The sequence below is a fragment of the Oncorhynchus tshawytscha genome, linkage group LG14 (assembly GCF_018296145.1).
Source record: "Oncorhynchus tshawytscha isolate Ot180627B linkage group LG14, Otsh_v2.0, whole genome shotgun sequence".
Lineage (NCBI taxonomy): Eukaryota > Metazoa > Chordata > Actinopteri > Salmoniformes > Salmonidae > Oncorhynchus > Oncorhynchus tshawytscha.
In genome coordinates this window covers 54,443,957-54,515,417 of record NC_056442.1, presented here as the reverse complement: position 1 = coordinate 54,515,417, position 71,461 = coordinate 54,443,957, and the positions used below count along the sequence as shown (strand labels likewise).

General features: G+C 44.1%; 4 protein-coding genes and 2 pseudogenes across 5 annotated transcripts; all 6 read left to right on the top strand.

Annotated features, from left to right (window-relative positions):
- Positions 1-23,595: 23,595 nt before the first annotated feature.
- Positions 23,596-28,376, top strand: LOC112267320 (extracellular calcium-sensing receptor-like). 2 transcript variants are annotated; one of them, XM_042297689.1, is made up of 6 exons: positions 23,596-24,020; positions 24,216-24,504; positions 25,467-26,030; positions 26,314-26,541; positions 26,933-27,056; positions 27,222-28,376. In XM_042297689.1, the coding sequence occupies exons 1-6, from the start codon at positions 23,809-23,811 to the stop codon at positions 28,121-28,123; spliced, it is 2,319 nt and encodes a 772-aa protein (XP_042153623.1). In that variant the 5' UTR covers positions 23,596-23,808; the 3' UTR covers positions 28,124-28,376. The 2 variants fall into 2 exon arrangements, with proteins under 2 accessions (XP_042153623.1, XP_042153622.1); XM_042297688.1 differs by having other exon boundaries at positions 25,467-26,219.
- Positions 28,377-30,556: 2,180 nt separating this feature from the next.
- On the top strand, positions 30,557-33,926 carry LOC112267491 (annotated as a pseudogene).
- Positions 33,927-34,867: 941 nt separating this feature from the next.
- LOC112267311 (extracellular calcium-sensing receptor) lies at positions 34,868-39,453 on the top strand. The gene is made up of 6 exons (XM_042297687.1): positions 34,868-35,095; positions 35,719-36,004; positions 36,159-36,965; positions 37,703-37,933; positions 38,076-38,199; positions 38,332-39,453. Exons 1-6 carry the CDS (start codon positions 34,884-34,886, stop codon positions 39,243-39,245), a joined length of 2,574 nt encoding a protein of 857 aa, XP_042153621.1. The 5' UTR covers positions 34,868-34,883; the 3' UTR covers positions 39,246-39,453.
- A 7,641-nt stretch (positions 39,454-47,094) lies between these two features.
- On the top strand, positions 47,095-50,518 carry LOC112267490 (extracellular calcium-sensing receptor). The gene is made up of 6 exons (XM_042296626.1): positions 47,095-47,240; positions 47,504-47,798; positions 48,027-48,839; positions 48,974-49,201; positions 49,345-49,468; positions 49,575-50,518. The coding sequence occupies exons 1-6, from the start codon at positions 47,095-47,097 to the stop codon at positions 50,486-50,488; spliced, it is 2,520 nt and encodes an 839-aa protein (XP_042152560.1). The 3' UTR covers positions 50,489-50,518.
- Positions 50,519-53,533: 3,015 nt separating this feature from the next.
- On the top strand, positions 53,534-57,127 carry LOC112267637 (extracellular calcium-sensing receptor-like). The gene is made up of 6 exons (XM_042296625.1): positions 53,534-53,652; positions 53,753-54,041; positions 54,386-55,198; positions 55,363-55,590; positions 55,894-56,017; positions 56,211-57,127. Exons 1-6 carry the CDS (start codon positions 53,543-53,545, stop codon positions 57,125-57,127), a joined length of 2,481 nt encoding a protein of 826 aa, XP_042152559.1. The 5' UTR covers positions 53,534-53,542.
- Positions 57,128-60,558: 3,431 nt separating this feature from the next.
- On the top strand, positions 60,559-63,796 carry LOC112267489 (annotated as a pseudogene).
- The last annotated feature ends 7,665 nt before the right edge of the window (positions 63,797-71,461 follow it).

Below are 71,461 nucleotides of genomic sequence, written 5' to 3'. Positions count from 1 at the left end.
ATACATTCTGTAAACACCAGCACCAGAGGATTGTAGGAAGCCATACATTCTGTAAACACCAGCCCAGAGGATTGTAGGAAGCCATACATTCTGTAAACACCAGCCCCAGAGGATTGTAGGAAGCCCTACATTCTGTAAACACCAGCCCCAGAGGATTGTAGGAAGCCATACATTCTGTAAACACCAGCCCCAGAGGATTGTAGGAAGCCATACATTCTGTACACACCAGCCTCAGAGGTTTGTAGGAAGGAGGGAGGGATGTGATTGGTGACAGTTTTTTATGTGATTATTCTAAAATATGCATGAAAACAAGATTAACATTTTTGAAATGGAGTTGTGTTTCAGGCAAACTGACTTGTTGTGGATAAATGGCTGTGTGTGATGTAGTGCACGTGACGTAGTGCCCATAAAAATTGCCCACTCACTGAATAAAATACATAGGTTAACTGGGTTTCCATTGCATTTTCAACTCCACCAACGGTTTAGTCACAGACTGTTGCGATAAATAGCACACTTACCCTATCTGGTTTACACCCGTGCTCCCTAGACAAGAGTTCAATGATAAAGTGAACAGGGGGTTAAATGATGAGATATGGATAAGAGCAATAACCAATCATCATGTCACCAGCTTTTAAATAATAGTCTATCCTCAATATTTAGTCTATTGGAGACCAGCATGACCACCATGTGAAGTTTTTTAGATTTCATCTGCCTATAAACTTTTCATGTTATTCCACATCGAGGTGGTAGGCCTACAACATAACATATTATCATGTGACTACACGTTTACTTCAAAATGATGATTAATACATCTATATTTGCACATAAAGGCAGTTTACACCAACATTTCTCACTGTAAGGACCGACGCTGGAGTCGAGAAGCAGGTAAGGGGAGTCAGACATTTAATGATGAACAGACAAGAAAGAAGACAGGAACAGCGTCAGAACACAGGTAACGAAAACAGCATACGACCGTTAATGTGGATGCGGGGACCAGAGCTGGGCGACAGATAGATATAGGGAAGGAAATAACAGGTGATTGAGTATAGGTGAGTCCAAATGATCGCTGATGTGGGTGACGAGGGAAGAAAGTGTGCGTAACGATGGTGGCAGGAGTGCGTAATCCTGAGGAAATTGGCGCCCTTGAATGCGGCTAGAGCGGGAACAGACGTGACGGTACCTCCCCCTCTAGGGGCACCACCCGCATCCCACCTGGGCGAGCCTGATGGGCCGGGTAGAGGCACGGACGCTGGACAAGCCGGCTGGGCGTAAAATCCCAACAAACTGGCAGAGGCATCAGAACCTGGCGAGCCGGCTGAGGCATAGGAGCCTGACGATCCAGCTGAGGCGTGAAACCCTGCTGATCACGCCGGAACAATGGAGCCTGATGAGCCGGCTGAAGCGCAGATGCCTGGCAAGATGCCTGGCGAATGATGAACAGTCAAGAAACAAGACAGGAACAGCTTCAGAACACATGTAACACATGTAACTTCCCCCCTCGAGCGCCAGGGCACTCCGGTACCGCTTGCAGTGCGGTAGTAGAGAGAACAGTCTATGACTGGGGTCTTTGATTTTTTTTTAAATGGGGGGGCACGCGGGGGGATTGGCGAAGTCAGGTTATAGACCTGAGCCAACTCCCCGTGCTTACCGTGGGGAGAGAGTAAATAGTCAGGCACCAGGTTATGCGCCTCTGTGCCGTGTGTCTCCAGGCTGTCTATAATTCTCCTCCCATCAGTGAGGATCCACAGTCTGGCACCCACAACGAGGGATCCCAGTCCGGGGCCCGCAACGAGGGTCCCCAGTCCGGGGCCCGCAGCGAGGGTGCCCAGTCCGGGGCCCGCAACGAGGGTCCCCAGTCCGGGGACTGCAATGAGGGTCCCCAGTCCGGGGTCCGCAGCGAGGGTGCCCAGTCCGGGGTCTGCAGCGAGGGTCCCCAGTGCGGGGCCTGCAGCGAGGGTGCTCAATACGGGGCCTGTAGCGAGGGTGCCCAGTCCGGGTCCGCAGCGAGGGTGCCCAGTCCGGGGTCTGCAGCGAGGGTCCCCAGTGCGGGGCCCGCAGCGAGGGTGCCCAGTCCGGGGCCCGCAGCGAGGGTGCCCAGTCCGGGGCCCGCAGCGAGGGTCCCCAGTCCGGGATCGGTGACGGGGGTCCCCGCACCAGAGGCGCCACCAAAGTGGGGTGAGCCAGAGGTGGAGCGGGGTCTACGTCCCGCACCAGAGCCGCCACCGCGGATTGATACCCACCCAGGACCTCCCCTATAGGTTCAGGTTTTGCGGCCGGAGTCCGTACCTTTGGGGGTGGTACTGTCACGCCCTGACCTTAGAGAGCTTTTTATGTCTCTATTTTGGTTTGGTCAGGGTGTGATTTGGGTGGGCATTCTATGTTCTATTTTCTATGTTTTTGTATTTCTTTGTTTTGGTCGGGTATGGTTCTCAATCAGGGACAGCTGTCTATCGTTGTCTCTGATTGGGAATCATACTTAGGCAGCTTTTTTCCCTTTTGTGTTAGTGGAAAGTTATCTTTGTTAGTGGCACTTAGCCCTGTAAGCTTCACGGTCGTTTTGTATTGTTTATTGTTTTTGTTGGAGACATTATCCAAATAAAAAGTAATGTGCGCTCAACACGCTGCGCTTTGGTCTTCCTTCAACGACGGCTGTGACAGATGCGGATTATTGTCTGAGTTGTTGTCCCTAGTGCTGAATGTTATGGATTATTCTCATGTCTAGTGATTGTGATGTTCAAGGTGCGGGTTATTGTCTGAGTTGTTGTCACTAGTGCTGAATGTTATGTGTTATTCTCATGTCTGTTGACAGTGATTGACGCCAGGATGGAGGTACAAGGTTTCCATCCAACCATTTCATGCAGAAAACTTACATGTGAAAAAAGTAATGACAAGGCTGCTGGAAACACGAAATTCCAGTACAATTTCATGAATCTTGAACAGACAATTTCTGCGTTGGACAAGGTGGGGTGTTTTTGTGTCGGTAAAATTAATTATGTGAGTGTCACGCCTGCTTCCGCTCTTCCCCCCTGGCGCTCGACGGCACCGGGCTCACCAGCATTACTCACTCCCTCCACCGTCATTACGCACACCTGCTTCCCTCATCACACGCATCAGCGATCATTTGGACTCACCTGGATTCAATCGCCTGTTATTTCCTTCCCTATATCTGTCTGTCGTCCAGCTCTGTTCCCCACTTCTGCATTAACGTCTTGAAGCTAGGGGGCACTATTTTTATTTTTGGAAAAATAACGTTCCCAAAGTACATGGCCTATTTCTCAGGACCAGAAGCTAGAATATGCATATAATTGACATATTAGGATAGAAAACACTCTAAAGTTTCCAAAACTGTCAAAATATTGTCTGTGAGTATAACAGAACTGATATTGCAGGCGAAACCCTGAGGAAAATCCAATCAGGAAGTGCCTCTTATTTTGAAACCCTTCTGTTCCTACGCATGTCTAGCGGCCATTTAATGGGATATCAACCAGATTTTTTCTGTAGCTTCCCTAAGGTGTCAACAGTCTTTAGACATAGTTTCAGGCTTTTATTTTGAAAAATGAGCGTGAAGGATCACATTGCGTAAGTGTAGAGGTGGGGGCTCTCAGAGTGAGTTTGTGCACAATTGAGTAAAGCCGCCATTGTTCCTCCCGCTGTTATGGAAAAAGCTAAACACGGTTGATATATTATAGAATATATATTTTAAAAACTACCTGAAGATTGATTATAAAAAACGATTGACATGTTTCTGTGGACATTATAGATAGTATTTGGAATATATGTCTGCGTTGTGGTGACCGCTCTTTCTTGTGGATTTCTGAACATAACGCGACAAACAAACGTTGGTATTTTGGGTATAAAAATAATCTTTATGGAACAAAAGGAACATTTGCTGTGTAACTGGGAGTCTCGTGAGTGAAAACATCCAAAGATCATCAAAGGTAAACGGTTCATTTGATTGCTTTTCTGATTTTTGTGACCAAACTTCCTGATGCTAAGTGTACATAATGCTATGTTAGGTTATCGATAAACTTACACAAACGCTTGGATTGCTTTCACTGTAAAGCATAATTTCAAAATCTGAGACGACAGGATGATTAACAAAAGGCTAAGCTTTGTTTCGCAATATTGCACTTGTGATTTCATGAATATGTATATTTGTTAGTAATATTATTTGACTGTTGCGCTATGCTATTCAGCGGTTGCTGACGAAAATGATCCCGCTACAGGGATGGGTGCGTCAAGAATGAACATTCGTATGCTGTTTTTGTTACATGTGTGCTGATGCTGTTCCTGTCTTGTTTCTTGACTGTTCCTCATTAAATGTTTGACTCCCCTGCTTCTAGACTCCAGTGTCAGTCCTTACAGAATGCGGAAGCCATCAAAAGAAGCATTGGGGAGTGCTGGCATTTATGTTGCTGGTGAAGTCGGGTCCAGGTGCCGCCGCAGATGGAGCCGGGGGTGCCTAAGCCAGTTCGTCGGGCTTCCATGCCCTAGCTGGCTCGAGATGTTTCCTTGCCCCAGTTGGCTAGGCAGGAGCCCATCCTACATCAAGCCTCAGCCAGATTGCCAGGGTTTTACGCCACAGCCCTCTCGCCAGGAGTCTGCGCTTCAGCCGGCTCATCAGGCTCCATTGTTCTGGTGTGATCAGCAGGCTTTCACGCCTCAGCCGGCTTGCCAGGCTCTGACGCCTCTGCAAGTTTGTCCTGATTTTGCTCCCAGCCGGCTTGTCCAGCGCCCGTGCCTCTACCCGGCACATCAGGCTCGCCCAGGTGGGATGTGGTGGTGCCCCTAGAGGGGCAGGTACCGTCACGTCTGCTCCCGCTCTTCCCCCCTGGCATTCAAGGGCGCCAATTTTCTCAGCATTACGCACTCCTGCCACCATCGTTACGCACACTTTCTTCCCTCGTCACCCACATCAGTGATCATTTGGACTCACCTACAGTGGGGAGAACAAGTATTTGATACACTGACGATTTTGCATGTTTTCCTACTTACAAAGCATGTAGAGGTCTGTAATTTTTATCATAGGTACACTTCAACTGGGAGAGACGGAATCTAAATCAAAAATCCAGAAAATCACATTGTATGATTTTTAAGTAATTCATTTGCATTTTATTGCATGAGATAAGTATTTAATCACCTACCAACCAGAAAGAATTCCGGCTCTCACAGACCTGTTAGTTTTTCTTTAAGAAGCTCTCCTGTTCTCCACTCATTACCTGTATTAACTGCACCTGTTTGAACTCGTTACCTGTATAAAAGACACCTGTCCACACACTCAATCAAACAGACTCCAACCTCTCCACAATGGCTAAGACCAGCGAGCTGTGTAAGGACATCAGGGATAAAATTGTAGACCTGCACAAGGCAGGGATGGGCTACAGGACAATAGGCAAGGAGCTTGGTGAGAAGGCAACAACTGTTGGCGCAATTATTCGAAAATGGAAGAAGTTCAAGATGACGGTCAATCACCCTCGGTCTGGGGATCCGTGCAAGATCTCTTGGCCAACAACCTCCTTCCCTCAGTAAGAGCATTGAAGATGGGTCATGGCTGGGTCCTCCAGCGTGGCAATGACCCGAAACACACAGCCAGGGCAACTAAGGAGTGGCTCAGTAAGAAGCATCTCAAAGTCCTGGAGTGGCCTAGCCAGTCTCCAGACCTGAACCCAATAGAACATCTTTGGAGGGAGCTGAAAGTCTGTTTTGCCCAGCGACAGCCCCGAAACCTGAAGGATCTGGAGAAGGTCTGTATGGAGGAGTGGGCCAAAATCCCTGCTGCAGTGTGTGCAAACCTGGTCAAGAACTACAAGAAACATAGGATCTCTGTAATTGCAAACAAAGGTTTCAGTACCAAAAATTAAGTTCTGCTTTTCTGATGTATCAAATACTTATGTCATGCAATAAAATGCAAATTAATTACTTAAAAATCATACAATGTGATTTTCTGGATTTTTGTTTTAGGTTCCGTCTCTAACAGTTGAAGTGTACCTATGATAAAAAATTACAAACCTCTACATGCTTTGTAAGTAGGAAATCCTGCAAAATCGGCAGTGTATCAAATACTTGTTCTCCCCACGGGATGCTCAATCACCTGTTATTTCCATCCCTATATCTATCTGTCGCCCAGCTCTGTTCCCCGCGTCCACATTAACGGTCTTATGTTGTTTTTGTTACCTGTGTTCTGATGCTGTTCCTGTCTTGTTTCTTGTCTGTTCATCATTAAATGTTTGACTCCCCTTACCTGCTTCTCGACTCCAGCGTCGGTCCTTACAGCGAGACATGTTAGTGGAAACTGCCTTAATGCGCAAATATACAGTGGGGCAAAAAATTATTTAGTCAGCCACCAATTGTGCAAGTTCTCCCACTTAAAAAGAGTAGACAGGCCTGTAATTTTCATAATAGGTACACTTCAACTATGACAGACAAAATGAGATTTTTTTTTCTCCAGAAAATCACATTGTAGGATTTTTTCAAATCAAATCAAATTTTATTTGTCACATACACATGGTTAGCAGATGTTAATGCGAGTGGAGCGAAATGCTTGTGCTTCTAGTTCCGACAATGCAGTAATAACCAACAAGTAATCTAACTAACAATTCCAAAACTACTGTCTTATACACAGTGTAAGGGGATAAAGAATATGTACATAAGGATATATGAATGAGTGATGGTACAGAGCAACATAGGCAAGATACAGTAGATGGTATCGAGTACAGTATATACATATGAGATGAGTATGTAAACAAAGTGGCATAGTTAAAGTGGCTAGTGATACATGTATTACATAAGGATGCAGTCGATGATATAGAGTACAGTATATACGTATGCATATGAGATGAATAATGTAGGGTATGTAAACATTATATAAAGGTAGCATTGTTTAAAGTGGCTAGTGATATATTTACATCATTTCCCATCAATTCCCATTATTAAAGTGGCTGGAGTTGAGTCAGTGTCAGTGTGTTGGCTGCAGCCACTCAATGTTAGTGGTGGCTGTTTAACAGTCTGATGGCCTTGAGATAGAAGCCTTTTTTCAGTCTCTCGGTCCCAGCTTTGATGCACCTGTACTGACCTCGCCTTCTGGATGATAGCGGGGTGAACAGGCAGTGGCTCGGGTGGTTGATGTCCTTGATGATCTTTATGGCCTTCCTGTAACATCGGGTGGTGTAGGTGTCCTGGAGGGCAGGTAGTTTGCCCCCGGTGATGCGTTGTGCAGACCTCACTACCCTCTGGAGAGCCTTACGGTTGAGGGCGGAGCAGTTGCCGTACCAGGCGGTGATACAGCCCGCCAGGATGCTCTCGATTGTGCATCTGTAGAAGTTTGTGAGTGCTTTTGGTGACAAGCCGAATTTCTTCAGCCTCCTGAGGTTGAAGAGGCGCTGCTGCGCCTTCTTCACGATGCTGTCTGTGTGAGTGGACCAATTCAGTTTGTCTATGATGTGTATGCCGAGGAACTTAAAACTTGCTACCCTCTCCACTACTCTCCACTTTTATGAATTTATTTGCAAATTATGGTGGAAAATAAGTATTTGGTCACCTACAAACAAGCAAGATTTCTGGCTCTCACAGACCTGTAACTTCTTCTTTAAGAGGCTCCTCTGTCCTCCACTCGTTACCTGTATTAATGGCACCTGTTTGAACTTGTTATCAGTATAAAAGACACCTGTCTACAACCTCAAACAGTCACACTCCAAACTCCACTATGGCCAAGACCAAAGAGCTGTCAAAGGACACCAGAAACAAAATTGTAGACCTGCACCAGGCTGGGAAGACTGATTCTGCAATAGGTAAGCAGCTTGGTTTGAAGAAATCAACTGTGGGAGCAATTATTAGGAAATGGAAGACATACAAGACCACTGATAATCTCCCTCGATCTGGGGCTCCACGCAAGATCTCACCCCGTGGGGTCAAAATGATCACAAGAACGGTGAACAAAAATCCCAGAATCCCAGACCTAGTGAATGACCTGCAGAGAGCTGGGACCAAAGTAACAAAGCCTACCATCAGTAACACACTACACCGCCAGGGACTCAAATCCTGTAGTGCCAGACGTGTCCCCCTGCTTAAGCCAGTACATGATCAGGCCCGTCTGAAGTTTGCTAGAGAGCATTTGGATGATCCAGAAGAAGATTGGGAGAATGTCATATGGTCAGATGAAACCAAAATAGAACTTTATGGTAAAAACTGGAGGACAAAGAATGCTGAGTTGCATCCAAAGAACACCATACCTACTGTGAAGCATGGGGGTGGAAACATCATGCTTTGGGGCTGTTTTTCTGCAAAGGAACCAGGACAACTGATCCGTGTAAAGGAAAGAAAGAATGGGGCCATGTATCGTGAGATTTTGAGTGAAAACCTCCTTCCATCAGCAAGGGCATTGAAGATGAAACGTGGTTGGATCTTTCAGCATGACAATTATCCCAAACACACCACCCGGGCAACGAAGGAGTGGCTTCGTAAGAAGTATTTCAAGGTCCTGGAGTGGCCTAGCCAGTCTCCAGATCTCAACCCCATAGAAAATCTTTGGAGGGAGTTGATCTGCATGGAGGAATGGGCCAAAATACCAGCGACAGTGTGTGAAAAGACTTACAGAAAACGTTTGACCTCTGTCATTGCCAACAAAGGGTATATAACAAAGTATTGAGACACTTTTGTTTTTGACCAAATACTTATTTTCCACCATAATTTGCAAATAAATACATTAAAATCCTACAATGTGATTTTCTGGATTTTTTTCTCATTTTGTCTGTCATAGTTGAAGTGTACCTATGAAGAAAATTACAGGCCTCTCTCATCTTTTTAAGTGGGAGAACTTGCACAATTGGTGGCTGACTAAATACTTTTTTGCCCCACTGTAGATATAATAACCATCATATCGAAGTAAACGTGTAGTCACATGATAATATGTTATGTTGTAGGCCTACCACCACGATGTGGAATAACATGAAAAGTTTATAGGCAGATGAAATAAAAAAACTTCACATGGTGCTCATGCAGGTCTCCAATAGACTAAATATTGAGGATAGACTATTATTTAAAAGCTGGTGACATGATGATTGGTTATTGCTCTTATCCATATCTCATCATTTAACCCCCTGTCCACTTTATCATTGAACTCTTGTCTAGGGAGCACGGGTGTAAACCAGATAGGGTAAGTGTGCTATTTATCGCAACAGTCTGTGACTAAACCGTTGGTGGAGTTGAAAATGCAATGGAAACCCAGTTAACCTATGTATTTTATTCAGTGAGTGGGCAATTTTTATGGGCACTACGTCACGTGCACTACATCACACACAGCCATTTATCCACAACAAGTCAGTTTGCTTGAAACACAACTCCATTTGAAAAAATGGGCCTTCCTCTGACACCGCCTGGTGTAGAGGTCCCATAACATGAGAGCACTTCACTTCTTGTCCTGTGACAGAGATGGGGATCTGAGAGATAGGAATCTAATGTATGAAAGGTGATGGCATGGCAGAGAGAGAGAGAGAGAGAGGTAGAGAGAGGTTCTTAGGGTAGTCATGTTCTTTGTGTATAAGGAGTTATTTCAGACTGTGCACTGTCACACTGTACATATACTGCTGAATACTTTAGCTCTAGAGTACAGGTAGCCAAACAGGCCCCAACTTATTTTATGGATGAGCTATTATTCATTTTAATGTTCAACCCCCCCTCCCACCCCTACTGTTTAATGAAAAGCATGTGGGTGGAGACGCCAAACATACGATTTTCTCTCCCTGAGCTCCCATAGTTTCACCTGAGGTGCCTCGAAGTGGAAAACACCACTAACTGTAGCAGACTGGCGAAGAAAAACAATTACACAGAGGCTTCCCCGGAGAGAGACGGAGGGTTGTTGTGAACTTAGAGCACCGGAAAAGCACCTGCGCAAAGTCCCAGCCTTGCCTGGAGCTCTGTTTTAACGAGCCATCTTAGGCCAGATGTAACGAAGCATGACAAAGACTCGCTGAACCGGTTTAATGTGGCGCTTAGGGACGGGCAACGTTGAGGAGACCTTGCCCCAGACCTGCCAATTTACGGGAAGCCCTGGGGGTACAGGAGGAACGGAGAGGCCGGGCGGGCAGGCGGGGGCAGGTAGGTGTTTCATACACAGGTGATGACATCAGGACCCGGGGGCGATGAGGCGAGGGTTCACCAGGTGTGGCGTGGAAACATAATTAGTCTCCAGGTCTGACAGAGGGATAAGGGGACGTGATTAGGATATGCATTAGGAGATGCAACAGGCTGGCAAGGTGCACTCAGAGGGCTAAACTGTGGCTCTGTTCAATGATCAAAAAACACTTATTAACTATAGGCTGGGAAGGGCTGCGCACACTGCAGACCACAGGAGTAGACCTATTTATACAATAAACAATGTTATATGTGCTGTTGAAATGGAGAGATACATTTAAATCTTTCTGAAGACATTGATATAAGCCTTTACATAAATATTATAATATTATAACCTTTACTCTTTACATGTTGAATGTTAATAGAACAATAGTGTGAAGATGACAGTCACAGATGTATAATGACAGATCACAATGACTGTGCTTGGCTGATGTACAGATGGGGCCTGTGTAACAGGTATGACAGGGTCTTTCCAGGATCCAGGACAATCAACACTGGCTGACGTAGCCTGCTTTATAAGCACACATCTCAAAGTTTAAAACAAATCTACCATTGACATCAGTACATGATTTACTCACTAAATGATCTAGTTAGGAATTGGTCCATTCTATCTTAAAAGGGCTAATCTGCAGTTAAAGCAATAACAAAGCGGGAACCCCGCCTCTGTTTTGGTAAAAAGTTAAGGGACTGGAGAAATGTAACCACTCTCAAATTCATAGACCGAGATATGGATGCAAGGACTGACCATCCATGATATAAACATATTAGTTCAAACTATTTTTAAGGGTATACAGTGTTTGTTTATTATTGACTTTGTTAACAAACATTGGAGTAAAACAAGCTTATATTTTGGGTTCTGATGGAGTGTGACAGTTGAACTGAGTTCATGAGGCATTTATAAGTTATATTCTTCAAGAATCAATGGGTATTAGTGATGTTAGCGTCTCTCCGTTCATGAAAGTTCAACATGAATCTAGATGCATGGTCTCCGACACGATTCAGAAACGATAAGTTTTAGTTTGAAACGATTTGATGTGATTCGATTTGATTAGGGAACGAATTGACGCAATTCGGTTCGATACGATTTCTTGGCCATGAACAGATTCATTTTCCATTTCAAAAACATTTCTGCTGCTGATGGGAGCTCAGGAGCTGGGCCTCTCTGAGTTTTGTGAGTCTGAGATGACTTCTCTAAACTGAGTGGCCCTCTGTTTGTGTGTGTTTGTGTGTGTATGTGTGTGTCACGCCCTGACCATAGTTTGCTTTGTATGTTTCTATGTTTCGTTTGGTCAGGGTGTGATCTGAGTGGGCATTCTATGTTGGATGTCTAGTTTGTCTGTTTCTGTGTTTGGCCTGATATGGTTCTCAATCAGAGGCAGGTGCGGACGACACAACAGTGGTAGGCTTGATTACCAACAACGACGAGACGGCCTACAGGGAGGAGGTGAGGGCCCTCGGAGTGTGGTGTCAGGAAAATAACCTCACACTCAACGTCAACAAAACTAAGGAGATGATTGTGGACTTCAGGAAACAGCAGAGGGAACACCCCCCCATCCACATCGATGGAACAGTAGTGGAGAGGGTAGCAAGTTTTAAGTTCCTCGGCATACACATCACAGACAAACTGAATTGGTCCACTCACACAGACAGCATCGTGAGGAAGGCTTGTCGGCTTGTCACCAAAAGCACTCACAAACTTCTACAGATGCACAATCGAGAGCATCCTGGCGGGCTGTATCACCGCCTGGTATGGCAACTGCACCGCCCTCAACCGTAAGGCTCTCCAGAGGGTAGTGAGGTCTGCACAACGCATCACCGGGGGCAAACTACCTGCCCTCCAGGACACCTACACCACCCGATGCTACAGGAAGGCCATAAAGATCATCAAGGACATCAACCACCCGAGCCACTGCCTGTTCACCCCGCTGTCATCCAGAAGGCGAGGTCAGTACAGGTGCATCAAAGCTGGGACCGAGAGACTGAAAAACAGCTTCTATCTCAAGGCCATCAGACTGTTAAACAGCCACCACTAACATTGAGTGGCTACTGCCAACACACTGTCAATGACACTGACTCTACTCCAGCCACTTTAATCATGGGAATTGATGGGAAATGATGTAAATATATCACTAGCCACTTTAAACAATGCTACCTTATATAATGTTACTTACCCTACATTATTCATTTCATATGCATACTTTGATACTGTACTCTATATCATCGACTGCATCCTTATGTAATACATGTATCACTAGCCACTTTAACTATGCCACTTGGTTTACATACTTATCTCATATGTATATACTGTACTCGATATCATCTACTGTATCTTGCCTATGCTGCTCTGTACCATCACTCATTCATATATCCTTATGTACATATTCTTTATCCCCTTACACTGTGTATAAGACAGTAGTTTTTTTGGAATTGTTAGTTAGATTACTTGTTCGTTATTACTGCATTGTCGGAACTAGAAGCACAAGCATTTCGCTACACTCGCATTAACATCTGCTAACCATGTGTATGTGACAAATAAAATTTGATTTGATTTGATTTAGTCGTTGTCTCTGATTGGGAACCATATTTAGGTAGCCTGTTTTCTCATTGTGGGTTGTGGGTGATTGTCTATGTTAGTTGTTTGTGTCAGCACAGTTCTTATTATAGCTTCACGGTCGTTATAGTATAGTTTGTTCAAGTGTTCTCTGTTCATTAAATTCACGATGAGCAGATACCACGCTGCATTTTGGTCCTCCGATCCTTCCAACTACTCCTCCTCAGACGAGGAGGACGACGATTATGACAGTGTGTGTGTGTGTTCATGCATGTCAATGGTGTGTAGGCACCTGCGCTGAGACTAGCTACCTGAGAATCTACCACCCCACTATCAGACTAGGGTGGGAGAGAAATGTATGCTCCCCCCCAACCCCCCCCAACTTTATATTATCTGAAATCCCCATCACCCACTGATTAACCTATCGTAGCAGGTGTAAAATAAAGGCCTGAAACTAGATCCTCAACATACTGGTCTTGACGAGAATGACAAAAAATAATTGTTCAACCAATCCAGTAGATGTGGAGGAGGAGTTAAGATGGAGTGTGGCCTTATTAATGTCTGGTCACAAGCTCTCTTTCCATTTCCCTTCAACACTTGACCATCCAGTTGTTGGGGACTCAGCAGAGGTTACCCACTGATTAACTGGTCATTTTTGGACATTTGAAAATGTTTTGAGCTAGTACTCTGTAATTATTTAGAAATTATCATTGGCATTTAGCCAATTAATATATAATGCCATGCTTAGAATTTTACCCCCCCCCCAGTCACTCAACTAATAAAAACTATGAATTGACATGGCAAAATCCATTTTGCAGCATCTGAATTTTGAAGGCGCCACATTTACGACTAGCCTAGTAGAAGAACAGTGATACCTGTCTTTGGCGCCAGCAGCTGTGTGTCCCACACACCTGTTATCTGACAGTCATATGCAGTTACAAGCATAAAAGTTCGATAGGCTAATGAACTGAAGGAGAGAACGCATCATTTCAACAGAGGTATAAAACAAATAAGTTTTTAAAAAAACAATAGTGAGCCATTTTTAACGTTTGATTAGGTTTTCTGACTGATTCATGCTTCATTTGGATTAGTTTGGGATCCCCCAGACCCAATGCACTCATATCTTAACATTTGAACCAGGGACCAATGCGTATAGGTGAATCATACATCCCTAGAATATTTACAATTATTATGATTTCAAAAATGGACGTTTCAAATGCAGATTTCCCCTTTAATGAACAAGATTTGGCAAATAATGTTGAGAATGCTGGTGCACACATGAGAGTCCATCTAGAGAAGCTACAGCATTGGGAGAACATAATAATTTTTTGTAATAGTCAAGTTAATGAAGGAGATAAAAAATGTATATATTTCTCACACTATCAGGAAACTATACAACCCCTGATGAATAACAAGCCACATAATACATATGCAGTCAACATCGTGTTGACAGACGGATGCTTCTGCATGTTGTCATTCACTATTTGTGATCTAGCGAGGCTGCTCTCAGTCAACACAGTCAGTGGAGGGAGACAGAGTCCATAATATGGCCCTCTGTGCTTCTCTGTCTCACTGAGATAGTTAGTAGTCAACACCTGTATCTGGCCAGAGAGACGCATACTCTGAAAGCAACACCTAACCCTTAGCCCATGCCAGAATGGACACATGAAAGGATGGGTTCGGTATAAGTAATGTCGTGGAATCTCCATCTGGCCGTATTTCCTGTTGTTTATACCCATCTATTTTCCTTTCATATGGTCCAGGGATAGTGGTAGGAGTTTTTAAAATGAAAGGATGGGTTCGGTATAAGTAATATCGTGGAATCTCCATCTGGCCGTATTTCCTGTTGTTTATACCCATCTATTTTCCTTTCATATGGTCCAGGGATAGTGGTAGGAGTTTTTAAAATGAAAGGATGGGTTCGGTATAAGTAATATCGTGGAATCTCCATCTGGCCGTATTTCCTGTTGTTTATACCCATCTATTTTCCTTTCATATGGTCCAGGGATAGTGGTAGGAGGTTTTAAAATAAAAGGATGGGTTCGGTATAAGTAATATCGTGGAATCTCCATCTGGCCGTATTTCCTGTTGTTTATACCCATCTATTTTCCTTTCATATGGTCCAGGGTGGTAGGGGTGGTAGGAGTTTTTAAAAATGTGTATTTAACCTTTATGTTAAAAGGGAGTCACACTGTGACCAATACAGTGAGGAGAACAAGTATTTGATACACTGCCGATTTTGCAGGTTTTCCTACTTACAAAGCATGTCGAGGTCTGCACATTTTATCATAGGTACACTTCAACTGTGAGAGACGGAATCTGAAACAAAAATCCAGAAAATCACATTGTATGATTTTTAAGTAATTAATTAGCATTTTATTGCATGACATAAGTATTTGATAAACTTCCAACCAGTAAGAATTCCGGTTCTCACAGACCTGTCCTCCTGTTCTCCACTCATTACCTGTATTAACTTCACCTGTTTGAACTATTTACCTGTATAAAAGACACCTGTCCACACACTAAATCAAACAGACTCCAAAATCTGTTGGAGATGTATGATCTCTGTTATTGCCAAACAAAGGTTTCTGTACCAAATATTAAGTTCTGCTTTTCTGATGTATCAAATACTTATGTCATGCAATAAAATGCAAATTAATTATTTAAAAATCATACAATGTGATTTTCTGGATTTTTGTTTTAGATTCCGTCTCTCACAGTTGAAGTGTACCTATGATAAAAAATTACAGACCTCTACATGCTTTGTAACTAGGAAAACCTGCAAAATCGGCAGTGTATCACAAACTTGTTCTCCCCACTGTATCTATTTTAGAGATGAGCCCTGAATTATATAAATTACAGAAAACACACACATCAATTTGATTGGTTGATTTTGGACTGGGCAATAGATGACTGTGTCATTGTCTCACAGCAGACCAATACTTTCCCATTGTTTTAGACCAGTTCAATACTGTCCCATTGTATCACAGCAGTCCAAGACTGTCTCATTGTCTCACAGCAGTCCAAGACTGTCTCATTGTCTCACATCAGTCCAAGACTGTCCCATTGTCTAACATCAGTCCAAGACTGTCCCATTGTCTAACATCAGTCCAAGACTGTTCCATTGTCATAGAGCATTCCAAGACTGTACCATTGTCTTACATCAGTCCAAGACTGTCCCATTGTCATAGAGCAGTCCAAGACTGTTCCATTGTCTTACATCAGTCCAAGACTGCTCCATTGTCTTACATCAGTCCAAGACTGTACCATTGTCTTACATCAGTCCAAGACTGTACCATTGTCATAGAGCAATCCAAGACTGTCCCATTGTCATAGAGCAGTCCAAGACTGTCCCATTGTCTTACATCAGTCCAAGACTGTCCCATTGTCTTACATCAGTCCAAGACTGTCCCATTGTCTTACATCAGTCCAAGACTGTCTCATTGTCTCACAGCAGTCCAACACTGTACCATTGTCTTACACCAGTCCAAGACTGTCCCATTGTCTTACATCAGTCCAAGACTGTCCCATTGTCTTAGAGCATTCCAACACTGTTCCATTGTCTTACATCAGTCCAAGACTGTCCCATTGTCTTAGAGCATTCCAACACTGTCCCATTGTCTTAGAGCAGTCCAAGACTGTCCCATTGTCTTAGAGCAGTCCAAGACTGTCCCATTGTCTTAGAGCAGTCCAAGACTGTCCCATTGTCTTAGAGCAGTCCAAGACTGTCCCATTGTCTTAGAGAGACTATATACAGGGGGTTACTGGTACAGAGTCAATGTTAGTAGACATAATTGGAACCGGTTAGTCGACGTAATTGAGGTAGTATGTACATGTAGATAGCTAATAATAATAGATAATAATAGATAATAAACAGAGAGTAGTAGCAGCGGTGTAAAGGGGGGGTATGGCAAATAATCTGAGTAGCCATTTGATTAGATGCAACTCTATGTGAGCCTTACAATGGCTCAGTGTTAATAGCAGGGAGGCTGAAGCTCAATTTAATTTAGCAGGGAGGCTGAAAGCTCAGTGTTATTTTGCAGGGATGCTGAACTTTTGAAAGTTAACATTGCATTTGTGATTATAAAGTGCTGTTCCTCTGTCCGTTCTTTATTGGCCAGGTTGTGTTGACCACTTTCAACGCCACGGGAGGCCACGGGGCAGGCCATGCTTTCCTCAGCTCAGAGCTATAAGGTTAGCACGGTGCAAGACATGGGGGAAACCAGGAAGAACCACAGGAGTCCAAGGGGCAGACCATGCTTTCCTCAGCTCAGAGCCATAAGGTTAGCACGGTGCAAGACACGGGGGAAACCAGGAAGAACCACAGGAGTCCAAGGGGCAGACCATGCTTTCCTCAGCTCAGAGCTATAAGGTTAGCACGGTGCAAGACACGGGGGAAACCAGGAAGAACCACGGGAGTCCAAGGGGCAGGCCATGCTTTCCTCAGCTCAGAGCCATAAGGTTAGCATGGTGCAAGACACGGGGGAAACCAGGAAGAACCACAGGAGTCCAAGGGGCAGACCAAGCTTTCCTCAGCTCAGAGCCATAAGGTTAACACGGTGCAAGACACAGGGGAAACCAGGAAGAACCACAGGAGTCCAGGGGGCAGGCCTCAGGCTCCATCAGCTCAACACGTGTTCCTGAGCTCAGATCTAACTCCCCTATGGACGACCCTCAGAAGATCACTCGCCTGGAAAACGATCTGACAGGCGTCTGCACAAACACACAACAGAAACAACCCAGGTTTTAATTAAATATCAGGAGATCATTAAACATCTGCAGGGCTGGGAAACATAATAACAACACATTGAACACATCGCCAATGCCTCGCTAAATGAGGCACACTGAATGAATTGTTTACATGGAGGGACTGTCAAAAGTTTGATCTTAATACCCACATCTAGATGATTATGATGGGCCTAAATTGCAGAAGAATGAGGTGAAGTATAGATAGATGATGGAAGTGAATACATCAAATCAAAATGACACAAAAATAAACAAATAAGCTGTCTGCCAAACATGTGCACACACAAGTACTCATGCACGGACTCACACACAGTGGCTCTGTTCAAGAGCATTAAAAACCGTGATGTATCATGGGTCAATTGTGACTGCCTGACTGTTCTACACATACTATTCAATAGTCATTCATGACGCAAGGTGATTTGTAGATCAGTCAGTCTAGACTCACCTTTAACCCTTGTGCTTTGCTGAACAATTATGTCCATTGTGATATGGACCAGATTGACCCACACAGTTTAAAACACGACTCAAGACAGTCAAAGAAGCAAGTAAAAACAGACCAAACTTGATTTTGTCTGTGTACTACTCCCTTCACAGAACAGCGCAAACTGGCTCCAACAAGGAATTGAAAGAGGAGTGGGAGGCCCCGGTGCACAACTGAGCAAGAGGACAAGTACATTAGAGTGTCCAGTTTGAGAACCAGACGCCTCACAAGTCCTTAACTAGCAGCTTCATTAAATAGTACCCACAAAACCCCAGGCTCAACGTCAACAGTGAAGAGGCGACTCCGGGATGCTGGACTTCTAGGCAGAGTTGCAAAGCCATATTTCAGACTGGCCAATAAAATTTAAAGCTGAAGATGGGCAAAATAACACAGACACTGGGGGCAGCAGGTATGCGGCAGGTAGCCTAGTGGTTAGAGCGTTGGACTAATAACTGGAAGGTTGCTATAATAGAATCCCCGAGCTGACAAGGTAAAAATATATCATTCTGCTCCTGAACAAGGCAGTTAACCCGCTGTTCCTAGGCTGTCATTGAAAATAACAATTTGTTCTTTAACTGACTTTGCCTAGTTAAATAAAGGTACAATTTTAAAAAACTGGATGGAGGAAGATTGGAAAAAAGTGTTATGGACAGACAAATCTAATTTTGAGGTGTTCGGATCACAAAGAAGAACATTCGTGAGACGTAGAAATAATTAAAAGATGCTGGAGGAGTGAACCATCTGTGAAGCATGGTGGAGGCAATGTGATGGTCTAGTGGTGGTAAAGTGGGAGATCCGTACATGGTAAAAAGCGTCTTGAAGAAGGAAGGCTATCACTCCAGTTTTCAACAACATGACACGCCCTGTGGGGGGGGGGCTTAATTGCAGCCAATTTCCTCCATCAACAGGACAATGACCCAAAGCACAGCTCCAAACTATGCATTAACTATTTAGGGAAGAAGCAGTCAGCTGGTATTCTGTCTATAATAAAGTGGCCAGCACAGTCATCGGATCACAACCCTATTGAGCTGTGGTTGGAGCATCTTGACCCTATGATACGTAAGAAGTGCCCATCAAGCCAGTCCAACTTGTGGGAGGTGCTTCAGGAAGCATGGGGTGAAATTTCTTCAGATTACCTCAACAAATTGACAACTAGAATGCCAAAGGTCTGCAAAGCTGTAATTGCTGCAAATGGAGGATTCTTTGACAAAAGCAAAGTTTGAAGGACACAATTATTATTTTAATTAAAAATCATTGTTTATAACCTTGTCAACATTTTGACTGTATTTCCTATTCATTTTGCAACTAATTTCACATATGTTTTCATGGACAACAAGGACATTTCTAAGTAACTTTTGAATGGTAGTGCAGCTTCATGACCCTAAACGAGGAAAAGTAATTTCATTTCATGGAGAAAAAGAGAGGTTAACTATTATTTTAGACAAATCAAAAGTGGAAATGGGTCAAATTGACCAACAACGTAAGAGGAGGGTTAACCTCCTAAGGTCGAAGTCAAGCTTCCCAACAGTTTGGGCTAACACTATAACCCCTCCTTGGAAAGGTGAGACACTCACAAACAAGTACATTGTTTTGCTCTAGGATGTCCTCACCAGACTTGTCTGAAGGTCCCCTGGTGCCAGTTGAAAAACATTATGGGAAGTACTGTGTATATGGAGACTGTTAAGAGACACACATAAGGGGTTAAATACATGTACAAACAAATAACAAATGTTTCTTGATCTTTCTATTATCAATCAAATGTAATTATAAAGCCTTTTTTTACATCAGCCGATGTCACAAAGTGCTACACAGAAACCCAGCCTAAAACCCCAAACAGCAAGCAATGCAGATGTCACAAAGTGCTACACAGAAACCCAGCCTAAAACCCCAAACAGCAAGCAATGCCGATGTCACAAAGTGCTACACAGAAACCCAGCCTAAAACCCCAAACAGCAAGCAATGCAGATGTCACAAAGTGCTACACAGAAACCCAGCCTAAAACCCCAAACAGCAAGCAATGCAGATGTCACAAAGTGCTACACAGAAACCCAGCCTAAAACCCCAAACAGCAAGCAATGCTGATGTCACAAAGTGCTACACAGAAACCCAGCCTAAAACCCCAAACAGCAAGCAATGCAGATGTCACAAAGTGCTACACAGAAACCCAGCCTAAAACCCCAAACAGCAATGCAGATGTCACAAAGTGCTACACAGAAACCCAGCCTAAAACCCCAAACAGCAATGCAATGCGATGTCACAAAGTGCTACACAGAAACCCAGCCTAAAACCCCAAACAGCAAGCAATGCAGATGTCACAAAGTGCTACACAGAAACCCAGCCTAAAACCCCAAACAGCAAGCAATGCCGATGTCACAAAACCCAGTGCTACACAGAAACCCAGCCTAAAACCCCAAACAGCAAGCAATGCTGATGTCACAAAGTGCTACACAGAAACCCAGCCTAAAACCCCAAACAGCAAGCAATGCTGATGTCACAAAGTGCTACACAGAAACCCAGCCTAAAACCCCAAACAGCAAGCAATGCCGATGTCACAAAGTGCTACACAGAAACCCAGCCTAAAACCCCAAACAGCAAGCAATGCTGATGTCACAAAACCCAGCCTAAAACCCCAAACAGCAAGTGCTACACAGAAACCCAGCCTAAAACCCCAAACAGCAAGCAATGCAGATGTCACAAAGTGCTACACAGAAACCCAGCCTAAAACCCCAAACAGCAAGCAATGCAGATGTCACAAAGTGCTACACAGAAACCCAGCCTAAAACCCCAAACAGCAAGCAAATCAGATGTCACAAAGTGCTACACAGAAACCCAGCCTAAAACCCCAAACAGCAAGCAATGCTGATGTCACAAAGTGCTACACAGAAACCCAGCCTAAAACCCCAAACAGCAAGCAATGCAGATGCATTGTCTGTCCCCATTCAATTGAAGTCAGAAGTTTACATACACTTAGGTTGGAGTCATTAAAACTCATTTTTCAACCACTCCACAAATTTCTTATCGACAAACTATAGTTTTGGCAAGTTGGTTAGGACATCTATATTGTGCATGACACAAGTAATTTTTCCAACAATTGTTTAGAGACAGATTATTTCACTTATAATTCACTGTATCACAAATCCAGCAGGTCAGAAGTTTACATTAACTAAGTTGACTGTGCTTTTAAACAGCTTGGAAAATTCCAGAAAAATATGTCATGGCTTTAGAAGCTTCTGATAGGCTAATTGACATAATTTGAATCAATTGGAGGTGTACCTGTCAAGGCCTCAAAGCCTACCTTCAAACTCAGTGCCGCCTTGCTTGACATCATGGGAAAATCAAAAGAAATCAGCCAAGACCCCAGGCTACAAATAATTGTAGACCTCCACAAGTCTGGTTCATCCTTGGGAGCAATTCCCAAACATCTGAAGGTACCACGTTCGTCTGTACAAACAGTAGTACGCAAGTATAAACACCATGGGACCACGCAGCCGTCATACTGCTGCGATCATAGATCACACTTTTTTGAGAATTATCCTCTGGTCTGATGAAACAAAAATAGAACTGTTTTTACCATAATGACCATCATTATGTTTGGAGGAACAAGGGGGAGGCTTGCAAGCCGAAGAATACCATCCCAACCGTGAAGCACGGGAGTGGCAGCATCATGTTGTGGGAGTGCTTTTTTGCAGGAGGGACTAATTACTCAGTTATGTATAGAGCCATGTCATCATGGAATGATCTGCCACCAGAGGTCACTCAATTATGGATAGAGCTCTACTACACAGCTGAAGTCATGGACCTCTACCTCTCAGCTGAAGTCATGGAGCTCTGCCTCTCAGCTGAAGTCATGGAGCTCTACCACTGGGAGACAGGACAATCCCCTTCATGATGCTATTGACCTACAGGATAGTGTATTTGAATATAATACATTTCAGCCCCCAACCTTAGAAAGTGGATGATCACTGATGATGTCCCTAATGCACGAAAGTGTCATCCTGTTATCCTGTCTTTAAAGCAGCACAGTGAAATTTCATCCTGCTATCCTCTCTTTAAAGCAGCACAGTGAAATGTCATCCTGCTATCCTCTCTTTAAAGCAGCACAGTGAAATGTCATAATGTTATCCTCTCTTTAAAGCAGCGCAGTGAAATGTCATCCTGCTATCCTCTCTTTAAAGCAGCGCAGTGAAATGTCATCCTGCTATCCTCTCTTTAAAGCAGCACAGTGAAATGTCATAATGTTATCCTCTCTTTAAAACAGCGCAGTGAAATGTCATCCTGCTATCCTCTCTTTAAAGCAGCACAGTGAAATGTCATAATGTTATCCTGTCTTTATAGCAGCACAGTGAAATGTCATCCTGCTATCCTGTTTTTAAAGCAGCACAGTGAAACGTCATCCTGCTATCCTGTCTTTATAGCAGCACAGTGAAATGTCATCCTGCTATCCTGTCTTTAAAGCAGCACAGTGAAATGTCATAATGTTATCCTCTCTTTAAAACAGCGCAGTGAAATGTCATCCTGCTATCCTGTCTTTAAAGCAGCACAGTGAAATGTCATAATGTTATCCTCTCTTTAAAACAGCACAGTGAAATGTCATCCTGCTATCCTGTCTTTATAGCAGCACAGTGAAATGTCATCCTGCTATCCTGTTTTTAAAGCAGCACAGTGAAACGTCATCCTGCTATCCTGTCTTTATAGCAGCACAGTGAAATGTCATCCTGCTATCCTGTCTTTAAAGCAGCACAGTGAAATGTCATCCTGCTATCCTGTCTTTATAGCAGCACAGTGAAATGTCATCCTGCTATCCTGTCTTTATAGCAGCACAGTGAAATGTCATCCTGCTATCCTGTCTTTAAAGCAGCGCAGTGAAATGTCATCCTGCTATCCTGTCTTTATAGCAGCACAGTGAAATGTCATCCTGCTATCCTGTCTTTAAAGCAGCACAGTGAAATGTCATCCTGCTATCCTGTCTGAAATTCATCCTGCTATCCTGTCTTTAGCAGCACAGTGAAATGTCATCCTGCTATCCTGTCTTTATAGCAGCACAGTGAAATGTCATCCTGCTATCCTGTCTTTAAAGCAGCACAGTGAAATGTCATCCTGCTATCCTGTCTTTATAGCAGCACAGTGAAATGTCATCCTGCTATCCTGTCTTTATAGCAGCACAGTGAAATGTCATCCTGCTATCCTGTCTTTAAAGCAGCACAGTGAAATGTCATCCTGCTATCCTGTCTTTGTAGCAGCACAGTGAAATGTCATCCTGCTATCCTGTCTTTATAGCAGCACAGTGAAATGTCATCCTGCTATCCTGTCTTTAAAGCAGCACAGTGAAATGTCATCCTGCTATCCTGTTTTTAAAGCTGAAATGTCATCCTAATCCTGTCTTTAAAGCAGCACAGTGAAATGTCATCCTGCTATCCTGTCTTTAAAGCAGCACAGTGAAATGTCATCCTGCTATCCTGTCTTTATAGCAGCACAGTGAAATGTCATCCTGCTATCCTGTCTTTAAAGCAGCACAGTGAAATGTCATCCTGCTATCCTGTTTTTAAAGCAGCACAGTGAAATGTCATCCTGCTATCCTGTCTTTGTAGCAGCACAGTGAAATGTCATCCTGCTATCCTGTTTTTAAAGCAGCGCAGTGGAATGTCTTCCTGCTATCCTGTCTTTATAGCAGCACAGTGGAATGTCTTCCTGCTATCCTGTGTTTAAAGCAGCACAGTGATGATATGTTATTTCAATAGAGGCAATAATATCCACAGTGGCCCGTAGAGACCGTCCCATTACGCCTGTCTCTGATTGGATAACTCTAGTCCACCATGCCCTGCAGCTGTCTTTGTGAGTATAAAACTCAGTGTAGGAGTCTGCTCAGGTCTCAGGTCAGGGAGTGAAACCCCTTCAGAGTGTGATGCAGCTGCTGTGGGTGGTAGTGGTGGGGTTGTTAGGAGTCTTTGGGGCAGAGGGAAAGGAGGCTGTCTGTCGGATGCTGGGGAGCCCAGAGTTCCCTCTGCTGTCCAAGGAAGGAGACGTGACTATAGGAGGAGCCTTCTCCATCCACAGCAAAACCACACAGCCCCCGCTCTCCTTCACAGAAACACCACCCCCTCTCACCTGCTCCAGGTAAGCTCCTTCACCGACACCACCTCTCAAATTTCCCAAGTAAGCTCCTCCTTGGTTACCGTTTATTGAATATTTGGCTATTTTATTATTATAAGTTTAAAAAAATAATCAAATTAAACACAACTTTTGTGGTTGTGTATGCTCATGATTTGTAAAACTTATATAAACCTATATCTTTCTTTACCTTTCCTCTAGTGTAAACCTCAGAGAGTTCCGATTTGCTCAGACCATGATCTTTGCCATCGAGGAGATCAACAACAGTGACACTCTGCTTCCGAATGTCTCTATTGGATATCGTATTTATGACAACTGCGGCTCGACTCTGTACTCTATGCGTGCGGCCATGGCCCTGATGAACGGTCAGGAGAGGACGGTGGGAAAGGCCTGCTTTGGCCAAACAGCAGTTCACGCCATCATCGGAGAGTCAGAGTCCTCCTCCACTATAGTGATGTCACGCACCACCGGTCCGTTCCAATTACCTGTGGTAAGAGGCCCTATAGGACAAGCAATTATATGAGATTTTAAGTCAATCTTGTTTTAGTGTATTCAGTTCCGTCCCTGTCTCTCTCCCTGTCTCTCTCCCTGTCTCTCTCCCTGTCTCTCTCCCTGTCTCTCTCTCTCTCCCTTTCTCTCTCTTTCTCCCTGTCTCTCTCCCTGTCTCTCTCCTGTCTCTCTCCTGTCTCTCTCCCTGTCTCTCTCCCTGTCTCCTCTCTCTCTCCCTTTCTCTCTCTCTCTCCCTTTCTCTCTCTCTCTCCTTTCTCTCTCTTTCTCCCTGTCTCTCTCCCTGTCTCTCTCCCTGTCTCTCTCCTGTCTCTCTCCCTGTCTCTCTCCTTTCTCTCCTCTTTCTCCTGTCTCTCTCCCTGTCTCTCTCCCTTTCTCTCTCTCTCTCCCTTTCTCTCTCTCTCCCTTTCTCTCTCTCTTTTCTCTCCTTTCTCCCTGTCTCTCTCCTTTCTCTCTCTCTCTCTCCTTTCTCTCTCTTTCTCCATGTCTCTCTCCCTCTCTCTCTCTCTTCCTTTCTCTCTCCCTCTGTCTCTCCCTTTCTCTCTCTCTCTCCCTTTCTCCCTTTCTCTTTCTCCCTGTCTCTCTCCCTTTCTCTCTCTCTCCCTTTCTCTCTCTTTCTCCATGTCTCTCCCTTTCTCTCTCTCTCTCTTTCTCTCTCTTTCTCCATGTCTCTCTCTCCTCTCTCTCTCTCTCTCTCTCTCTCTCCATGTCTCTCTCGTCCTCTCTCTCTCCCAATCCCTGTCTCTCTCCCTGTCTCTCTCCCTTTCTCTCTCTCTCTCCCTTTCTCTCTCTTTCTCCATGTCTCTCTTGTCCTCTCTCTCTCTTCCTTTCTCTCTCTCTCTCCCCCTTTCTCTCTCTCTCTCCATGTCTCTCATCCTCTCTCTCTCTCCCCCAATCCCTGTCTCTCTCCCTTTCTCTCTCTCTCGTCCTCTCTCTCTTCTGTAGATCAGCCACTCTGCCACATGTGAGTGCCTTAGCAGCAGGAAGGAGTACCCTTCTTTCTTCCGAACCATCGCCAGTGACCTCTATCAGAGCAGAGCGCTGGCCCAGCTGGTCAAGTACTTCGGCTGGAGCTGGGTGGGAGCGGTCAACAGTGATAGTGACTATGGCAACAACGGCATGGCTATCTTCCTGGCTTCAGCCCAGGAGGAGGGTGTCTGTGTGGAATACTCAGAGAAGTTCAGCCGGACGGAGCCAGAGAAGCTGTTAAAGGTTGTTAATGTGATCCGAGGTGGGACGGCCAGGGTGATCGTAGGCTTTCTGGCCCACGTGGAGATGAACAACCTGCTGGAGGAGCTCAGTCTGCAGAACATCACCGGCCTACAGTTTATTGGTGTGGAGGCCTGGATCACTGCAGACAGCCTGGTCACCCCTACTAGCTACAGTGTGCTGGGGGGTTCACTGGGGTTCGCTGTCCAGAAGGCCAACATCAGCGGCTTCTCTGACTTTGTGATTAAGCAGTTCTGGGACACGGCATTTCAATGCACAGAGACAAGCCACCAGGAGAATGTGAGTAGTCCTTGTAGTGAGAGTCAGGATCTGATAGAGCTGAGAGATTATAATGCAGATGTGGATGAGCTCAGATACTCTAGTAATATCTATAAAGCCATATATGCAGTGGCCCACTCGCTGCACAGCTTGCTAAAGTGCAAAGACGGACTCGGATGTGATCAAAATGTGAGAACTGAACCTTGGCAGGTAACAGCAACTAAAAACATCCATTCTCTATTCCTCACTGACAGTATATCTCAAAATAAAATAAAAAACTGATACTTGTTCCTTTTTTCCCCAGGTAGTGGAGTCTCTGAAGCAGGTGAATTTCACCATAAAGACAGGGGACCAGGTGTGGTTTGACAGTACAGGTGCTGCAGCAGCCAGGTACGAGGTGGTGAACTGGCAACGTGGGCCAGACGGAGGGGTCCAGTTTAAACCAGTGGGCTACTATGATGCCTCCCTACCCCCGGGACAACAGTTCGTCCTCAGGACAGAGGACATCATGTGGCCTGGGGAGCTCCAACAGGTACAGTAAATAGGTGCCAACAGATTAAAAACTAACTGTTTACAAACACAACGTTTCTGAATAACAGAAGCTTAGCGGTTAGGGGCTTGGGTCAGTAACCGAAAGGTTGCTGGTTCAAAAACCCAAGCATACAAGGTTAAAATATCTGTCGATGTGCCCATGAGCAAGGCATTTCACCCTATTTTGCTCCAGGGGCTCTGTATTACTATGACTGACCCTGTTAAACAACACATTTCACTCCACCTACCTGGTGTATGTGACAATAAAACATCCTTTCCTTCCTTATTGTGTGACTCATTATTACAATTTAAAAAATGTATGTGACACACCCTGCTGGAGTAAAACATGTAACATTTAGAGTTAAACCGTGTCTGCTCTCTGTCCCCTAAAGATGCCTGTGTCAGTGTGCAGTGAGAGCTGTCCCCCAGGCACTCGTAAGGCTGTACAGAAAGGGAAGCCTGTATGCTGTTATGACTGTGTCCCATGTTCAGAGGGAGAGATCAGCAACGCTACAGGTATCACAAGCCCAACATTCATTCTGCACAGAACTTACACAAGTTGTGCGATGTGTGTCCTAATCCACTTTTTCAGAGTTCAGTCCTTGGTCAATGTAATGTCTAGATTATGACATCATGTGTTCCACTTTACTACTAATCATACTAATCATGATTTCCTTTCAGATTCTAATGGCTGCATAGACTGCCCTGATGAGTACTGGTCCAATCTTGGCAGAGACAAATGTATATTTAAAGCTATTGAGTTCCTGACCTTTACTGAGGTCATGGGGATTGTACTTCTGGTTTTCTCCTTGTTTGGAGTGTTTCTCACTGTGCTTGTGGCTATTCTCTACTTGATAAAGAAAGACACTCCCATCGTCAGGGCCAACAACTCTGAGCTGAGCTTCCTGCTGCTCTTCTCCTTGACTCTGTGTTTTCTGTGTTCTCTTACTTTCATTGGCCGGCCCTCTGAATGGTCCTGTATGCTGCGTCACACAGCGTTTGGGATCACCTTCGTCCTCTGCATCTCTTGTGTTCTGGGGAAAACAATAGTGGTGTTGATGGCCTTCAGGGCTACACTTCCAGCCAGTAATGTCATGAAATGGTTTGGTCCTCCACAGCAGAGACTCAGTGTTCTGGCTTTCACTCTCATACAGGTCCTAATCTGTGCTCTTTGGTTAACAGTCTCCCCTCCTTTCCCCTACAAGAATATGAAAACCTACAAGGAAAAGATCATTCTAGAGTGTAATGTGGGATCAGCTATTGGTTTCTGGGTTGTGTTGGGCTATATAGGACTCCTGGCTCTCTTGTGCTTTGTGCTGGCTTTTCTGGCTCGGAAGCTGCCTGATAACTTCAATGAGGCCAAATTCATCACCTTCAGCATGCTCATATTCTGTGTAGTCTGGATCACCTTTATCCCAGCTTATGTCAGCACTCCTGGGAAGTTCACTGTAGCTGTGGAGATCTTTGCTATTCTGGCCTCTAGTTATGGAATGCTCTTCTGTATATTTGCACCTAAATGTTATATAATCCTGTTTAAACCTGAGCTAAATACCAAGAAACATATGATGGGGAAAAATAAATGAAATGAAAACTTACACTAAAATCTTTCCATGTGCTGCTCTGCTGGAACACATAAAACATGTCATTGGAAATGTGTTAAGCTTCAATTGCTATTCTGTCAGCATACAGTACATGCACCCCCCCACTGCTAGTGAAAGACACACAAGCAAATGGCATGTCCTTATTCTTCAAATACGCTATGGGTCTTTCCACGAAATGAGTCCATTTTGGCTAGTGTAACTTGGTGGGAAAAAAGGTTGATTTCACCTGATTTTAATATTCTGTCATGAAGAGGACATGTTCAACCGAATAAAAAACATGTTTTCCCATCTCAAGAGGTTTAAATATATATATATTTTGTTAGTGCCTTTGAAAGTTACAGTCCTTAATTGAAACGATACTGAAGCCAACACCCTACATCAGTTTTGGTAAAAAACTGTTTAAAAAACTTCTTCAGGATCAGTGTCCTTTCCACGGGACGGTTGAGCTAACGTAGGCTAATGTGATTAGCGTGAGGTTTTAAGTAACAAGAATATTTCCCAGGACACAGACATATCTGATATTGGCAGAAAGCTTATATTCTTGTTCATCTAACCGCACTGTCCAATTTACAGTAGCTATTACTATGAAAGAATAACATGCTGTTGTTTGAGGAGAGTGCACACTTTTTAACATAGACAGTTATTAATAAACAAATTAGGCATATTTGGGCAGTCTTGATACAAAGTCTTGAACAGAAATGCAATAGTTCATTTGATCAGTCTAAAACTTTGCACATACACTGCACAAAATGTATATTGCACCTGGAATAATACATTATGGCCTTTCTCTTTCTCTTATTTCTTTGTATTTTACTTTTTTCTTTGTATTATCTTTTACCAGATTGCAATTGTTATATTATCTTTTACCAGATCTATCGTGTTATATTATCCTATATTCCTTTCACATTTGCACAAACTTCAAAGTGTTTCCTTTCAAATGGTACCAATACCATATCCTTGCTTCAGGTCCTGAGCTACAGGCAGTTAAATTTGAGTATGTCATTTCAGGCAAAAAATGAAAAGAAAGGGGACAATGCTTAAAAGAGTTCTTTAAGCATTTCTAGCCTGTCTATTTACGGGTAACAGGGTTGACGTGTTATGTTCGACCCGCCTCAGCTTTCCACCACAAAACAAGAAAATGGCCAAGAGTCGACCCGCCTCTGCTTTCCACCACAAAACAGGAAAATGGCCAAGAGTCGACCCGCCTCTGCTTTCCACCACAAAACAGGAAAATGGCCAAGCATCGACCCGCCTCTGCTTTCCACCACAAAACAAGAAAATGGCCAAGCATCGACCCGCCTCTGCTTTCCACCACAAAACAGGAAAATGGCCAAGAGTCGACCCAGCTGCTTTTACACTGTGATTTGACTAACAGATGTTCCACAAAAGTTTCAAAAAGGAATAGTTTCACCGTATATATTTTTTAATCAGTAACCCGTTTACTGACATGTCCGAGCTGAGCTTCTCTAATAATGTGTATAAAGCAGTGTATGATGTAGCCCACTCCATACACGACCTGTTGAACAGCAGGCACAGTAAAGGCCAAGGTGTGAATAGGAACTGTGCACAAAGAGACAGCATCGAGCCAGGACAGGAGAGACAGCATAAAGCCAGGACAGGAGAGACAGCATCGAGCCAGGATAGGAGAGACAGCATCTAGCCAGGATAGGAGAGACAGCATCTAGCCAGTACAGGAGAGACAGCTTTGAGCCAGGACAGGAGAGACAGCATCGAGCCAGGATAGGAGAGACAGCATCTAGCCAGGACAGGACAGGAGACAGCTTTGAGCCAGGACAGGAGAGACAGCATCGAGCCAGGATAAGAGAGACAGCATCGAGCCAGGACAGGTGAGACAGTATCGAGCCAGGATAGGAGAGACAGCATCGAGCCAGGACAGGAGAGAGAGCATCGAGCCAGGACAGGAGAGACAGCATCGAGCCAGGACAGGAGAGACAGCATTGAGACAGGACAGGTGAGACAGCATCGAGCCAGAATAGGAGAGACAGCATCTAGCCAGGACATCAGAGACAGCATCGAGCCAGGACAGGAGAGACAGCATCGAGCCAGGATAGGAGAAACAGCATCGAGCCAGGACAGCAGAGACAGCATGGAGCCAGGACAGGAGAGACAGCATCGAGCCAGGATAGGAGAGACAGCATCGAGCCAGGACAGGTGAGACTGCATCGAGCCAGGACAGGAGAGACAGCATCGAGCCAGGACAGGAGAGACAGCATCGAGCCAGGACAGGAGAGACAGCATCGAGCCAGGATAGGAGAGACAGCATCGAGCCAGGACAGGTGAGAGTGCATCGAGCCAGGACAGGAGAGACAGCATCGAGCCAGGACAGGAGAGACAGCATCGAGCCAGGACAGGAGAGACAGCATTAAACCAGGACAGGAGAGAGAGCATCGAGACATGACAGGTGAGACAGCATCGAGCCAGGATTGGAGAGACAGCATCGAGCCAGGACAGGCGAGACAGCATCGAGCCAGGATAGGAGAGACAGCATTGAGCCAGGACAGGAGAGACAGCATCGAGCCAGGACAGGTGAGACAGCATCGAGCCAGGACAGGAGAGACAGCATCGAGCCAGGACAGGAGAGACAGCATTGAGCCAGGACAGGAGAGACATCATCGAGCCAGCACAGGTGAGACAGCATCGAGCCAGGATTGGAGAGACAGCATCGAGCCAGCATAGGTGAGCGGCTACCTTTATGGCCCACAGATAGTTCGTTTTGTTCAACTGATTTGATAATTGACTGACTGGTTTAGTGAAAATGACAAATATTTACAATCACAACATGATTTTACTTCTAAAGTGCATTAATTATACACTCTTAAAAAAAAGGTGCTATCTAGAACCTAAAAGGGTTCTTCGGCTGTCCCCTTAGGAGAACCCTTTGAAGAACCCTTTTTGGTTCCAGGTAGAATCCTTTTGGATTCCGTGTAAAACCCTTTCCACAGAGGGTTCTACATGGGAACCAAACATGGTTTTATTAGGAACCAAAAGGTGTTATCCTACTGGGACAGTGTACATCAGTACATGGTGATTATTTTAACTCATGCAGGTGTTGAGATACCTGCGAGACGTAAACTTCACCATGAAGTCTGGGGAGAGTTTAAAAAAAATTGCGGTGTGGAACTGGCAGCAGGCAGCAGGGACAGTGTTTGTCACTGTGAGGAATTACGATGCCTCTCTCGCTAATGGAGAGCAGTTTGCCATGAATGGGATAAAGATAGAATGGGCTGGCAATCCCTTAAAGGTACACAGTTGCACAGAAAACACATGGTAGCAGTTTCAGGTACTTTCATAAAACATAACTAATCAGATTAAAGGTATTTACATTTGTCGGAGATGACACATACAACGTGTAGGCGGGAATGAATTGAATGATTGTGTGACCAAGGGGGATTAATAATATGAGTGAAGGTTTGAAGCGAGACAGACAGGTTAGAGGGAGTGAGCAGGTGTTGTGTTTCAGAGGCCTCGGTCTGTGTGTAGTGACAGCTGCTTCCCAGGGTTCCTCCAGGCAACGATCAAAAACAATACCAGTCTGTTGTTTGTCCTGTATCCCCTCTGTGCTGCTGGAGAGATCAGCAACCTAACAGGTGAGAAAACTGATACCACAGCCAACCCTTAGCCTTTTGGAGGCCTTAAGTTAAATGTATTTATTTTGGGTCCGGGGGACCCATAGCGGCCCCTTATGTCTCTTAGTGGATAGGGCTGGACTCTGACTGATACAAACCAAACCACTGACCGAAAAGATAGATTAACTGTGGAGTATGTGTTAACTTTTAGAATATGTGACTCACTACCTGGATTCGGTCTTATGTAGCAATTTGATTTATTATTTTATTTTTTACATTGGATGAATGTAGAGACTCAGAGCTACAAAATGGTACTTCATACACTGCATTTGAGGAACAATGGGAATGTCATTTCAAATCAAATGTATTTATATAGCCCTTCTAACATCAGCTGATATATCAAAGTGCTGTACAGAAACCCAGCCTAAAACCCCCAAAACAGCAAGCAATGCAGGTGTAGAAGCACAGTGGCTAGGAAAAACTCCCTAGAAAGGCCAAAACCTAGGAATAAACCTAGAGAGGAACCAGGCTATGAGGGGTGGCCAGTCCTCTTCGGGCTGTGCCAGGTGGAGATAACAGAACATGGCCAAGATATTCAAATGTCCAGCATGGTCAAATAATTGTAATCAGGGTTCCATAGCCGCAGGCAGAACAGTTGAAACTGGAGCAGCAGCATGGCCAGGTGGACTGGGGACAACAAGGAGTCATCATGCCAGGTAGTCCTGAGGCATGGTCCTAGGGCTCAGGTCCTTCTAGAGAGAGAAAGAAAGAAAGAGAGGAAGAGAGAATTAGAGAGAGCCGACAGGACAAAGGATAAGACAGGAGAAATACTCCAGATATAGCAGATTGACCCTAGCCCCCCGACACATAAACTACTGCAGCATAAATACTGGAGGATAATTCTGCTTTGAATGTTGATCAACTTGTAAACTCACTTTTGAGAAAAATTGCCTTTGAATGTTTTGGTATCGAGTGAAGAACTCGTCGTTGTCAACACTCATTCAGCATCGTTCACACCCTCTTAAGCTTTATCCCCACCCATCTTGTTTCACTCTCAGAGTGCACACCTGATGCTCTGGCCGATGATTTGCTTACCTCCCGACAACATGAAAACAGCCAAACAAGCCTAGCTGTAATTTTTTTTATTGCGCTTTATTCTAGACGTTTACTGACACCGGCCATATTCAACGTGTGTTGTACACACGTCACGTAACGTCAGCTAACGGGCCAGCCAGCTAACATTAGCTAGTTAAACAACAATGAACACAGTGCCAATAATGCCACAGTGCTGGAGCTAATCAGCCAGGTTCAATGTTAGTTAGCTGGGTAACATTAGGATCTAACTAGAAAAGCAACCGGCTCTGGGAACAGCTGCCTAATATAAGACACTACTAGATTATAGCGTTTTCCTTCTACATTCCTTGTACGTTCCTTGTACGTTCCTTGTACGTTCCCAGGAATACTGGTCAAACGGAGACAAGAGTCGCTGTGTCCCAAAGGAGGTGTCATTTCTCTAATTTGAAACCATGGAAATCATGGGAATCCTCCTGGCTGCAATCTCATTGGTCGGCGCGTGTTTAATAACCACAGTGGTGTCATTGGTCTTCGTTCACTTCAAAAAGACTCCCATTGACAGGGCCAACAACTCTGAGCTGAGCTTCCTGGGGAAAAAAATAGTGGTGTTGATGGCCTTCAGGGCTACACTTCCAGCCAGTAATGTCATGAAATGGTTTGGTCCTCAACAGCAGAGACTCAGTGTTCTGGCTTTCACTCTCATACAGGTCCTGATCTGTGCTCTTTGGTTAACAGTCTCCCCTCCTTTCCCATACCATAATATGAAAACCTACAAGGAAAAGATCATTCTAGAGTGTGATGTGGGTTCAGCTATTGGTTTCTGGGCTGTGTTGGGCTATATAGGACTCCTGGCTCTCTTGTGCTTTGTGCTGGCTTTTCTGGCTCGGAAGCTGCCTGATAACTTCAATGAGGCCAAATTCATCACCTTCAGCATGCTCATATTCTTTGCAGTCTGGATCACCTTCATCCCAGCTTATGTTAGCTCTCCTGGGAAGTTGACTGCAGCTGTGGAGATATTTGCATTTCTGGCCACTAGTTATGGTTTACTTTTCTGTATATTTGCTCCCAAGTATTATATCATATTACTTAAACTTTATACACACTTTAGTATTGAGAGGGGTTAGGGAGGATGTGGGTGTTAGACAGGTGCACTGGTTGCCCCCCGAAATGGTCAGTATTGTGAAATAATTCTAAAGTTAAGGAAATGTTTGAATGGAGGAAGCTGATCCGAGAGCAGCGCTGTCTTTCTTTCGATGCTATCAATATCGACACGCTCTCCAACGACACACTTAGCGACCGTTCTCTCTGCGTAATGTTTGGGGAAACGCATGTTAAGTCTTCGGCTGTTTTAGGAAAGATGCATCATTAAAACAGTCGCTAATGGGAAACCGGGCCCTGGATTGAAACCGGGCCCTGGATCAATGGTAGGCAGGTTTTCTGCTATCGACTTTATGTTTTAATTATTCTTTTCGGTTTAGGGGCGGGTCACTTGTTTTTTTTGTTTTTTTTTATCTTTCATGGAGAGTTTAGTTAAAATATGCTTTTCCTGAAGGGAGGGCCATCGATTTTAAATTGCAGATAGGTCAGATTTTCTCCAGGTCCCGCTTATTATAAATAACCTACAGTACATGTTGACTGATTGAAATAAGTTATTTCCTCGGGACAAATTATGACTACCATTCACTAATAATCCAAAAACAACTTTATTGTATTTCTGCCTGAATTACAGTTTCACCGGAAACTTTCTGATTTCCCAAAACACTCTCCAGGTAAAAAAAAGAAAGTATTCTTCAGAGTACTCATCTTCTAGAATCTATATTCTGAAGTGACTGAGCCATTGGTTCTGGGAAAGACACACGGGACTGCACTACTCTTACTTAGCCTCTTAGGGATCCCTTTTAACACCTAATAGGCCAACTGTTTTGTCAATCACACAGTGAGTGTCATCATTGGTCGAAACTAAGACATTGAAACAAATCTAAGCTCCTATAGCATCATACCCATCATTAATGGTAACATATAAAGGAGCCCAGATGGAGCATTGTCAGGACGGTGAGAGGTGAGAGACTCGGTGAAAAGCTATGCTGCAGCTAGCAGACCTCCTGGTGATCACTCTACTGACAGTGACAGCTAAGGCTGGGCAGCCTGTGTGCAGATCTTATGGAACAAAAGAACTGTCACAGTTCTCAAAGGAGGGAGACATCAACTTAGGAGGTATTTTCTCCTTTCACCAAAACCCAGTCAGTGTGAATCCAACTCTGCAGGTCAACCCAGGAAGCATTCAGTGTGAAGGGTAAGTAAATGTTGAATTGTTTGGTGTGAATCATAACGCTTATGTCTCTGTTCACATGGACAAATATGTATGATCACAGGTGTGTAAGAGAAATAATATTCAAAAAGTGTTCAACTGTCTGTCTCTGGCTGGGGTTTTCACTGACTAAATGCTTTATAGGTCTGTCTCTGGCTGGGGTTTCACTGACTAAATGCTTTACACGTGTCTGGATGTGATTTCACTGACTAAATGCTTTATTGGTCTGTCTCTGGCTTGGATTTCACTGACTAAATGCTTTATAGGTGTCTGGATGGGTTTTCACGGACTAAATGCTTTATAGGTGTCTGGGTGGGTTTTCACGGACTAAATGCTTTATAGGTGTCTGGATGGGTTTTTACTGAATAAATACTTTATAGGTGTCTGGATGGGTTTTCACTGACTAAATGCTTTATAGGTCTCTGGCTCTGGATGGGATTTCACTGACTAAATGCTTTATACGTCTGGCTCTGGATGGGATTTCACTGACTAAATGCTTTATAGGTGTCTGGATGGGTTTTCACTGACTAAATGCTTTATAGGTCTGTTTCTGGCTGGGTTTTCACTGACTAAAACTGAAGTGACAGTACTAGAAGTCCTCTCTGCAGGCTGGACCCAGGTGAGCTCCAGTATGCCCAAACTATGATCTTTGCCATAGAGGAGATCAATAACAGCTCTGAGCTGCTGCCAGGCCTGTCTCTGGGCTACAGGATCTTTGACTCGTGCCCCAGCATCCCCCTGTCTGTGCGGGCGTCCCTGGCTCTGATGAACGGATATGAGGAGGAGCCACAGAGCTGCACCAAGCCCTCCACCGTGCATGCTGTCATAGGGGAGACCACGTCCACTTCCACTATAGCCATGGCGCGCACCATGGGGCCCTTCCACATACCAGTGGTGAGTCAGGGAGTGTATGTCTGTATGTATTGAGAGAGTGAAAGGCAGATATGATACTATGTGAAAATACTGCTGTGGCCCAATGTGCTACTTTCAACAGAACGGCAACGTTTGAGCAGTGTGTTAGAAACGTCTGTCTTTGTTGTCTTTCCAGCTCAGTCATTCAGCCACCTGTGCTTGTCTGAGTAACAGAAGGCAATACCCTTCCTTCTTCAGAACCATCCCCAGTGACCACTACCAGAGCAGAGCCCTGGCCCAGCTGGTCAAACACTTTGGCTGGACTTGGGTGGGGGCCATCAGAACCAACAGTGACTATGGTAACAATGGCATGGCCACCTTCCTGAAAGCAGCTTCCAGTGAAGGGGTGTGTGTCGACTACTCAGTGGCAATCTACAGGACCGACCCCAGAGAGTGGTTCCTAAAGGTGGTGGACATCATTAAACAGTCCACCTCCAAGGTGATCGTGGCCTTTGCAGACGGCACAGACCTGGAAATCCTGATAAAAGAGCTGCACCTGCAGAATGTGACTGGGTTGCAGTGGGTGGGTAGCGAGGGATGGATCACCTACCGTTACATCGCCTCCCACGTCAACTACGCCGTGGTCCAGGGGGCGGTGGGCTTCGCTGTGCCCAACGCAGTCATCCCCGGCCTGGGGGAGTTCTTGGTCAACAGGCGGCCCTCCACTCAGCTGGGGGACAAGGGTCTGGTGGAGTTGTGGGAGAGCGTGTTCAGCTGCAGCATGACTCCTGGCTCCCCGGGCAGAGCCTGCACAGGGAGGGAATCCCTGAGAGACACTGGATCCCGCTACACAGACGTGTCAGATGCTAGTCTGCTCAACAACATCTACAAGGCTGTGTATGCTGTGGCTCACGCGCTACACCTGCTCACTACCTGTCAGAGTGGGAAGGGGCCTTTTCAAGATAACACGTGTGCAGCCAGGGATAAAATAGAGCCGTGGCAGGTAAAGTAACTCTGTGGCTCTACTAAGCTAACAAATAACACCTGTAGCCTGCAACTTTGTGGCTTTACTAAGCTAGCAAATAACACCTGTAGCCTGTAACTATGTGGCTTTAATAAACTAACAAATAACACCTGTAGCCTGTAACTATGTGGCTTTAATAAACTAACAAATAACACCTGTTGACTATGACACGATATCGGGTAGAGAACGTAAGACTGTGTTAAAAAAAATACCACTGCGCCTCCGGAGTAACGCAGTGGTCTAAGGCACTGCATTGCAGTTGCTAGATGTGCCAATAGAAATTCTGGGTTTGAGTCCAGGCTCTGTCTCGGCCGGCGGGGACCGGGAAACCCATGGGACGGCGTACAATTGGCCCAGAATTGTTTGGGTTAAGGGAGGGTTTTGCTGGCAGGTATGTCCTTGTTCCATCGCGCTCTAGAGACTCCTGTGCCAGGCCGGGCGCATGCATGCTGACACGGTCGCCAGGTGTACTGTATTTCCTCCGACACATTGGTGTGGCTGGCTTCTGGGTTAAGTGAGCAGTGTGTCAAGAAGCAGTGCAGCTTGGTTAGGGGAGGACGCATTGCTCTCAACCTTCGCCTCTCCCGAGTCCGTACGGGAATTGCAGCGATGAGACAAGGACTGTAACTACCAATTAGATACAACGAAATTGGGGCGGGAAAAAAGGGGTAAAAAGCTAAAAAATCAACACCCCTCATTTTATTTCCTTCCTCCAGGTGTTACATTACCTGACCCAGGTGAATTTCACCACTAAGCATGGTGAGAGGGTGTTCTTTGATGATCAGGGGGACCCATCGGCACGCTACGCCCTGGTCAACTGGCAGATGGATAGCACAGGGTACATCTTGTTTGAGACCATCGGCTACTATGATGCCTCACAACCAGAGGGCCAGAAGTTTGAGATGAAGGAAGGTGTGAGTGCTGTCTGGGCAGACAATCAGCCTGAGGTAAAGACTTGTTGGGGAGAAGCATTTATTAATCATCCAACACAACTGTGATTGTGTTCCTTTAAGAGTTTTGCATTAAAGTATACAGTGAACTTGGGTGTGTTTAAATATGAGCGGCGTAAAGGGTATCTGTGTGTTCCAGGTACCCAGGTCTATCTGCAGTGAGAGCTGTCTGCCAGGGACACGCCGGGCCTTCGTTAAGGGGAAACCTTTCTGTTGCTTTGACTGCATCGCCTGTGCAGACGGGGAGTTCAGTAACACCACAAGTGAGACCTCAGGACTCGTAGCCTTTACGCTAGCCTTCATCCTGTTCATTTTGGGAAAAATCTCAGCCAGCACTTTACTGGTCTATCTAAAGATGTACTCACTGTACATAATGAAACTGTTTATGCTTTCAGATGCAGTGACATGTACAACATGCCCCCCCGAGTACAAGTCAAATGAAGAGAGGAATAACTGTCATTTGAAAGGCATTGAATACCTCACCTTCAAGGAACTCATGGGTATACTGCTGGTAGCCTTCTCTGTGTTTGGTGGGTGTCTGACAATGACAATAGCACTGATATTCTTCAACTACAGAAAGACTCCCATAGTCAGGGCCAACAACTCTGAGCTGAGCTTCCTGCTGCTCTTCTCCTTGACTCTGTGTTTTCTGTGTTCTCTTACTTTCATTGGCCGGCCCTCTGACTGGTCCTGTATGCTGCGTCACACAGCGTTTGGGATCACCTTCGTCCTCTGCATCTCTTGTGTTCTAGGGAAAACAATAGTGGTGTTGATGGCCTTCAGGGCTACACTTCCAGCCAGTAATGTCATGAAATGGTTTGGGCTTCCACAGCAGAGACTCAGTGTTCTGGCTTTCACTCTCATACAGGTCCTGATCTGTGCTCTTTGGTTAACAGTCTCCCCTCCTTTCCCATACAACAATATGAAGACATATAAGGACAAGATCATTCTAGAGTGTGATGTGGGTTCAGCTATTGGTTTCTGGGCTGTGTTGGGTTATATAGGACTCCTGTCTCTCTTGTGCTTTGTGCTGGCTTTTCTGGCTCGGAAGCTGCCTGATAACTTCAATGAGGCCAAATTCATCACCTTCAGCATGCTCATATTCTTTGCAGTCTGGATCACCTTTATCCCAGCTTATGTCAGCTCTCCTGGGAAGTTCACTGTAGCTGTGGAAATATTTGCTATTCTGGCGTCTAGTTATGGAATGCTCTTTTGTATATTTCTCCCCAAATGCTACATAATTTTATGTAAACCAGAGAAAAACACCAAAAAACATTTGATGGGTAAAACGTCATCAAAAACACTTTGACTTTGTTACAACACCTTTTGAATATATTTTTACATTACTGACTTTAAAATGTTTTGATGTTAGATGATATTATTTATAAAGTATTTGTTTAATGTAATGTTTTTAGATAATACGTTTCATCTCATATCTTTATATCCTTATCTGTGTAATATGCAAGAAACTATGGCTGATAATGGTTTCTCTGCTAACTTCTCAGAGTTTTCTTCTCAACTGTGATAATAACCATTGAAACTCAGTTAAACTAATAAAATGTTTAAATCACTTCTGCCAGTTATTTTAAAAGGTAAAACCACTACACCAAAACAATGAACTCATCATGCTGCATATTTTTGTCAACACTTAATTTTAAGGGGTCCTTATTTGTAATTACGCTGTAACAAGTAATGTGGTTAATTGTATAGTTACACTGAAATAACCCTATTTAACTGGTGGTAACTGCAGTTTGTAATTACGGAGGTGTAACAACAAAAGCTTGTTACCATGCATATTACAAATGGGCAAGTTTCCATTTAATTGACCAATTAGTGTGTAGTTTCTTCTCAGCTGCATCCTATTCAGTAATAATTGTCACAAGGTTGTAATATCTTGTGGACAAATGCGCTGGGTGTCCTAGATTACAAATGTTGAAGGATCAATAGGCTCTCATTAACTACCTGTGAATGCGAACTCTTCAAAATATCCACTCAATGTTGTTGACAGCAATTCCCCCCCAAAAGGTGTACCACCTGGGTTTACTAAAACAGATTGGATATAGACCCACCTTACTGACTAGGGTCTACCGTATGGATGTCATCCCAGATTATAATATTTTTTCCTTACAATTAATGTTACCCATTATGACAAGCTGAACCTCCTTGCCAACCAAGTGAGAGGATAAACCCACAACTACACCACATAATACATGTAGTATCTGCATAAGTACAATGTAATTACTAGGTGTTACACAGGCTTTCTCGAGTTAAAATAAAGTGTATTTCTATTTAATTACTTATTACTCATTACCAAGTGAAAATACCTACAAAAGATGAGCTTCTACTTCAGACAACTTTATTGAAACATGTCAAAAATACATTTCTTACAAAATAATAGTGATGTTTAATTAGATTTTAAACATGGATACGGTTGAAGTCGGAAGTTTACATACACCTTAGCTGAATAAAATTAAACTCAGTTTTTCACAATTCCTGACACTTAATCCTACTAATTCCCTGCCTCAGGGTCAGTTAGGATCACCACTTTAGTTTAAGAATGTGAAATGTCAGACTAATAGTAGAGAGAATTATTTATTTCAGCTATAATTTCTTTCATAACATTCCCAGTGGTTCAGAAGTTTACATACACTCAATTAGTAGTTGGTAGCATTGCCTATAAATTATTTAACTTGGGTCAAACGTTTCAGGTAGCCTTCCACTGTAAGGTTTGCGGAACTGGTGGCAGTGAAGTCAGACGCAGGAGAGCAGAAATATCCTGGAAGGATATTGAGGCTAGGTAACACGGTCACCACCGATAAATCCATGATAATCGAAAATTTAAATAAGCATTTCTCTACAGCTGGCCATGCCTTCCTCCTGGCTACAACCAACCCCGGGCCACAGCTCCGCCCACCTGCAGCTACTCGCCCAAGCCTCCCCAGCTTCTCCTTCACCCAAATCCAGACAGAAGATGTTCTGAAAGAGCTGCAAAACCTGGACTAGAACAAATTAGCTAGGCTAGACAATCTGGACCCTCTCTTTCAAAAACTATCTGCCGCCATTGTTGCAACCCCTATTACCAGCTTGTACAACCTCTCTTTCGTATCGTCCGAGTTCCCTAAAGATTGGAAAGCTGCCGCAGTCATCCCCCTCTTCAAAGGGGGTGACACCCTAGACCCAAACTGTTACAGACCTATATCCATCCTGCACTGCCTATCTAAGGTCTTTTAAAGCCAAGTTAATAAACAGATCACTGACCATTTAGAATCCCACCTTACCTTCTCGGCTGTGCAATCTGGTTTCCGAGCCGATCACTGGTGCACCTCCGCCACGCTCAAGGTACTAAACGATATATTAACTGCCATCGATAAAAGACAGAACTGTGCAGCCATTTTCATCGACCTGGCCAAGGCTTTCGACTCTGTCAATCACCAAATTCTAGTCTGCAGAATCAATATCCTTGGTTTTTCTAATGACTGCCTTGCCTGGTTCACCAACTGTCCGGACCTCTGGCAGTCTCTATTGGGGTACCACAGGGTTCAATTCTCAGGCCAACTCTTTTCTCTATATATATATCAATGATGTCGCTCTTGCTGCAGGAGATTCCCTGATCCACCTCTACGCAGACGACACCGTTCTGTATACTTCTGGCCCTTCCTTGGACACTGTGCTAACTAACCTCCAAACGAGCTTCAATGCCATACAACACTCCTTTCGTGGCCTCCAACTGCTTTTAAAAGGTAGTAAAACCAAATGCATGCTTTTCAACCGTTCGCTGCCCGCACCCGCCCGCCCGACTAGCATCACCACCCTGGACGGTTCCGACCTAGAATATGTGGATAACTATAAATACCTAGGTGTCTGGTTAGACTGTAAACTCTCCTTCCAGACTCATATTAAACATCTCCAATCCGAATCTGCTTTCTATTTCGCAACAAAGCCTTACTTACGCCAAACTTACCCTAGTAAAACTGACTATGCTACAGATCCTCGACTTCGGCGATGACAACAAAATAGCTTCCAATACTCTACTCAGCAAACTGGATGCAGTCTATCACAGTGCAATCCGTTTTGTTACCAAATCACCTTATACAACCCACCACTGCGACCTGTATGCGCTAGTCGGCTGGCCCTCGCTAAATATTCTTCGCCAGACCCACTGGCTCCAGGTCATCTATAATTCTATGCTAGGTATAGCTCTGCCTTATCTCAGTTCACTGGTCACGATAACCATAGCACATGTTCCAGCAGGTATATCTCACTGATCATCCCCGAAGCCAGCACCCCATTTGGCCGCCTTTCCTTCCAGTTCTCTGCTGCCAGTGACTTGAACGAATTGCAAAAATCGCTGAATTTGGAAATCACCAACTTTAAACATCAGCTATCTGAGCAGCTAACGGATTGCTGCAGCTGTACATAGTCCATCTGTAAATAGCCCACACCATCTACCTACCTCATCCCACATACTGTTTAAATTTACTTTTCTGCTCTTTTGCACACCAGTATCTCTATTTCCACATCATCATCTGTTCATTTATCACTCCATTGTTAATCTGCTAAATGGTAATTATTCGCTCCTATGGCCTATTTATTGCCTTACCTCCTCATGCCTTTTGCACACACTGTATATAGACTTTCTTTTTTCTACTGTGTCATTGACTTGTTTATTGTGTTATTGGCTTGTTTATTGTTTACTCCATGTGTAACTCTGTGTTGTTGTCTTTGTCATGCTGCTTTGCTTTATCTTGGCCAGGTCGCAGTTGTAAATGAGAACTTGTTCTCAACTAGCCTACCTGGTTAACCTCTCTAGGGTACGTGGGACGCTAGAGTCCCATCTGGCCAACATCCAGTGAGATTGCAGAGCGCCATATTCAAATACAGAAATGCTCATTATAAAAATTCAGAAAACAAAACATATTTCACATAGGTTTAAAGATGAACTTCTTGTTAAACCAACCACAGTGTCATATTTATAAAATGATTTTCGGCGAAAGCATACCTAGACCAGAACTTACCTAGCCCCGAACATAGCCCAGTTGACAAATTATTACAAACAGCAAAAAGCCAAGCAGAAGCGTTACAAAACTCAGAAATAGAGATAAAATTAACCCCTTACCTTTGATGATCTTCATATGGTGGCAATCAGAAGACATCAATTTACTCAATAAATGTTCCTTTTGTTTGATGAAGTCTCTTTATATCCAAAACCTCCGTTTTGTTAGCGCGTTTTCTTCAGTAATCCACAGGCTCAAACGCAGTCAAAACAATCAGACAAAAAAATCGAAATTGTATCCGTAAAGTTCATTAAACATGTAAATCAATGTTTATATTAAATCCTCAGGTTGTTTTTTAGCCTATATTATCTATAATATTTCAACCAGACAATAACGTGTTCAATATAAAAGGTAAACATGCGCATGAAAAAGCTCTGCGACACGGTGAGGGTCCACTCGTTCAGACTGGTCTTATTCACTCATTTATAAGAATACAAGCCTGAAACGATTACTAAAGACTGTTGACATCTAGTGGAATACATAGGAACTGCAAATGGAGTCCTAAGTCAATGGATACTGTAATGGCATTGAATAGAAAACTACAAAACCCACAAAAAAAAATACTTCCTGAATGGATTTTTCTCAGGTTTTTGCCTGCTAAATCAGTTCTGTTATACTCACAGGCACTATTATAACAGTTTTGGAAACTGTAGAGTGTTGTCTATATGCATATCACATCTTCTGGGCCCGAGTAGCAGGCCGTTTAATTTGGGCATGCTTTTCATCCAAAATTCCGAATGCTGCCCCCTACCCTAGAGAAGTTAAATAAACCTCTCAGGGATTTGTGGGATGGTAGTGTCCCACCTCGCCAACAGCCAGTGAAATTGCAGGGCGCCAAATTCAAAACAACAGAAATCCCATAATTAAAAGTCCTCAAACATAGAAGTATTTTAAACCATTTTAAAGATAAACTCATTGTCAATCCAGCCACAGTATCCAATTTCAAAAAGGCTTTACGACGACAGCATGGCAAGCAATTATGTTAGGTCACTACCTAGTCACAGAAAAACACAGCCATTTTTCCAGCCAAAGAGAGGAGTCACAAAAAGCACAAATAGAGAATAAATTAATCACTAACCTTTGATGCTCTTCATCAGATGACACTCATAGGACTTCATGTTACACAATACATGTATGTTTTGTTTGATAAAGTTCATATTTATATCCAAAAATCTCAGTTTACATTGGCGCGTTACGTTCAGTAATGTTTTGTTTCCAAAACATCCGGTGATTTTGCAGAGAGCCAGATCAATTTACAGAAATACTCATTATAAATGTTGATGAAAATACAAGTGTTATGCATGGAAGTTTAGATAAACATCTCCTTAATGCAACCTCTGTGTCTGATTTCAAAAAAGCTTTACCGAAAAAGCACACCATGCAATAATCTGAGTACGGCACTCAGACAACAAAACAAGCCATACAGATATCCGCCATGTTGTGGAGTCAACAGAAGTCAGAAATAGCATTATAAATATTCACTTACCTTTGATGATCTTCATCAGAATGCACTCCCAGGAATCCCAGTTCCACAATAAATGTTTGATTTGTTTGAAAAAGTAATTTATGTCCAAATATCTCCTTTTTGTTTGCGTGTTTAGTACACAATTCAAACTCACAAGGCTCGGGCAAGTCCAGGCGAAAGTTCAGACGAAAAGTCATATTACAGTTCGTAGAAACATGTCAAACGATGTACAGAATCAATATTTAGGATGTTTTTAACATAAATCTTCAATAATGTTGCCACTGGAGAATTCCTTTTGTCTGTAGAAATGTGATGGAACGCAGGTCGCTCCCACATGAGCGCGCATGATCAGCTCATGGCACTCTGGCAGTGACCTGACTCAATCAGCTCTTATTTCCCCCTCCTTCACAGTAGAAGCATCAAACAAGGTTCTAAAGACTGTTGACATGTAGTGGAAGCCTTTGGAAGTGCAACATATCACCCCATAGACACGGTATATTCGATAGGCAATGACTTGAAAAACTACAAACCTCATATTTACCACTTCCTGGTTGGATTTTTTCTCAGGTTTTTGCCTGCCGTATGAGTTCTGTTATACTGACAGACATCATTCAAGCAGTTTTAGAAACGTCAGAGTTTCATGCATAATAATATGCATATATTAGCAACTGGGCCTGAGTAGCAGGCAGTTTACTCTGGGCACCTTATTCATCCAAGCTACTCAATACTGTCCCCAGTCCCAAATAAGTTAAATAAAGGTGAGTAAAAAAATAAAAAAATATTTAAAAAATCATAACAAAAACCAAGCCATGAAGTCGAAGGCATTATACATAGAGCTCTGAGACAGGATTGTGTCGAGGCACGGATATGGGGAAGGGCACCAAAACATTTCTGCAGCATTGAAGGTCTCCAATAACACAGTGACCTCCATCATTCTTAAATTGAAGAAGTTTTGAACGACCAAGACTCTTCCTAGAGCTGGCCTCCTGGCCAAACTGAGCAATCGTGGGAGAAGGGACTTGGTCAGAGAGGTGACTAAGAACCTGATGGTCACTATGACAGAGCTCCAGAGTTCCTCTGTGGAGATTGGTGAACCTTCCAGAAGGACAATCATCTCTGCAGCACTCCACCAATCAGGCCTTTATGGTAGAGTTGACAGACGGAAGCCACTCTTCAGTTAAAGGCACATCACAGCCCACTTGGAGTTTGCCAAAAGGCACATAAAGGACTTTCAGACCATGAGAAACAACATTCTCTGGTCTGATGAAACCAAGATTGAACTCTTTGACCTGAAAGCCAAGTGTCAGACTCATGTCGAAGAGGAAACCTGGCACCATCCCTACAGTGAAGCATGGTGGTGGCAGCATCATGCTGTGGGGATGTTTTTCAGCGGCAGGGACTGGGAGACTAGTCACGACTGAGGGAAAGATGAACAGAGCAAAGTACAGAAAGATCCTTGATGTAAACCTGGCCAGAGCACTCAGGACTCCAGACTGGGGCAAAGGTTCACCTTCCAACAGGACAACAACCCTAAGCACACAGCCAATACAACGCAGGAGTGGCTTCGGGACAAGCCTCTGAATGTCCTTGAATGCCCTAACCAGAGCCAGGACTTGAACACAATCGAACATCTCTGAAAATACCTGTGCTGCAATGCTCCCCATCCAATCTGACAGAGCATGAGAGAAGAATGGGATAAACTCCCCAAATACAGGTGTACCAAGCGTGTAGCCTCATACCCAAGAGGACTCAAGGCTGTAATCACTGCCAAAGTACCGAGTAAAGGGTCTGAATACTTATGTAAATGTGATATTATTATCATTTTTTTGAAAGAAATTTCAACAACACAAAAATGTTTCCTTTTTTGCTTTGTCGATATTGTATTGTGTAGATTGATGAGGGGGGAAAAAACGATTTAATCCATTTTAGAATTAGGCTGTAACGTAACAACATGTGGAAAAATTCAAGGGGTCTGAATACTTTAATTCAATGCATTCGGAAAGTATTCAAACCCCTTGACTTTTTCCACATTTTGTTACGTTACATGGAGACCGTTAAGTGTGAAAAATATATTGTTACATTTCCTGATTTTTCTCATATCTGTCAGATATAAGACACTTAAGAATAAAATTCCTTTAGATTTTTTGGGGGGGGACTATCTATTGTTCCATGTAGTGAATATGTTATTCAATGCATTTGTATGGGCTACTAGCAGTAAGGCCAAATTCAATGTTTCATCAAATATTTGGGGGGGAATTTTTTTGATACTTCAAGGGGTCTTAAAATTCAAAATCAAATAGCAAAATGATCCTTGGTATGACCTTCTTAAAACATCTCCACACTAAACATGCCAGTAATTTTCCGGTAATCAATACATTGTTGTTATCATGACACAATGCAGCACCTCCCTCACTGATGCCCAATGGTGCTCGTTCCCTGGTGGAGTGTGACACCGTATAAATATCAGTTTCAGCACTGCCATCCCTTTGTTGGGCACCTGTAATGCCAGCCTAGCATACTACAGAAGCCTAGCAGTGTCAGGTATGCTGTCCACACATAGGTGGCCAGAGCAGGGCTGGGCGATGCTACAGCTGGTTCTGGTGGCTGCTCTATCCAAGGCAGAGCCAGAGGGCCTGGTGATGTGCAGGCGGAGAGGAGGTCCAGAGTACCCACAGCTGGCCAAGGACGGAGACATCATTCTGGGAGGCATCTTCTCATTCCACAGCAGCTGGCAGAACAGAGAGCTGAACTACACACAGAGCCCACCACCTCTGCAGTGCACCAGGTAAACTACTGGCAGGAATAAGGTTGGCATAATATTGAAAATCAGGGAAAATACTATGGGTAAGTTTTAAGAACACCATACATATTAAGAAAACAGCTAATTCCTTATTTTTTTACTATGGCTATCAACAATTATCGGTTTCAATAATGTATCTCTAGAATAATTTCTTACAAAATATTTTTTTTAGAAAATATTGTGCATTTTTAGTCAGGGAACATTTGAACCCCAAACCCCCCTGACATTAACTGTCGTGTTGGAACCAGTCTGAATTTCAGAGCGTTCCAGTTTACCCAGGCTATGCTGTTTGCCATAGAGGAGATCAACAACAGCACATCCCTGTTGCCCGGTGTCTCTCTAGGCTATAAGATCTATGACTCATGTGGCTCCATAGCCAGAGGGGTGAGGGTGGCCCTGGCGCTGGCTAACGGGAACCAGGAGACAGCCACAGAGGGTTCAGGTTGCTCCAGACCAGCCCAGGTTCAGGCCATCATGGGGGAGGACTCCTCCTCACCCAGCATGGCCACTGCTACCGTCCTCGGTCCCTTCCACATCCCGATGGTAGGCAGAGGGCAGGGTTAGGGGTCAAGAGGGTATCAGTGAATTAAGGTGTTCTATACATTAACTCAAAACATGCTCATTGGTTATTATCATTAAAAACTTTTAGAAAAATGCTTTCCCCCCTAAATAGTAGTATTTGGATGTGTTGTCTATTCTTATACTGTTGATAGATAGTTGTATGTCCTAATTGGTTGTCTATTGTGACTCCTGTACAATTTATTTCTTCAGATCAGCCACTTTGCCACATGTGGGTGTCTGAGTGATAAAGTCAAGTACCCCTCCTTCTTCAGAACCATCCCCAGTGACCGCTACCAGAGCAGAGCCCTGGCCCAGCTGGTCAAGCACTTTGGATGGACTTGGGTGGGCGCCATCCGAACCAACGACGACTATGGAAATAACGGCATGGCCACGTTCATTGAGACGGCAGAGCAGCTGGGGATCTGTCTGGAGTACTCTGTGGCCTTCTTCAGGACAGACCCTGAGGAGAAGCTGCAGAGGGTCATAGAGAGCATCAAGACGTCCAAATCCAAGGTCATTGTTGCCTTCCTCTCCTTCCTGGACCTAGACTTGCTGGTGAGGCAATTTGCCCTCCACAATCTGACAGGCTACCAGTGGGTGGGCTCCGAGGGATGGATCATTGACTCCTACATCGCCAGGGTGGATGCCCACCACGTCCTAAACGGAGCCATAGGCCTGTCCATCGCCAAAGCCCATGTCACAGGGCTGGGAGAGTTCATCCTGGACGTGAGGCCGCTTAACTCTGCCGGCATTGACAGCAGCATGTTCACTGAGTTCTGGGAGGCTCTGTTTGACTGTCGCTTCAGGCAGGGTGAGAGCTCAGAGTCCGAGACGGGTCAGTCTCAGCGAGAGTGTACAGGCAGGGAGAATCTGTCTGGGTTGCAGAACATCTTCACTGATCTGTCTCTAATGGCTATCTTTAATAATGTCTATAAAGGTGTTCTGGCTGTGGCCCATGCCCTCCATAATGTTTGGGGCTGTGGGGAGACGTGTGGCAACAAGACACAGCCTGATCCACAGACAGTGAGTTGATAAGCACACATTAGGAACTCAGATTTTCATATGTCAGACATTTCAGTTCAAACTACAAAAAAAAGCTGGGTTGTGAACATTCCTGCTATGTTAATATTATTACTGTTATTGTTATGTCTCCTTAGATTCTCGAGCACATAAAAAATGTGCGTTTCAAGACAAAGGAAGGGGAGGAGGTGTATTTCAACGAGAAAGGGGACGTTACTGCCAAGTATGACATCATCAACTGGCAGCCGAAAGAGGACGGCAGTGTGGAGTTTGTTACCGTGGGTCTTTACGATGCCTCCCTACCTGCAGACAGGCAACTCACCATCAACAACAGCTCCTTAGTGTGGACACAGAATGCAAAGCTGGTGCGACTAATTGAATGTCAAATACACGCTATGTGTTGCAGGCTATCATTTGTAACTGTACACAGAGTAGTGGATTGTGTCACCATGTTCTCTGATGTAAACCACCAATGCTTATGTTTATTTATTTATTTCTTTCTTTACAGGTGCCTGTGTCAGTGTGCAGTGACAGCTGTCCCCCAGGCACTCGTAAGGCTGTGCAGAAAGGAAGGCCTGTATGCTGTTATGACTGTATCCAATGTGCAGAGGGAGAAATCAGCAATAACACAGGTGTGATAAGAGAAAAAAAACGACCTACACAGTTGTCCTGGAATGAAAAATAGTTTGTGTGTCGTCTTTATAAAACAAATTGCATTCCTTTTGTTTTTTTTTATAGATTCTGTCACCTGTGATCAATGTCATCCTGAGTTTTGGACCAATAAGAAGAGGGATATGTGTGAAAAGAAGGAAATAGAATTTCTCTCCTATGAAGAAATCATGGGAGTGTTGCTGACTGCTGTCTCCCTGCTAGGAACATGTTTGACGAGTATTGTGGCATTTATTTTCTTCAGATACAAGAAAACCCCCATCGTCAGGGCCAACAACTCTGAGCTGAGCTTCCTGCTGCTCTTCTCCTTGGCTCTGTGTTTTCTGTGTTCTCTTACTTTTATTGGCCGGCCCTCTGAATGGTCCTGTATGCTGCGTCACACAGCGTTTGGGATCACCTTCGTCCTCTGCATCTCTTGTGTTCTGGGGAAAACAATAGTGGTGTTGATGGCCTTCAGGGCTACACTTCCAGCCAGCAATGTCATGAAATGGTTTGGTCCTCCACAGCAGAGATTGACTGTAGTGTCCTTCACGTTTGTCCAGGCTTTGATATGCACTCTGTGGTTGGTCCTGTCCCCTCCCTTCCCCATTAAAAACCTCACTACCTACAAGGAAAAGATCATTCTAGAGTGTGATGTAGGTTCAGCTATTGGTTTCTGGGCTGTGTTGGGTTATATAGGACTCCTGTCTCTCTTGTGCTTTGTGCTGGCTTTTCTGGCTCGGAAGCTGCCTGATAACTTCAATGAGGCCAAATTCATCACCTTCAGCATGCTCATATTCTGTGCAGTCTGGATCACCTTCATCCCAGCTTATGTCAGCTCTCCTGGGAAGTTTACTGTAGCTGTGGAGATCTTTGCCATTCTGTCCTCAAGCTTTGGGTTGCTTTTCTGTATATTTGCACCTAAATGTTATATAATTTTAATGAAACCAGAGAAAAACACTAAAAAGTTGATGATGGGAAAAATATCAACAAAATCAGCATGAGCGCATATATTGTTTAGTCATGTTTCTCATGATAATGTACTTAATTTTACATTTTAAGTATTTCAGGTTTGAATGTTTAAATGTTGAAAATAAACCATGTATACCTAGAAATTTAATTGGTTGTTTTTTTTTATTGTGAACTAAGTCGAATTTAATAGAGTTTGTTTTTATTGTCAGAGTATGGCTAAAATGTAGTGAATGAGGTATATAACCTGACTACCATGCTAACCTTCTCAACAACAAGAGAAATTACCATGCTAACCTTCTCAAAATCAAGAGAATGTACCATGCTAACCATCTCAACAACAAGAGAAAGTACCATGCCAGATTCCCAACCACCAGAGTACCATGCCACCTTCCCAACAACCAGAGAGAGTACCATGCCACCTTCCCAACAACCAGAGAGAGCACCATGCCACCTTCCCAACAACCAGAGAGAGTGCTATGCCACCTTCCCAACAACCAGAGAGAGTACCATGCCACCTTCCCAACAACCAGAGTACCATGCCACCTTCCCAACAACAAGAGTACCATGCCACCTTCCCAACAACAAGAGTACCATGCCACCTTCCCAACAACCAGAGTAACATGCCACCTTCCCAACAACAAGAGTACCATGCCACCTCCCCAACAACCGAGTACCATGCCACCTTCCCAACAACCAGAGAGAGTACCATGCCACCTTCCCAACAACCAGAGTACCATGCCACCTTCCCAACAACCAGAGAGAGTACCATGCCACCTTCACAACAACCAGAGTACCATGCCACCTTCCCAACAACAAGAGTACCATGCCACCTTCCCAACATCCAGATTACCGTGCCACCTTCCCAACAACCAGAGTAACATGCCACCTTCCCAACAACCAGAGTACCATGCCACCTTCCCAACAACAAGAGTACCATGCCACCTTCCCAACAAGAAGAGTACCATGCCACCTTCCCAACAACCAGAGTAACATGCCACCTTCCCAACAACCAGAGTACCATGCCACCTTCCCAACAACCAGAGTACCATGCCACCTTCCCAACAACCAGAGAGAGTACCATGCCACCTTCCCAACAACAAGAGAGAGTACCATGCCACCTTCCCAACAACCAGAGTACCATGCCACCTTCCCAACAACCAGAGTACCATGCCACCTTTCCAACAACCAGAGAGAGTACCATGCCACCTTCCCAACAACAAGAGAGAGTACCATGCCACCTTCCCAACAACCAGAGAGAGTACCATGCCACCTTCCCAACAACCAGAGTACCATGCCACCTTCCCAACAACCAGAGAGAGTACCATGCCACCTTCACAACAACCAGAGTACCATGCCACCTTCCCAACAACAAGAGTACCATGCCACCTTCCCAACATCCAGATTACCGTGCCACCTTCCCATGCCACCTTCCCAACAACCAGAGTAACATGCCACCTTCCCAACAACCAGAGTACCATGCCACCTTCCCAACAACAAGAGTACCATGCCACCTTCCCAACAACAAGAGTACCATGCCACCTTCCCAACAACCAGAGTACCATGCCACCTTCCCAACAACCAGAGTACCATGCCACCTTCCCAACAACAAGAGTACCATGCCACCTTCCCAACAACAAGAGTACCATGCCACCTTCCCAACAACCAGAGTAACATGCCACCTTCCCAACAACCAGAGTACCATGCCACCTTCCCAACAACAAGAGTACCATGCCACCTTCCCAACAACCAGAGAGAGTACCATGCCACCTTCACAACAACCAGAGTACCATGCCACCTTCCCAACAACAAGAGTACCATGCCACCTTCCCAACATCCAGATTCCCACCTTCCCAACAACCAGAGTAACATGCCACCTTCCCAACAACCAGAGTACCATGCCACCTTCCCAACAACAAGAGTACCATGCCACCTTCCCAACAAGAAGAGTACCATGCCACCTTCCCAACAACCAGAGTAACATGCCACCTTCCCAACAACCAGAGTACCATGCCACCTTCCCAACAACCAGAGTACCATGCCACCTTCCCAACAACCAGAGAGAGTACCATGCCACCTTCCCAACAACAAGAGAGAGTACCATGCCACCTTCCCAACAACCAGAGTACCATGCCACCTTCCCAACAACCAGAGTACCATGCCACCTTTCCAACAACCAGAGAGAGTACCATGCCACCTTCCCAACAACAAGAGAGTACCATGCCACCTTCCCAACAACCAGAGAGAGTACCATGCCACCTTCCCAACAACCAGAGTACCATGCCACCTTCCCAACAACCAGAGAGAGTACCATGCCACCTTCACAACAACCAGAGTACCATGCCACCTTCCCAACAACAAGAGTACCATGCCACCTTCCCAACATCCAGATTACCGTGCCACCTTCCCAACAACAAGAGTACCATGCCACCTTCCCAACAACCAGAGTAACATGCCACTTTCCCAACAACCAGAGTACCATGCCACCTTCCCAACAACAAGAGTACCATGCCACCTTCCCAACAACAAGAGTACCATGCCACCTTCCCAACAACCAGAGTACCATGCCACCTTCCCAACAACCAGAGTACCATGCCACCTTCCCAACAACAAGAGTACCATGCCACCTTCCCAACAACAAGAGTACCATGCCACCTTCCCAACAACCAGAGTAACATGCCACCTTCCCAACAACCAGAGTACCATGCCACCTTCCCAACAACAAGAGTACCATGCCACCTTCCCAACAACCAGAGAGAGTGCCAAAAACAACATCCTGATCACAATGAGACAGAATTTCAACGTGTCTTTTATTCCTTGTTTGGTTGAGTGTCCCCTGGTCTCCTGAGACCTTCCTCCTCCAGGAGCCACACCAGGGATGGAGCCATAGCAGCTACCCCTGCTGCAGGGGCGGGGGGCCAGGGGCTATATATGGGCTGCGACCGGGAGCTGTAGAGTCTAAGAGCCCTGACTGCACTACAGAGCCAGGAGCCATGCCACAGCTGGAGCTGGTCCTGTCGGTGCTGCTGGTGGTGATGGGGGAGGGAGAGCCTGTGTGCAGGCTGCAGAGCAGGGCAGAGCTGCCAGACATGGCCAAGGACGGGGACCTTGTCATCGGAGGCATCTTCTCGTTCCGCACCGAACAAGATGGGGTCATAGACACATTTCAGACAATCCCTAAAATTCGTAGATGCATAAAGTAGGTATATTCATCATGTTTATTTGATTCAAACGTTGTTGTTTTTTGTTATTTGAAGTTTAAAGTGTATGAAATCATTTCTAACTACACATTTTTTTAGTTATAATTTCAGAGAATTCCAGTTTGCTCAAACAATGATCTTTGCAATTGAGGAGATCAACAGAAACTATGAAATTCTTCCAGGCATTAAGCTTGGATACAAAATCTACAATCACTGTGGCACTATGGATATACTGAGAGCTGCGATGGCTCTGGTGAACGGACAGAAGAGCATAATCAATGACAACAACTGCACTGAATCGGACACAGTCCAGGCCATCCTTGGGCATTCTGGATCAACACCTACTATCGGAATGGCACAGATGGTTGGGAGGTTTCAAATACCAGTGGTAAGATACAAAATGAGCATAAATTGAACAACATAAACTGCCTAGTAAATACAATGTCAGCTTGAAAAAATTACTACTTCACATAGCTTTTAAATCAAATGCACAAGTATCTACAGTATAATCTATTCTGTGATATTCAGAAGTGCTGTCATATTCAGAAGTGCTGTCATATTCAGAAGTGCTGTCATATTCAGAAGTGTTGTGATATTCAGAAGTGCTGTCATATTCAGAAGTGCTGTCATATTCAGAAGTGCTGTGATAAGATGTGCTGTCATTTTCAGAAGTGGTGTGATATTTTGTCACTAATGTTACAAACTGTCTTTTGTGACCCTCACTTAAAACAGATCAGCCACTTCGCCACCTGTGGGTGTCTGAGTAACAGAAAGGAGTTCCCTTCCTTCTTCAGAACCATCCCCAGTGACTTCTACCAGAGCAGAGCCTTGGCCCAACTGGTCAAGCACTTTGGCTGGAGCTGGGTGGGGGCTATAAGCAGTGATAATGACTACGGGAATAGAGGCCTAGCCACCTTCATGCTAGCTGCACAGGAGGAGGGAGTGTGTATAGAATACTCTGAGGCATTTGAGCAGACAGGTCCGCGCCATGAGATTCTCAGGATAGTGGAGATTATTAAACAGTCCAGTTCAAAGGTCATCATGGCCTTCATGACCCACAGGGAGATCAAGGTTCTGGTGAGTGAGCTCTACAGGCACAATATCACAGGACTGCAGTGGATCGGCAGTGATGCCTGGATCACAGATCCTTCTCTCACTGCCATCGAGGGACACAGCGCCCTGCTGGGCGCAATAGGCTTCACGGTGACCAGGGCTCACATCCCTGGGCTGGGAGAGCATCTGAAGGAAGTCCACCCTTCTCACTTCCCCGACAGCATGTTTCTCAGGGATTTCTGGGAGATTGTGTTCGACTGCTCACTCAATATGACTACAGAACCCAAGAGGAAGCCATGCAACGGCTCTGAGAGTTTAAGAGACGTGCAGAACACGTTCACAGATGTGTCCAAGTTCACATTCACTAATAACGTGTATAAGTCTGTGTACGCTGTAGCTCACGCCCTCCACAACCTGTTGACGTGTGAGGAGAGCCGAGGACCCTTCTCTAACGGGAGCTGTGCTCAACCCACACGCATACAGCCCTGGCAGGTGAGCAGAGCAGGAACCAGTCAAGAGAATTCACTAGTTTTCATTGTCACATGTTACGTATCATAAACAAATACACTGGTGAGAGATTATGCGTTTTTTTTCTTCAACTTTTTTAGTAGCTGAACTATTTTTGTAATTTCTTCCCCCCCCAAAAACCACAAAAGGTTTTGTATTACCTTGAAACAGTGAATTTCACAACAGAGGAGGGGGAGAGAGTGTTTTTCGACGGTAATGGAGACTCACCGGCTAGATACGAACTGGTTAACTTACAAACCACTAACCCAGGCACCATGGATGGAGTCACCGTCGGTACCTATGATGCCGCACTGCCAAAAGGCCACCAGTTCATGATGAATAACGTCAGTGTCATATGGAGAGGACGTAGTAAAATGGTGAGGCTCTTAGTCACTCAAACATCTCTCTCTCTCTATATATATATTCTACAGTGAAAACAAAACTATCTGTATTCGTCATATTCTAGGTCAAAATACATTTTAGGATCTAAGTGTACACAAGTATATTAAAAACATGATTCTGTCATTACACTGCTTTTGATTGAGTTGTTGTGGTAGTTTTTGCTGTTTTCTGTGTATCGGGTGCCTGTGTCAGTGTGCAGTGAAAACTGTAACAGACCCTGCTGGAGTAAAACATGTAACATTTAGAGTTAAACCGTGTCTGCTCTCTGTCCCCTAAAGATACCTGTGTCAGTGTGCAGTGAGAGCTGTCCCCCAGGCACTCGTAAGGCTGTGCAGAAAGGAAAGCCTGTATGCTGTTTTGACTGTGTACCATGTTCAGACGGAGAGATCAGCAACGCTACAGGTGATGAGCAAACACACAGCATTACGGCTCACTGAAACAGTCACTCAGAAATCGACACAGGTCCCTGAGGCACGCTCCTAAAAAAAGAAAACATTTTAAATTATGTCATATTTCAGACATCGATCTTAGTATGTAATTGCTTTACGATTGTAAAAGTGGAGTCTGACTGTTGTTTTTTTCCATCTAACTTCAGATTCCATCGAATGTATGAGGTGCCAGCTGGAATACTGGTCCAACAAGTACAGAGATTCCTGCCGTCCGAAAGAAGTTGAATTCTTATCTTATGAGGAAATCATGGGGACACTGCTGGCCTTGTTTTCATTGCTAGGGGTGTTTCTTACTGTGATGACATCATTCATTTTCTACTGTTACAGAGAGACCCCCATCGTCAGGGCCAACAACTCTGAGCTGAGCTTCCTGCTGCTCTTCTCCTTGACTCTATGTTTTCTGTGCTCTCTTACTTTCATTGGCCGGCCCTCTGAATGGTCCTGTATGCTGCGTCACACAGCGTTTGGGATCACCTTCGTCCTTTGCATCTCTTGTGTTCTGGGGAAAACAATAGTGGTGTTGATGGCATTCAGGGCTACACTTCCAGCCAGTAATGTCATGAAATGGTTTGGTCCCCCACAGCAGAGACTCAGTGTTCTGGCTTTCACTCTCATACAGGTCCTAATCTGTGCTCTTTGGTTAACAGTCTCCCCTCCTTTCCCCTACAAGAATATGAAAACATATCAGGAAAAGATCATTCTCGAGTGTGATGTGGGTTCAGCTATTGGTTTCTGGGCTGTGTTGGGTTATATAGGACTCCTGTCTCTCTTGTGCTTTGTGCTGGCTTTTCTGGCTCGGAAGCTGCCTGATAACTTCAATGAGGCCAAATTCATCACCTTCAGCATGCTCATATTCTGTGCAGTCTGGATCACCTTTATCCCAGCTTATGTCAGCTCTCCTGGGAAGTTCACTGTAGCTGTGGAGATCTTTGCTATTCTGGCCTCTAGTTTTGGTTTACTTTTCTGCATATTTGCTCCTAAATGTTTCATTATCTTGCTGAGGCCAGAGCAAAACACCAAGAAACATATGATGGGGAAAACATCCAATGATATACGTCATTAACATATTTTAGAAAATGTTGGGGCCTACTAATTGATATACTGTTTGTCAAATGTTCTGAAGTAAACTGTGAGGACAACAACTGCTGCATGTTTGAACCTTGTTAAAAGAATATAAGTCACTAACTGTTTAGTGTTTAGTGCTTTTAGTGTTGTGTGTATTTAAATAAATCACAATCAACAAAAACCTGTTGTGAAATAATAGAAACATGAACATTAGGACATTGTCAAAGATAGACAGGCTGTCTCCATAAGTTATTGTCTGTGACAGACAGACAGACAGACAGACAGACAGACAGACAGACAGACAGACAGACAGACAGACAGACAGACAGACAGACAGACAGACAGACAGACAGACAGACAGACAGACATGACAGACAGACAGACATGCAGTCAAACAGACAGACAGACATGCAGTCAAACAAACAAACAGAGACAAACAGACAAACAGACATGCAGTCAAACAGACAGACAGACAGACAGACATGCAGTCAAACAAACAAACAGACAGACAAACAGACAGACAGACAGACAGACAGACAGACAGACAGACAGACAGACAGACAGACAGACAGACAGACAGACAGACAGACAGACAGACAGACATGACAGACATCAGTCAAACAGACAGACAGACATGCAGTCAAACAGACAGACAAACAAACAGACAGACAGACAGACATGAGTCAAACAGACAGACAGACATGCAGTCAAACAGACAGACAAACAGACAGACAGACAGACAGACAGACAGACAGACAGACAGACAGACAGACAGACAGACAGACAGACAGACAGACAGACATGCAGTCAAACAGACAGACAGACATGCAGTCAAACAGACAGACAGACATGCAGTCAAACAAACAAACAGACATGCAGTCAAACAAACAAACAGACAGACAGACAGACAGACAGACAGACAGACAGACAGACAGACAGACAGACAGACAGACAGACAGACAGACAGACAGACAGACAGACAGACAGACAGACATGCAGTCAAACAAACAAGCAGACAGACAGACAGACAGACAGACAGACAGACACAGACAGACAGACAGACAGACAGACAGACAGACAAACAAACAAGCAGACAGACAGACAGACAGACAGACAGACAGACAGACAGACAGACAGACAGACAGACAGACAGACAGACAGACAGACAGACAGACAGACAGACAGACAGGTAACCATCTGGTACAGACAAGCAGTCTCTTTGACACACACACATACAGTGGGATGTGTCACTCCAGGTACAGAGGAGCTGCTGCTAATGCCACAGAGCACAGTCCCGGGGGAGTAAACACCTCAAGGCCCCTAGCTCATCCTTTAACACAACAACAACAGTAGCAGCTTCCCATCCAAAGACACAGTATACTGTAATATACAGATGCTGTCAAATAGTGACCACCTTTGCATGATTCGCTATTTCTTCTAAAGTAAATTGAAATGTATGTTTTGGTGTTTACATTTGATTTAAAACTGCACAGGATCAAGAATTTGAAAAAATGAAAAACAATGAAAAAGTCCTATTTAATTTGGTTGGGGGCAATGATAATCCATTGCGTTGTAATGTAACTGACCTCTGGTTAGGTGCAAGGTGCCTACAGGGTTAACAATAGTCTTCAATCAATTTTGAAAACAAAAACAGAACATTATGATCCATTGCACTCCATTTTATAGTGCAACGTGCCTCTTTTTGTATTTTTAAATGTATTTTTTTATTTAAATGTTTTTAAAGCGAAGTCATACTAAGACTAGGCTCTCTGTTACAGATGAGTCCTGCATAAATACATCTAACACATACTACATACAATATACAAAATTACAAAACACATTCAGAAAAGCAGACGCATTTACTATTAACATAGAGGACTCTGATCATGTCTCTGAATTGACCATGGGGGGGGTCAGAACATCTCATTTCAGAGAGCTCTGTAAGTTGTTCCACATAAATGATGCAAAAACCCAACTCTGTGGAGACCGAAGGGGCCTCCAGTGTAAATCAAATCCTGAGACCAGGTTTGTTCATTTGTAAGTCTAAATTGAATTAATGAGGACAGATACAGAGGACGTTTTGTTACCCTCTCCTTACTTACGAAGAGGCCTAAACCAGGGCAGGGTAATCTATTTGACCGAATCTCTTTAAACCTGCTCTTTAGCAATTACACTTCAAAAAATACACTATACTATCAAATGAACCATGTACCCAGATATCAGCCTGTCACTTTATCCCAACCATTGTAATACAAAGGGACCTACTGGGATAACTGGGGTTGGACAGGTGCCATTGAGAGTCCATGGTGGTGCCTCATCATCTCCTGGTTGAGAGTCCGTGGTGGTGCCTCATCCTCTCCTGGTTGAGAGTCCATGGTAGTGCTTCATCCTCTCCTGGTTGCTGATAAAGCTCTTCTAAAAGGACATTTGACCTTTGCAGACTGAAAACCTCAACAACCCCAGCTGGTGAAGAAAGGAGATCTAGTTATGGGTACACATTTATACCCTCAATGCGTCCAGTTTCATGTTGTTGTTTTTTTGTGTGTTTCTTTTGCAAATGGTTTCGGCAAGTAAAGGTCGATTGCATAAACCCCCTGATTTCATTTCTGTACATCTCACAGACTGCAGCCGCCACACATTTTTATATCTGTGAATTTGAACGGCTGTAACAGAGCTTTGGAGCACATCAAATAGCAGCAATGTGCCCGGATATGTATGTGCCACATCTTTCCAGTGTTCCATTAGACTGTGGACACTACGGTACTACCTAGGGTACAGTAGTTAGAGAGATCTACAGCCTAAATCATGCAGGGCGCATGCGTCCTCACTGTGAGGACTTGGGTAGCCCGGCGCTGGCTGGCTCTCCTATGCTCTCTTAACACCCCTATGTTATGCTCTCGATACCTCAGAGACGTGTCACACCTCCTACATGCCAGGTTGAGGGGTGTGTGGGCAGGATGTGGACGGGGACAGGAGCAAGGGGCGGGAGCACCGACAGACAGGGCCTCTGTGGTAAGGCTCTGAGACAGACGCAGGGTTCAGAGAGTATAAAAAGAGGAGCTGTGAGGAGTACGAACCACGGAGCCAGCCCTAGCTCCAGACTGCACTACGGAGCCAGCCCTAGCTCCAGACTGCACTACGGAGCCAGCACTAGATCCAGACTGCACTACGGAGGCAGCCCTATCTCTAGACTGCACTACGGAGACATCCCTAGCTCTAGACTGCACTACGGAGCCAGCCCTAGCTCTAGACTACACTACGGATCCATCCCTAGCTCTAGACTGCACTACGGAGCCATCCCTAGCTCTAGACTACACTATGTACCCCATAGCCGTTCCACTGCTGGAGCTGGTCCTGTTGGTGCTGCTGGTGGTGATGGGTGAGGGAGAGCCTGTGTGCAGGCTGCAGGGCAGGGCAGAGCTGCCAGGCATGGCCAAGGACGGAGAACTCGTCATCGGAGGCATCTTCACCTTCCAGACGGAGTACGACAGCAGGGTACCCAACTTCCAGAGTTTACCAGATCTACCAAGGTGTAAGAAGTGAGTATGCTGTTTCAGGTGACTAGAAAATTCTGAGTTTTATTGTTTTCAATATTATGAGTGATCTTTTAATCTACTGTATATCTGAGGTTTATTTCCTATATACCACTCTATAAGTGTGACCTTTATCTATTGCAAATCATTTAAAGTAAAATAAATGATTTCACTGTAGTCTGATAATACAGCAACAGAACGATGAATGCAAAAGCTACGTAAAAAAAATGCTTTTCCCTCTAACATTTTCCTCTTTAGCATTTGCACTACTTAAATTTCACAATGGAAGAAGAGGCTTTATTTATTTATTTTTTCAGCAATGGAGATTCCCCAGCCAGATATGAATTTATACACTTACATAGTGCTACATCGGGACCATGGAAGTGGTTTCTAGCATTATCTGGGGAGGGCGTAGAGAGACAGTACATTGTCATATTGTCTCATATCTCTGGCCGGGGAGTCAGTATGCTATCCTGCATGATATTTAATAACACAACAATTACACTGAACCTCAGCCACTCAGCCCCTGTTGGTATGTAAAGTATCGAGACAAGTCAAGTAACACGCACTCTACAGTGAACAGGCATTGATGATTGATATGCACATGAGTGAACATGAATACACACACTCTCCTTGGACACTTATGTTTGTTTGTTTTCCTGAATCATTAACATTGTGTTTTTTGTGGGCTTTTTCTCCAAACAGATTCAGCCGAGTGCATGAAGTGCCCAGTCCAGTACTGATCCAATGGGAGAGTGGATAGATTGAATTCCTGTCCTACTCTGAGGTCATGAGGGTCATTTTGTTTTTGGTATATTTGATTGGTTTGTTTAACTATTATGAAAGCAACAATTTTATTCCAATTCAGAGAGACCCCCATCGCCAGGGCCAACAACTCTGAGCTGAGCTTCCTGCTGCTCTTCTCCTTGGCTCTGTGTTTTCTGTGTTCTCTTACTTTCATTGGCCGGCCCTCTGAATGGTCCTGTATGCTGCGTCACACAGCGTTTGGGATCACCTTCGTTCTCTGCATCTCTTGTGTTCTGGGGAAAACAATAGTGGTGTTGATGGCCTTCAGGGCTACGCTTCCAGGCAGTAATGTCATGAAATGGTTTGGTCCTCCACAGCAGAGACTCAGTGTTCTGGCTTTCACTCTCATACAGGTCCTGATCTGTGCTCTTTGGTTAACAGTCTCCCCTCCTTTCCCATACAATAATATGAAGACATATCAGGAAAAGATCATTCTAGAGTGTGATGTAGGTTCAGCTATTGGTTTCTGGGCTGTGTTGGGCTATATAGGACTCCTGGCTCTCTTGTGCTTTGTGCTGGCTTTTCTGGCTCGGAAGCTGCCGGATAACTTCAATGAGGCCAAATGCATCACCTTCAGCATGCTCATACTGTATTCATCTTATGTCAGCTCTCCTGGGAAGTTCACTCTAGCTGTGGAGATCTGTGAGGAAAATGTAATGTTTGTGCTTTTCTAATAACCAATTTCTGTGTTCATGAAAGTGACTTATTGAATGAATCCTCACTTTCAGTATCTGCAATTTGGCAGTATGCCCAGACCCTTGTTTTTGGGAATGAGAAATATCTCAGTTTCAGCTTAGAGAGAAGAAGCCTCGTGAGGTATTAGTCTGTCACATGCATGAACCAGTATTACTCTGTCACATGCATGAACCAGTATTACTCTGTCACATGCATGAACCAGTATTACTCTGTCACATGCATGAACCAGTATTACTCTGTCACATGCATGAACCAGTATTACTCTGTCACATGCATGAACCAGTATTACTCTGTCACATGCATGAACCAGTATTACTCTGTCACATGCATGAACCAGTATTACTCTGTCACATGCATGAACCAGTATTGGTCGGTCACATGAATGAACCAGTATTGGTCGGTCACATGCATGAACCAGTATTACTCTGTCACATGCATGAACCAGTATTGGTCGGTCACATGCATGAACCAGTATTGGTCGGTCACATGCATGAACCAGTATTGGTCGGTCACATGAATGAACCAGTATTGGTCGGTCACATGAATGAAGCAAACGCTAATGATGATTTAATTATGAATTATGAATCAGCTAAATCAAGCAAATATAACTTGTCTGAAGTCTATAAGAGAACTAACGGGACTGCCCCGATAGAGCTCCTGATCAACATGTGTACTTGGTGCATTGAGTTTGTTGAAATCTCTCCAGAGCACTAATAATAAAGGATGATTCATTAAAGATTGACTTTGAGTGTCCCCGTGTAGAATTTCCACAACAGATCTTTGCTATTCTAGCCTTTAGTTATGGAATGCTATTTTGTATCTTTCTTCTAAAAAGTCAGAGGAAAACACACACACAAAAAAAACATTCTCATGGGGTAGAAGACCAATGATATACATGACTAAATTTGAGGTCATCTTTATGCAAAAACAATTCAATGTAAAATGTCAATGTATTCTGATCATTTATTGTTGATTTAAAATGTACAATTGTCTGGGTACTGTATGTTTGCTGTTTTATTAGAATTCAAGCCGTAACCCATCTGCCCCACATAATGCTTAAAAACAAACACCTTTCAATATATATCCAACAGTATAACGCATACAGCAGCAGCCCAGTGCACCCGAGGAAAGATGTACAGTACTATATACTGACAATGCTGAATGGTTGGCAAAGAAAATGGTCTACCCTCTAGTGGATTTAAGTTTGAAGCATAACTACATCTCATTCATTGCCATCTTTAAAGTCTACAGACATGCATAGCCTTGGCTGAATTTGATATATTCTCTCTGTGTCCAATAAAAAAATACACTTCTAATGCATATCTCACATATTCATCAAATTTGAAAGAAACTTATCCGTAATCAATTACTTATAAAGATAGTTATTCATGAGATATATTTTGAAACAAATCTGATATATATATATTTTTTGAATTCCCAATAAAACATATGACACGTCCTTAAATTAGATTAAAGCTAGAATCTTTAATTGCAACATCCTTTTTTTGACTTAAAATGTAAAATAAATAAATGATATACAGTGTTTAGCCATTGATTCTTGAGGAATATAACTTATAAATTCCTCATGAGCTTAGTTCAACTGTCGTACCCCATCAGAACCCAAAATATGAGCCTGTTTTATTCCAATTTTTGTAAACAAAGTAAATGTTAAACCAACACTGTACAGCATCATAGCATGATTAAATAATACACTGCTCAAAAAATAAAGGGAACACTAACATAACACATCCTAGATCTGAATGAATTAAATATTCTTATTAAAAATCACACAAAAATTATCAATGGGAATCGAATTTATAAACCCATGGTCTGGATTTGGAGTCACACTCAAAATTAAAGTGGAAAACCACACTACGGGCTGATCCAACTTTGATGTAATGTCCTTAAAACAAGTCAAAATGAGGCTCAGTAGTGTGTGTGGCCTCCACGTGCCTGTATGAACTCCCTACAACGCCTGGGCATGCTCCTGATGAGGTGGCAGATGGTCTCCTGAGGGATCTCCTCCCAGACCTGGACTAAAGCATCCGCCAACTCCTGTTCAGTCTGTGGTGGATGGAGCGAGACATGATGTCCCAGATGTGCTCAATTGGATTCAGGTCTGGGGAACGGGCGGGCCAGTCCATAGCATCAATGCCTTCCTCTTGCAGGAACTGCTGACACACTCCAGCCACATGAGGTCTAGCATTGTCTTGCATTAGGAGGAACCCACCCAACTGCACCAGCATATGGTCTCACAAGGGGTCTGAGGATCTCATCTCGGTACCTAATGGCAGTCAGGCTACCTCTGGCGAGCACGTGGAGGGCTGTGCGGCCCCCCAAAGAAATGCCACCCCACACCATGACTGACCCACTGCCAAACCGGTCATGCTGGAGGATGTTGCAGGCAGCAGAACGTTCTTCACGGCGTCTCCAGACTCTGTCACGTCTGTCACATGTGCTCAGTGTGAACCTGCTTTCATCTGTGAAGAGCACAGGGCGCCAGTGGCGAATTTGCCAATCTTGGTGTTCTCTGGCAAATGCCAAACGTCCTGCACGGTGTTGGGCTGTAAGCACAACCCCCACCTGTGGACGTCAGGCCCTCATATCACCCTCATGGAGTCTGTTTCTGACCGTTTGAGCAGACACATGCACATTTGTGGCCTGCTGGAGGTAATTTTGCAGGGCTCTGGCAGTGCTCCTCCTGCTCCTCCTTGCACAAAGGCGGAAGTAGCAGTCCTGCTGCTGGGTTTTTGCCCTCCTACGGCCTCCTCCATGTCTCCTGATGTACTGGCCTGTCTCCTGGTAGCGCCTCCATGCTCTGGACACTACGCCAACAGACACAGCAAACCTTCTTGCCACAGCTCGCATTGATGTCCCATCCTGGAAGATCTGCACTACCTGAGCCACTTGTGTGGGTTGTAGACTCCGTCTCATGCTACCACTAGAGTGAAAGCACCGCCAGCATTCAAAAGTGACCAAAACATCAGCCAGGAAGCATAAGGAACTGAGGAGTGGTTGTGGTTGCCACCTGCAGAACCACTCCTTTATTGGGGGTGTCTTTCTAATTGCCTATAATTTCCACCTGTTGTCTATTCCATTTGCACAACAGTATGTGCAATTAATTGTCAATCAGTGTTGCTTCCTAAGTGGACAGTTTGATTTCACAGAAGTGTGATTGACTTGGAGTTACATTGTGTTGTTTAAGTGTTCCCTTTATTTTTTTGAACAGTGTATAATGTTGATATCATGGATGGTCAGTCCTTGCATCCATAGCTCTGTCCATGAATTGGAGAGTGGTTACATTTCTCCAGGTCCTTCCCTTAGCTTTTTTTCCAAAACAGAGGCGAGGATGCCATTTTGTTATAGTTTCAATGAAGTATTCAGACCTCTGTATAAGAAGCATAAGTGTCAAGAGCATTTGAATGTCCAGCCATTCACCGGGCATAGCTGTGAGCTTCCTGTAACAGACAACTGATGTGTCATCATCATTATGACGAGTTGCCTCCATAATGCAGCAACAGTCTCTCCAGTATATTCATTCCCAGCAGTAACCCTTCCTCTGCTAATGGAGGGTGCCAGCGTGATGTCACACTTTGATGTGTCACTGAGTCAGGCAGTAGGCTAACTCCTACCACAGGCCTATTAGTGTCATCTTAGTTAAGGCCTCAAGACCTGGCGCCTAGGCCCTCCACCTCCTGCACCACAGAGAAACCACACACCGGAACTAAGAACTCCAACACCAGATTCCCCCAGACAGAACATAGATAACAAAGAGGAAGCAAGCTATGCTGATCACAAGATGCCTTTTATACACTACTTGTAACGCGCATGTCATAATGTGGTAGATAGATGTCATAATGTGGCAGATAGATGTCATAATACAGCAGATAAATGTCATAATGTGGCAGATAGATGTCATAATACAGCAGATAAATGTCATAATGTGGTAGATAGATGTCATAATATGGCAGATAGATGTCATAATACAGCAGATAAATGTCATAATGTGGTAGATAGATGTCATAATATGGCAGATAGATGTCATAATGTGGTAGATAGATGTCATAATGTGGTAGATAGATGTCATAATACGGTAGATAGATGTCATAATATGGCAGATAGATGTCATAATGCTGTACATAGATGTCATAATATGGCAGATAGATGTCATAATACGGCAGATAGATATCATAATGTGGTAGATAGATGTCATAATGTGGTAGATAGATGTCATAATATGGTAGATAGATGTCATAATATGGCAGATAGATGTCATAATGTGGTAGATAGATGTCATAATATGGCAGATAGATGTCATAATATGGTAGATAGATGTCATAATGTCAGATAGATGTCATAATATGGCAGATAGATATCATAATATGGCAGATAGATATCATAATATCATAGACAGATGTCATAATTTGGCAGATAGATACATAATATGGCAGATAGATGTCATAATTTGGCAGATAGATATCATAATATGGCAGAGAGATGTCATAATATGACAGATGACATACTTTGGCAGATAGATGTCATAGAATCAGGGTCTATTTTTGCAGCTGACATGCTAGGCTTTGTGAATGATATCTATCTGTAACTGGAAACCAGTGTAACCCATTTCAGATAGATGTTGAAATAAAAAGGTAATCTAATAACAAATTACTTAGATAATAACTCATCGTACTGTGTACACTAGAATGGAAAGGGCTGTTATATTAGGCCACACAGTGAGAGTGGGAATGGGAAAACTTCTCTTGAAAGAGATAGACAATTACTGTGGTAAATAAACGGAAATTACCATTGGTTGACCAAGGAATCAGATGTCATGTTGTTTGCTCTCCTAAGTTCTGGATGCCTTACGCAACAATTGTGTTTGCTTGTCAGTCTGTCCCCAATTGAATAGCCCCTTACAGCTGGGTAGGAGACAGGAGGCTATAAAACACAGAGACTCTCCAGGATGGTGACTGTGCCAAGGCGAGGCTCTGAGATGAGACGAGTCACACTTGTCTTGTTAGCTCTGTTCACCGGGGCAGTGACTCCCTACTGCAGAAGACCCTGTCTGACTCTGGACCCGAGCACTGAGCTACCACACACTAGAGAGGATGGGGAGACAAGAGGTTCCACTTTAAACAACTCCGCTGAAGACGCTCTCACTCACTGTAGAATGAATCTGTTTCTGAAATATGAACGGTGAGTATACAAATGGAATTGTAATTATTGGAATAACATTTTCTTTTTACTAATGTCTTTTTATTTTGCAAATCTGACCATCTCTTTTCAGCACTAACAATTTCTCTCTCTAGGAACATTAAATAAATGTATCGACGATTCCTAAATATAATGTATTTTTGTCCATAATACACATATAACTTCTTATTATAACATTATATTGTAAGATATGGAGAACCTGGATTTAAATGTCACTCTTGGTTGTTTAATCAGCACTGATTTTGTAATTGTTTTAATTGTCTCTGTGGGAAACTGAGATCAAATGATTGGACTCTAAATGACATATCATGGGACATCTAAAAGGCAATTAAACAACCTGATGGGAAACTCCACAGGATGCCGGAGCAATGTACTAGTTTCTCCCGAAGTCACTCCAGATATCTCTCTCTCTCTCTCTCTCTCTGTCGTTGAGGACTAAATGTACAGAAATAAACTGCACTCATCTTGAATTGTTATACGCAGGTTACAGCTGTATTAAATGAACAGATGTTGCACCAGACATTCATATTGATTTGCTAAATGTAGGTTTTTGGAGGAGGATCTTACTGTCTTCCAAATTGTTCAAAAGATTTTGAAGGGGGAGTAGGGGGTTGATGTACAGCCATGTGAAAATATCTTATGCTATTTTATTCTCCAGCACAATTCAAGAGGACTGGATGGTGCTATTCCCTAGAGAGGAGATCAACAGAAACTCTGAACTTCTACCGGCTGTGACTCTGGGCTACAACGTCTATTCCATCTGTGGGAGCAACAACCTGCTGCGAGCCGTTCTGGAGGCTTTGAAAGGAGGGGAGCAGAGAGAGCCGACAGGACTGCGGAGCTGCAGCCGCAGCAGGGTGCTGGCGCTGGTGGGACACTCCTCCTCTGGTCTCGGCAGCTCCTCACACTGGCTACAGGTGAGACTGACAGGGAGCGTGATACCCAGCAGTACATATTGTGCAGCCCTACCTCCTACAGAATGATTTGTTGAATAATGCAAGTTTTAAAATTTAATAAAATCTTGTTGATTCCGACATTAGTCAAGTAAGTGTGCTCAATAATGATATAATATATGTGTGTTGTTCTCCTTTCTGTCCTTGTGCATAGATGATCCACATATGTACTTGTGCATGTCTGAGAGACAGAGATGTTAACCCCAGAGCCATTCTCCTCAGAGCAGAGTCCAGTCACTGTGCCCAGAACCTAGCCCCGATGCTGCCCCTGACATGCTGGAGCAGAGTGGATGTTGTCTGTGGGACATGCATACCGGAGGGTAAAGCTGAGAGTCAGGCTCCCTTACATGAAGTGAAGGGGTTTGTTCTCCCCGGCCTGACTGAGTTCTTACTAAATCTGATACCCTCGGATGGATCACAGAGTACCTTTATCTGTGACTGGAGCCTGGCTGCTCAGCAGTGGCTGTGCTCCCCTCTACCTGAGGGCCGAGCATGGTTCCAGGTCCATAGGGTCATGTGTGCATTGACAACGGTAGCTGACATGAGAAAGCAATGCAGCGACAGTCATACTGAGTCTGACTGTATAAAATATGCTGTATTGACACCAAACCAGGTACTTGTTTACTTGTAATTTTGTGATTATTGTACTATTTATGAAGGCTGATGCAATGAGGGGAAAATGAAAAGTGGCAGATTCTCCCCCTCCAAAAAAAAAAAAAATCTCCCATATATTTGTATTACATTTATTTAACTAGGCAAGTCAGTTAAGAACAAATTCTTATTTTCAATGACGGCCTAGCGGGGAGCAGTGGGTTAACTGCCTGTTCAGGGGCAGAACAACAGATTTGTACCTTGTCAGCTCTGGGATTCAATCTAGCAACCTTTTGGTTACAAGTCCAACGTTCTAACCACTAGGCTACCTTCCTCCCCATATACACACAGATGTATGTCTAAGTGCATTGTGTGTCTATGTTGTAGTAACTATTGTAGTATTCCACTGACAGCTACCAAAGGCGGTGTGCAGAAGTATATCTCCGCTGGGCAGATGGAGTGATGCTAACACAGTAGTATCACGTTGTTTCAACCTAAAAGTGACGACAGACAGAGAACATGGTCAGAAAAATGGTGAGGAAAAAATCCACTTGTGAATTGTGACTGATATAATGTTGACTTCCTCTTCCTCCTCTATAATAATGGTTGTGTTTTTGTAGCAAATCATGAACCGCAAATTGTATATAAATAATCTGTTTGAATAAAACGTCTGATCAAGCATTTGATTCAACCTAACATTTAGTGTGAAAATCACGCTGAAATTAAAAAAATATATATCAGGACCGAAAGCCAAGGTATAAAATGAATTGTGCAGCATTTTAAGTCAGTGTAATATTACCCTAAATGCCACAAATCATATTAAAGATAACCAATGATCTATTCAGGCTACAATGTCGCCTTTTTGATGTTTTGCTTATTGACAGTGTAAAATCCTCGCGTTGTTCTAAATGCTGTGTTTCTTTACCAGATGCTAGTAACTATATCCCACATATCCTGCAGAGCAGATATCAGTGTGTCTCTTATGGCTGGGTGGAAGAAGGACTTCTGCTGACGGCTCTGTTCTGGCTTATGATCTACACCAGTAGATCTCACAGAGACACCCCTGTCCTCAGAGCCAACAGAAAGCTGAGCTTCCTGCTGCTCATCACACAGACTCTGTGTTCTCTCTCACCTCTCACCGCCATTGGCCGGCCCTCTGAGTGGTCCTGTATGCTGCGTCACACAGCGTTTGGGATCACCTTCGTCCTCTGCATCTCTTGTGTTCTGGGGAAAACAATAGTGGTGTTGATGGCCTTCAGGGCTACGCTTCCAGCCAGTAAAGTCATGAAATGGTTTGGTCCCCCACAGCAGAGACTCAGCGTTCTGGCTTTCACTCTCATACAGGTCTCGATCTGTGTGCTTTGGTTAACTGTCTCCCCTCCTTTCCCCTACATAGGGCTCCTAGCCTTATTGTGCTTTGTTCTGGTCTCTCTGGTCAATAAGCTACCTTCTATGCAAGCTAAGTTCATTCTATTGACTGTTCTTATACATGTACAATTAGCAGCATGGCTGCAAACCTCCAGGGCACCAACAAGGTATAAACTGGTCATTGAGATACATTCAACATAGCTAGATGTCTAAACCTAGAAACTGAAAGGTTGTACACGAGGGATGGGCAACTCCAGTCCTCAAGGGCCTAATTGGTGTCACACTTTTGCCCCAGTCTCACCTAACACACCTGACTCAAATGTTCAACTAATCATGATCTTCGGATTAGAATGCAATTAGTTGAATCAGGTGTGTTAGCTAGGGATGGGGGGAAAGAGTGACACCAATCAGGCCCCGCCGAGGACTGGAGTTGCCCATCCCGGTTGTACATAAATTCATTGTTTTCTAATCACTTGTTAATATTATCCATATTTATAAAAAAGCTTTGTAACCACAATAATTTTACTTAACTAGGCAAGTCAGTTAAGAACAAATTCCTTTTTTTTTTTATGGCCTAGGAACAGTGGGTTAACTGCCTTGTTCAGGTGCAGAATGACAGATGTTTAACCTTGTCAGCTCTGGGATTCGATCTTGCCACCTTTAGTTACTAGTCCAACGCTCTAACCGCTAGGCTACCTGCCTCCCTAAGAAATGTATCTAATGTCATCTTAATAAAGCAACAATACAAAAATGTAATTATGTGACTGTTTCCTACAACTGTGCATAAAGCATCCTTAAGTGCAATACAACATACATTGGCAGCAGCTTATGGGGGTCCATAATAAATACAAAATACACAATACTATCATTACACTCAACTCTGATTAACAAACTGGTGATCAAAACTTAATACCACAATCAATCAATGACACTGAGAAGTACATATTTTAACCCTTAGAGGACATTATACCATATAATAAGGTATCTGAACCTCTGGTGAATAGAGTTGTTTGTAGGTGTCAAGACTACAGATGTAGCATCTTAATTTGAGCCAGTTTGCTACAGCAGGAAAATAATCCTTCAGCAACAGGAAATGTGAATTATTATGTGGATTATTATGAATGGACATTTTGCTGAGGTTGATACATTTTTCGTTAGGGCAAATTCAAG

Coding starts and splice junctions, on each gene's coding strand:
- LOC112267320 (XM_042297688.1), top strand. CDS start 23,809: ATGCAGCTGCTGTGGGTGGTAGTGGTGGGGTTGTTAGGAGTCTTTGGG. Junction 24,021..24,215: donor CCCCCTCTCACCTGCTCCAG/GTAAGCTCCTTC, acceptor CCTTTCCTCTAG/TGTAAACCTCAGAGAGTTCC. Junction 27,057..27,221: donor AGAGATCAGCAACGCTACAG/GTATCACAAGCC, acceptor ATTTCCTTTCAG/ATTCTAATGGCTGCATAGAC.
- LOC112267311 (XM_042297687.1), top strand. CDS start 34,884: ATGCTGCAGCTAGCAGACCTCCTGGTGATCACTCTACTGACAGTGACA. Junction 35,096..35,718: donor GGAAGCATTCAGTGTGAAGG/GTAAGTAAATGT, acceptor TCCTCTCTGCAG/GCTGGACCCAGGTGAGCTCC. Junction 36,005..36,158: donor GGCCCTTCCACATACCAGTG/GTGAGTCAGGGA, acceptor TTGTCTTTCCAG/CTCAGTCATTCAGCCACCTG.
- LOC112267490 (XM_042296626.1), top strand. CDS start 47,095: ATGTGCAGGCGGAGAGGAGGTCCAGAGTACCCACAGCTGGCCAAGGAC. Junction 47,241..47,503: donor CCACCTCTGCAGTGCACCAG/GTAAACTACTGG, acceptor TGTTGGAACCAG/TCTGAATTTCAGAGCGTTCC. Junction 49,202..49,344: donor GGACACAGAATGCAAAGCTG/GTGCGACTAATT, acceptor CTTTCTTTACAG/GTGCCTGTGTCAGTGTGCAG.
- LOC112267637 (XM_042296625.1), top strand. CDS start 53,543: ATGGCCAAGGACGGGGACCTTGTCATCGGAGGCATCTTCTCGTTCCGC. Junction 53,653..53,752: donor AAAATTCGTAGATGCATAAA/GTAGGTATATTC, acceptor ACATTTTTTTAG/TTATAATTTCAGAGAATTCC. Junction 55,199..55,362: donor CACGCATACAGCCCTGGCAG/GTGAGCAGAGCA, acceptor AAACCACAAAAG/GTTTTGTATTACCTTGAAAC.